General features: G+C 38.8%; 3 protein-coding genes across 6 annotated transcripts; all 3 read right to left on the reverse strand.

Moving 5' to 3' along the window:
• Window positions 1-2,166: 2,166 nt before the first annotated feature.
• Window positions 2,167-49,176, reverse strand: DIP-beta (Dpr-interacting protein beta). 4 transcript variants are annotated; one of them, XM_017076330.4, is made up of 10 exons: window positions 48,907-49,176; window positions 30,750-31,055; window positions 29,462-29,598; window positions 21,775-21,960; window positions 18,391-18,583; window positions 17,143-17,271; window positions 7,384-7,503; window positions 6,225-6,395; window positions 5,054-5,109; window positions 2,167-4,931 (listed from the first exon to the last, which is right to left on the reverse strand). In XM_017076330.4, exons 2-10 carry the CDS (start codon window positions 31,000-31,002, stop codon window positions 4,560-4,562), a joined length of 1,617 nt encoding a protein of 538 aa, XP_016931819.1. In that variant the 5' UTR covers window positions 31,003-31,055; window positions 48,907-49,176; the 3' UTR covers window positions 2,167-4,559. The 4 variants fall into 4 exon arrangements, with proteins under 4 accessions (XP_016931819.1, XP_016931817.1, XP_016931820.1 ...); XM_017076328.4 differs by having other exon boundaries at window positions 29,429-29,598; XM_017076331.4 differs by having other exon boundaries at window positions 2,168-4,931; window positions 29,462-29,568.
• On the reverse strand, window positions 10,088-10,835 carry LOC136117757 (uncharacterized). The gene has a single exon (XM_065868729.2). The coding sequence runs from the start codon at window positions 10,795-10,797 to the stop codon at window positions 10,156-10,158; it is 642 nt and encodes a 213-aa protein (XP_065724801.2). The 5' UTR covers window positions 10,798-10,835; the 3' UTR covers window positions 10,088-10,155.
• On the reverse strand, window positions 14,366-15,070 carry LOC139353371 (uncharacterized). Its single transcript, XM_070997408.1, has one exon. The coding sequence runs from the start codon at window positions 15,030-15,032 to the stop codon at window positions 14,436-14,438; it is 597 nt and encodes a 198-aa protein (XP_070853509.1). The 5' UTR covers window positions 15,033-15,070; the 3' UTR covers window positions 14,366-14,435.
• Window positions 49,177-72,089: the final 22,913 nt, after the last annotated feature.

The raw sequence follows: 72,089 nt of genomic DNA on the forward strand, positions 1-72,089 counted from the left end.
TGGTTGGTTTTCTCTAGCTTATCCTTACACTGCCCGAAAATACAGTCTGGATGTCAATGATGGTACAGACAGCCGAATGCATACCGACCCCAATAAACATACAAATACCAAAAACTATATTTTATTTAAAACCTGCTCATTTTGACTGCTCTTAAAATTAACTTTGGGGAGCATATAAGCATTATCCTAATTAAACAACGAGCTAAGGAGGTCGCAACGATCGCCCTTTCAACACAAAGTGGAAATAGGAATGTGTACAATGTATAATATATATTGTCCTAACGATCTCACATTAAAATTCCTGCAACGGGGGCGAAGAATAACATTTTAGAAATGTGTTAAATTGAATGTTCATATGTACAATGTATGTCCTAAAATGTTATCCTTCGCCCCCGTTGCAGGAACTTTAATGTGAGATCGTTAGGACTCTTCGCCTCGTGTTGTTTGGTATCAGTAAGATTTTCTAAAATATCGTGCGACTATATCTACTGAATAGCTCATACTCCAAGGGTTTATTTTCTTAATTTAGAAAATCGATAAATAGAGGTGGCTTAGCTTTCGGCGTTGTACGAGACGTTAGTGTTCTTACCAAAAACGAGCTGCTGTTTTTCTTCATCAATAACTTTTAAGGGCTATACGGTCACGTCCAAAAAAAGCTTTAGAAGTTATTTAGATAATAAGGCAAAGACGTATCTTAAAGGCCTTGAGGATAGGCAGCTTTTCCGTCATTAGTGTTTTATTGGTAATGGAAGTATCTAACTACCAAGTTTAGCATATTCTAGAGGTAAATGAATAAAAATGCCTGGGCAAGATAAAATCACTTAGTATCCCAACAATGTAGATATACCTGTATAACGTCAAATGAAAAGCACGACTGCTAAGGAGTAATTAAAAGCATAAAGAACATAGTTTGCAAATCGTAATTAACTGATTGTATTTAAAATAATTTGGTTTCACGACGTATGACTTACCTAACAGGCTAGAAAAATTCACATTTTCAGGGGCTTAAAAAGAACAAGCCAGGATAATAATTTCTGAGCCCAGACTCTTTTCCCCCAGTGCATTTCCGATCCCTCTCCCCCGTGAGATCCCATGACAATGCTCGACCTCATTCTGCTTCTGGTTCTGGTTGACATAACCCTCCACATTGTTATAAACGTAATCTTCGCTTCCTCCCTTGGCCTTTATTTGTGTCGTGTGAATATAAAAGATGCAAATGCAAAGATATTTTTTCCATTTTCCATTTTCGTTTTTAGGCTAGAAGGGGATGTGAGTCGGATTCTCTGTTGAGTTGCGGTGAGTGCAACGTTCTGGAGCAACATTGTCACACAATACAGTTTTATCCATTGTGTGCGAGCGAGTCTGTGCAATATAAATAACTCGGCCGGGGTTGTGTGCATATTTTGTAACTACAACTTAAAATAAATACAAAATGTTAGTTAGTTCCTCTGTTGTTGGCAACCATCATTTGACCAATGCAAAACATACATTGGCACACACATCGAAAATATTTGCACACTTCGTGCTTGTGTTTGTATTTGAATTTCGTATTTATTCTTTACGAAACAAATCGAGCTCAATGCTCATATTCTGAACCTCACTATTCCTCCCAGCTTTTATCACACTCTTGTAGTTTCATAATCAACATGGTATGTGTGGGGCAAAATTTGCATTGACACATTCAATCGGAAGTTGGAGTAATATTTTCTAAATATATTTAGCATTCAACAAAAGTTTAAGATGCCTAAACTTTGAATTTGAATTTGATTTTATATCGCAAATAATTGAATATCATTCACTTCAAAATTCAGTTATGTTCTTTGAACTGACTTAGTAAATATAAGTATAAATAATAATAATATGAAAGGTATGTCAAAGAAAATTGATTTATATCTAGGTTACCATAAAGAACGAAATTAACTTCAAGATGTTGCTAAAAAAATTAAGAAAAATAGCTTTAACTGCTTTTAAAGTTTACTTACGACCAGACGGAAAAATATTTACTTACACCAAATAATACATCGATTATTCAGCCGATTTTGAAGCTACATTTTTAGATCAAATAAATATACGTAGCTACGATTGGTGATTATTCTTTCCCCTTTTAAACTTACCACACATGTTTAAATTGATTGTACGCTTATAAATTTTCCATACGTATTCTTCTTTATTTATTTTTCTTTTTTTTTCTTTTTTCAGGGTGTTCTTTCCATTGCGCGTTTTGAAATATTCAGTTGCATAATCAGATTTTACAGTACAAACATTTGTTTTCGCTCATTTCTTATGTACATAAACACAAATCCAACTAAATGATATTATCTTCACTTTATTATGTTGTTCGAAAATCATGGAATTTCGCATTTTTACGCAGCAAACTTTCGATTTGGGTTTTACATTTTGAAATTGTTGGATATTCTCATTGCATATGTAGTTGTAAAATATTTGTATATTTTTTGTTTATGGTTTATCTTTTTATGGGTGTAGCGTAGACATTGAATGCTTTATGATTTGAATGGTTTTCTGTCTTAGTTCGTTAATTCTTAGGTTTTACTATAGTTTAGTTGCCTGTCTTACTCCGCCTGCAATTTCCACTAAATGTATTTTTTTCTTAACAATGCGATGGCCTGGGATTCCATTTGGATGAATAAATTATTTTCCATTTCCTTACACGTATAGATTAAACGTAACTTTGATTTGCTAGGCGATACGTTGCTTTCGTACCCGCAAAAAAAAATATTCCTATATTTAATTAGCTTTATTATCTTATATTTTCAATATATTTAAAATGTATTCCTCCTTCCCTATTTTTCGCTTTCCATACATTTGCTTTCTTGGTACGTATATGAGTCAGAGTACATCTGAGTAGTCAGCTTTCAAATAATTTTTACTAGCTGGATTTTGGGGAAGCAGAGTTGGATATGCGAATTATACATATGTCTGGGTATTACTGTATTTTTTATTTCGGATATGAACACACATAGTTTATTTTGGTATTTACCTCAGCTTACTTTCGTCTTCCACATTTCTTTACTGCGAGTTGCTTTTAATGCTTTTGGCACATTTATTTCTGCTTTTCTGATTTCCTTTGCATTGATTTACAATACATTATATTTAAACATGGAATTGAGCTGAACACGTACACACGAATATTATATAAACATTTACGTGGGAACTATGGGTGGTTTCGGTGCGTGTGTGAATTTGGCTATGGAAAACGAATACCTTAGAATCTTTCAATGACGCTTTTAAGTAAGCAAAATAATATCTATAAACTGAAAAGACTTGTATGGAGTATTTTAAGCAATCATCGGCATAAAATCAAATAGAAACAAGTAATTACAGCTGAATTGTTTAAGTGTCGCATTACTTTAAATTGAAAACCAAAATATTTACGAGAATAAGAGTGTATATCCGAAGAAGTTTTCGGTTTGCTGACTTCTAAACTACCACAGAATATAAGTTTCCCTAAAAGTATTAAATAGTCTTAATTTGATGTCGATAGTGTATAAATGGGTTTTTTTTCAATTTTGGGGTGGATTTGTCAATGACCGATGGAGCATATTTATAGCCAGTTTAGAACTCAGCACACCAAAATTTATTAGAAATTGGGTGCTTAAAGCATTTTCAATTTTGTAGTTCGGTCTTATTGATTGTTTAGTTTATTAGTGCTTGTGTCGATTAAGCTGATTAAGCTGAAAATCACACACGCACTTTTAGCGGATAAAGGTCATAAGGGACTATCAAACTGGCTTAAACTAAGGTCCGCAATAGTCTTTTGAGCCGTGGAAACGAAGATGTCAACAAAAGGTAGCAAAAAGGATTTACCAGTTTTTACCATGATAACAACACAACTATCTCGTGATCACTAAGGGCATAAATATTTACAGCTTACGGTTGCAAAGATCATCTAAACATTTTCTTTTTAGCCATAAATTTCCTTCTCTTTGAGCAGGCCCTAAATATATATACAGAACTCTTCATTAAACACTTAATACATACAGGTATATGTATATGTATAAATTTCTTCTAGAAAACCAATCGAATTCAGTTTGAACAAACAAAAAGAATACTTATCAATTAGACATCTAGAAATATCGTTATCAATGTCATTAACGTATTAAGGATTTATAGTACGCATATAACCTTCCGTAGTCGTACTTTTTCTTGAGAGTAGCTAAAGCCATTTAAAGAACCGAACACCATTTAATCTCAATATTGTTTATAGTTGACTTTCCTTGTGTGGGATTGGGGTTTTCATTCTTGTCATCATTTTCCACTAACGAGGTAACATTTAAACGCGTTTTCTTTTCCACTTAACTACGACACTTTAGTTTCTCCCTCTTCCTTTTGATTTAATATGCATTCAATTAGCCCCGCCCCTTCCTGCCACCCCACCTCTTTGCAATTAGCATGGGCGTAGATGATTAGCCCGTGGGGTGGCAGCCCCGACATCCCCATTGATTAATGCCCCCTTTGTCCTGGCCTACGGACGTGGGGCAGGAGCTCCTTGCATCATAATCTTGTTTGTATAATTACAATTGAATTAGGCTATAATAATCTTACTCCGCCAGCGCTGCCCATCTCCAACTCCGCGCTGATCTTTCCCAGAACTGGCTCCACTTCTCCGCCTGCCCATCATTGGCCTCCTTGCCCTTATCCTTCTGGCCATTCAAACTCATTTCCTTGGCATTCTTTTGTCTGCCGCCCTTTGTGTGGCAGAACAATGTGGTTGGCCGGGACTCCGCCATCGCCGTTAATAAAACCAATAAGGCTAATAGAAATGTACCGATTAGCCGCATTGTCCCTCGCCCGAGGACCGGGTCACTCCCGCTGGCCGGGTGCTGATCCGGAGTTCGGTCCTTGTAGAGCCTTCCGTTCAGGTTGCGTGAGCCGTCCTCGCTGCGCGTATCCTTTTGAACCACCTCGTTTTTCTGCGGGATAAAAGAAAGAACGTGCGTTTTGCTTGGACCTGTTTCGATTATTTTCAAAATGTTTGGGTCAACCCAAGGGTCAACTCAAGGGTGGTGGGCATTTTTGTGGGGCGTAAACTTACCGACACTTCGTTGAGATCGTCATCACGGAGTGTTTTTTTGCCGGGGCGCTCCATTTCTGAAAATAGAATTTGAATTTGAATTTGAATTTATATTCCTGTAGCGGTTTTTTAATAGCTGGTGTTAATCATAAAAGCCTTTGAAACTATATATTTGCATATAAACAGCAAAAAATAATACGCGACAATAAAAAAAAAGACTTAATTTATCCGTTTAAAAAAAACTAGAAGTATGATAAGTATCTTATTTTTGATAAACCTCAACAAATTAGACTTGCCAAATAGTTTCCAAACATATATAAATAATTAAAAATATGTTTTAAAAGTGTAGAGACATTTATTTGGGTCTTCAGTTTCAACAAAATGTCTTCCAATATACACATTTTCATAAATAATTAGTAGTTAGCCCAGTACAACAAAACAGAAAAGACAGGGAACGTGCTAACCGAACTGAAGTTACTTACTGTTTAAAGTTTAAAACAAGAAGGAAAGCTATAGGTGCCTCGACTATCATCAGAGATCATTCAAATGAATAAACACTTAGTCTATTGACCAATTTAAAAACAAAACTTCCGTTGCCACAGTATCTTACGGACGGCGTCTGGCGGATGCCGGAGGTACTACTGCCCGTACGAGGCCTTTGTAACATATTAACTTAGTTATTGATAACTTTTAAAATAATATTGCGACTAGACTGCTTATTGGCATGTACCAACAAAATCTATTTCAATTTGCACTGAAACAAATTCTTTTTAAATGTGGGCGCCAGACACACTTTAGCGTTGAGGGCTTTTGTGGCACCCCGTTGAGACATACTTGCGATGTTCAAGAACCCATAGTATCTGTATGCTTAGTCCCAACACTCTAGCTTCAATATTTTTTGGTTTCCGAGATTAAAACGTTCTGATCAAAAATAAGTATGCATTACACGGTTCAAAGCGCTTCCTTTTCCCTGTAACATACTTTTCGACCAATACAAAGTACCCTATACTGGTTTAGGTGTGCCCCAACCATCGATGTTTGCTTAATATTACAACATTCGATAGTATTGATAGTACTTTATATTTTTTACCACCCCTTTTTTGAATGTGGTTAGGTTTATCAGTAAAAAACCAATTTTTAAAAGTGGATTTATGTACAAAACAAGTAAATGTTTCCATGTTGTATATCTTACCATAAAGCCGGATGGTTCCCTCGGTATCGCCGATGCTATTCTTGGAGATGCACTTGTAGCCCCCGAAATCGCTCGATTGCAGTCGTTTGATGTGCAGAATCATCTCAATGGCGTACATATTATTCTCCTTTTCGGTGAGCGCGTAACGATCGCCGGCAATAATCATTTCACCTGTTCGGTGGCCAAAAAAGGTAGAACAAGCAGAAAATTCGAAATGAGCAACGATGAAAACGAGATGAGATGAGTTGAGGTGTGAATGAAGTCATGAATACGAAGCAGGGAATCGGGCCAAATGAGTTCGGGTTACGTGAGGAGAAAGGTGAAGAAAGGCGGAGGAGACCAGCCAGGGATGATGACATTTCTGGCATTGCCGTCGAGTGTTTCACGCTTACGTTGCGGCTCACGTCACGTTTGCAATATACGTCAAATGCACTTGACAAAAGATCCAGCCAGCCAGGTCTCCTCCTTTTTTTCCTTGACTTTTCTCTACCAGCTTTTCCACTTTTCTCCCTTTTCCTGGGGGACAACAAAATATTTGAGTTTCGAACACGAACCAAATAAAGACAAATTGCGGCAATGAAAGGTTTATAAAGCTTAAACCAGTCCGAGTTCCAACTCGGGCAGATGCTAAATGAAAAATTCAATTCGTGGCCACTCCGCCGCCCATCAGCCATGCAGACAAAAAATAAATGTGGCTAAAATGAGGCTAGCATTAAGTATTTGATTAGTAACTTAAATAAATTAATTAGCAAACGAGAAACACTACTTAAAACATTAAATCGTTTACTTCTATTATAAATAGTTTTTTTTTTCAAATTTAAGGTATTAATTACAATAAAATTACAGATTACGGATGAATTAATACTTCGATAAGCCGACGTCTATATACCCATGAAATACCTTGAAAAATTTCATGAAATGAAAAGCCGTATAAGCCCCATATGTATGCATAATTGAATTAAATTAAAACCTATATTTTAAAATCGTAAAAAATATAACATATTTCGTCATTCGATCGGTTCTAGTGCAGCTATAAGATGTAGTAGACTGTTTATATATTATTTAAATTTTAATTCATAAATTTGGATAAATTAAAATCAGCAGATGATGTGAAAATTGTTTTCTGTGGGTTGATATTATCGTACGTTTCTCGACTTACCATTCTCCCGCTGCCAATAATTGATGGCCTTCGGCGATGCCTCGACATTGCAAATTAATGTGACATCCGTGAGGACTGGGGCGCCAACCAATTGATTTGGTACTTGCACCAGCGGATGAACTGCGAAGAGAAATCGGATCAAAAGGAGTTAGGTCTGGGGGCTAAATCCACTCCCAGTGGCAGTGCCAATTGTTAAGCCATCAGTGGTTTTGACCTTGCCGCTCAACCCGTTTAACCCCTGCCCCCGCGGACTAGACCGGCAATTAAGCTGCCGACAAGGGACCCAAGTCAAACTTCAAACCCTTTTGTCTGACTCCGGATTCCAGCTGTGATTTTCCCGCCCTACGCTTTCATTTTTTTGTTGTCGGTTAATGGCAGCGCCAACAACAACTGATGCGATTTTAATTGAAAATGAATTATTTTGTTGTTAGAGTGAAAGCCAGCAATCCTGGCCAGCAATCAGGTCCACGCAGCAGCATCCATCTTTTTCGCCCAGTGGTCAGTCAGTGGCAAATAAAGCTAGCAAGCCATCTGCCCGACTTTTCCCATTTTCTACTTGCTATTAGGAATACACTCACTCATCTGGGCTGGGAATTGTTTTACCCAGCCGAAGCAATGACGACCCCAGAACATATTAATGATTCTCCCATTCATATCGATATTTGGCGTAGGAGTTATGGAGTCGTAAGGAGTTGTGGGACTTGCTTTAATAACTTATTTTTTTTGCCCCCAAAATCAATATTTAAACCTATAAAAATGGGGTTTGTTTTACTTACTTAAATTCTTAATAATATATAAAGTTTGTATGGCCCAAAATAATTATTTCGGGCGTTCATCAAAAGTCAATGATGGCCTGCGAGTTTACACAGCATTAAATGCAACATACGAATATCATTTCCTATTTCATAAAGCTCTGTAAAATATCTTTAAGAACTTTAGGGCTTAGCATTGCACTTAAAAAAGCTTTTATAGAGCAAATTTAAAAAGTATTTACTGGTATGGATGTAATGTATACAATTACCAAGTATTTAATTTTGGCTTTTATTCCGTTAGAGCATTTCAAGTTCGCCAGGGACACGCCATTAATTCATTGGGTTTGCCCTTTGGAGCTTTTCCATGTTGTTCGTGTCGTGTTAAGAATTTTTTTCGTTCACTTTCGTATTTTTTGCAAGTCGTTTTTTGTATGTTTTTTATTTTCTGACCCTTTCTCCCTAGTCTTTGACGTTGTCTTGAAGCCGCCCCAGGGAACGCAGCCGGAGAAGCGGAGGACCAAAGGACCGCAGGCCAGAGCCACTGACCATCATTGTTTTTTGGCTTTTCAACTTTGTCCTTTCAACCCACTGCACAGCCCCTCTTTCGCCTGGAGCTGCAATCGAGCGTTCATTATTGGTCAATTTATTGGATTTGTGCATGGCGCACTCTCGGCACGGCTCCATGTGGTGTCCGGATTTTCGGTCCGCACGGCCGTTCCCCGCCACGGTTCCTCTTCGGATCCGGAATAGTGCAGCGTATGTCATGTGTAGTTCGCAGAGGGACTCTCCTATAAGACCCCATTCCAGCTTCAGCCTACCACTCATTGAAAATTCAATTTGTCCTAATAGAGCTTTCTAGTAGGCAGCAGCTGCCAGGCGGCAAAGACATGAAAACTTAGTTTACTTATAACGGGGTTAAATCATCAAAAAAACTAACTACTCTTTTTATTTTGTAATAATATAAGTGAAAAAACCTTTTACTTTGGTGTCTGATTCAGATTCAAATGATTCTTGCAAGAAAAAATCATCAATACTTGAAAAAATAAATATTTTTGTCTAAATACTTTTTTTTGGAGCTGGCAGGGGTACAAATAGGCTCTCAGCTTAAACCGGCACTACGGTTCATATTAAATCTATACGTCATGGAGAAACATACAAAGCTTGATTCTAAAAATTTTTTTCTCTTGTAAGTTTTAAATGCACTTTTCGTCTCGAAGGTTTCTTTTTGAGGCGATGCCTACCGTTTAAAAAGAGAACAAGACTTAAGTACAGATAGAAATAAAAAAAAAATTTCCTATTGCCTTTTCTGGCAATCCAGTATATTTCTGTAAAAATATGTTGTATATGTTATGTATGTGAGAATCGTAATAATAAACTAGTCCTCAAAATTAGAAATGTTTTCAAAAAGAAGAAAGCAGAATCGGTAACTAATTATAATTATAACAATTATTACTGAACTGTTTTTTGAATGAAAAAATCAACAACTTGGTATCGACAAGATAGGTTTAAAAACACGAAAAAAACTATTCCATTTGATATGGAAAGATTGGTGTCCAAAGATTGCAATTAAATAAAATAAACGTTTCTTCTCAACAATTTACCATTTACAGCGGTAGTAAATTTATATCTATTTTTACCCCGATACTAGGGAAAGGATAGTTTAAAAAGCATTTTCACATTTCGCAGCATTTTCCGAAAGCTTTGTAATTGACTTCAAAATGGTGTGGGAAAAAGTTAAAGCCAAAAGAACAGGCTTTCCAATGATACTTCTTCATTTCATTTCCTTTTATTTCAATGTAATGACATCTTTATTTACAGCTGATGCGTTCAACCAAACTTTTCTTACTATCCTTACCCCACTCTTCCCTACAACGAAAAGACATAAAAGAGATTTAAATCGAACTATCCAAGAACAAGGTGTAAAATGTCTAAGTTTCTTAAATCAAAAACGGTTTTTTATGTGCAGAATGGATTTTATTTGTATACAGTTTGAATTCTTTTTCTTTGTAGATCTTTAAATCTAACCCGAAGTAGAGCTTACAGTGGAGCTCTGTTCAGTGGAGCTGCTATCAGTGGAGCTCTGTTCAGTGGAGCTGCTATCAGTGGAGCTCTGTTCAGTGGAGCTGCTATCAGTGGAGCTCTGTTCAGTGGAGCTGCTATCAGTGGAGCTCTGTTCAGTGGAGCTGCTATCAGTGGAGCTCTGTTCAGTGGAGCTGCTATCAGTGGAGCTCTGTTCAGTGGAGCTCTGTTCAGTGGAGCTCTGTTCGGTGGAGCTCTGTTCAGTAGAGCTCTGTTCAGTGGAGCTGCTTTCGGTGGAGCTGCTATCTGTCGAGCTATCAGTAGAGGAGCTGCTATCAGTGGAGCTGGAGGAGCTGTCCAAAGGACTCTCTGTAGTGGTAAAGCAAGGTCTTGGGCGACGACAGGGTGGAGCCCATCTCTTAGGAGGAAAGCAACCAGGACCTCCGAAAGCACCGCGACTGCCAAATCCTCTAGGACCTCTGAAGTCTTGGAAGCCACCGTTGAAGCCACGTCTGCGGAATGATCCCACGCTGCGACCAACATCGAATCCTCGGCTACCACGTCCTCCGCGTCTTCCACCGCCTCCTTGGGCCACCACCACAGCCACTAGGGCAAAAAGAATAATTGCAATGTAGGCACGCATTTCCAGACTTTTGCTTCGATCGCAACTTATTCAAACTGATAGTTTGAGGCCCCTTTTATACCCAAAACTCAGACAAAAGTCCACGCATCAGACGACCGAGAGTCCCCCATGACGTCAGCATCGCCTGTGTGCTTAGCTGGATTTTTTGAAGAATTGAGAATGAAGCGAAAAACGCGATGAGAGCGAGTAGAATCTAAGCCAAAATTCTTCTTTTTTAATTATTCGTGTACCTCTTGTTTTCTGCTTTGTTTGGCAACAGCTGGCTCATGTTTGAATTGAGTCCATTGTTTGAGTCTAAGACAGAGGGACTCTCCTATAAGACCCAATTCCAGCTTCAGCCTACCACTCATTGAAAATTAAATTTGTCCTAATAGAGCTTTCCAGTAGGAAGCAGCTGCTAGGCGGTAAAGAGATGAAGACTTATTTTACTTATATCGGGGTTAAATCATCAAAATAACTTACTCTTTTTATTATGTAATAATATTAGTGAAAAACAGTTTAACTTTGGTGTCTGATTTAGATTCAAATGATTCTTGCAAGGAAAAATCATCAATACTTGAAAAAATATTAATTTCTTAAAAAATAAATATTTTTGTCTAAAAACATTTTTTTTTGAGCTGGCAGGGGTAGAAATAGGCTCTCAGCTTAAACCGGCACTATGGTTCGTATTAAATCTATACGTCACGGAGAAACATACAAAGATTGATCCTAAAAATGTTTCCCTTGTAATTATACCCGTTACTCGTAGAGTAAAAGGGTATACTAGATTCGTCGGAAAGTATGTAACAGGCAGAAGGAAGCGTTTCCGACCCCATAAAGTGTATATATTCTTGATCAGAATCACTAGCCGAATCGATCTAGCCATGTCCGTCTATCCGCTGAGATCTCGGAAACTATACAAGCTACAAACCGGGATTAGGCATGCAGATTCCTGAGATTCCTGCGTAGCGCAAGTTTGTTTCAGCAGAGTGCCACGCCCACTCTAACGCCCACAAACCGCCCAAAACTGTGGCTCCTACAGTTTTGATGCTAGAATAAAAATTTTAAATGAAATGTATTGTTCTCATCAATACCTACGCCACGCCCACTCTAACGCCCACAAACCGCCCAAACCGGTGGCGCCCACAATTTTTATGCTAGATAAAAAATTTTAACTGAAATATATTGGTCTCGTCAAAACCTATCGATTGATCCAAAAAAAAGTTTGCCACGCCCACTCTAACGCCCATAACGCTTAAGTCTGTCTACCGCCGGTAGGTGGCGCATTTAAATCTCGCTTTACTGCTTGCATATTCTGATAGTCGAGGTACTCGACTATACCATACTCGACCATCTTGGAAACAGTCACTTTGCTGCTTGCATATCTCACTCTTCCTCGCACTTCCTTAAGATAATTAATGGGTATCTGAAAATTGAGACACTCCACTAAAGCCTTCTCTCTTATTCGATTTAAAAAGCGTATTTTTTCACCACATCCGTTTTTTTTCGCTCATAGTAGGGGAGAGTGGGGTAAGGATAGTTAAGGGGGAAGGATAGTTTGTGCCGATTTAGAGGGCGACATTAAAAATTTGAGCTACAAACGCCATCAACTGAAGAAGTTGTGATTTAATTTCTGTCAACGTCATAGTTGATAAAATATCTTCATTCTGTTCGACACTATTAATTGGACATTGGTCGTTCTCAAGATTTTTTAATTTAATTTTTTTCTGAAGCAATTTTTGTGTCAAACGCGTACCCGCTTTTAATTTTTTTGTGTTCTTCTTTCTTGGTGATATTTGGCAACAACTCAAACACTCCCTGTGGGGCACGGATAGGTGAAGTTATTATTTATCATGAAGATAGGTTTAAAAAAACGAAAAAAACTATTCCATTTGATGTGGAAAGATTGGTGTCCAAAGATTGCAATTAAATAAGAAAAACGTTTTTTCTTAACCATTTACCATTTACAGCGGTAGTAAATTTATATCTATTTTTACCCCAATACTAGGGAAAGGATAGTTTAAAAAGCATTTTCACATTTTGCAGCATTTCCCGAAAGCTTTGCAATTGACTTCAAAATGGTGTAGGAAAAAGTTAAAGCCAAAAGAACAGGCTTTCCAATGCTACCTCTTCATTCATTTCCTTTTATTTCAATGTGATGACATCTTTATTTACAGCTGATGTGTTCAACCAAAATTTTCTTACTATCCTTACCCCACTCTTCCCTACAACGAAAAGACATAAATGAGATTTAAATCGAACTATCCAAGAACAAGGTATAACATATGGGCTGAAAAGTCCCGGGCCTAACACATAGATGGCGCTAGTTTTGTTGCGGTCACCATTTTTACAATTAATACTAACCTTCAAAAGATAACTGTTAAAATTTCATGATATTCTATTCATTAGTTTGTGAGTTATTGTGCTAAGAGTGACGCTACTTTTGGTTTTTTCAAAACAATGTATCAAAAACAATTTCGTGTTTTAATTTTACACTGCTTCTTGATGGAAAAAAATACCGTTCAAGCGAAGGAATGGCTTGAAAAGTGTTATGGGGACTCCGCTCCATCAGAAACAACAATAAAACTTTGGTTTGCTGACTTCAAACGTGGTCGTAGAGACACCGATGATGCAGAACGCAGTGGACGTCCAAATGAGGCGGTAACACCAGAAAACATCAAGAAAATCCACAAAATCGTTTTGAATGATCGAAAAGTGAAGTTGCGTGAGTTAGCTGACATCGTAAAGATATCAAAAGAACTTGTTGGCTTTATATTGCATGAGCATTTGACTATGAGAAAGCTCTGTTCAAAATGGGTGCCGCGTTTGCTCACTGGTGACCAAAAACAAAAACGTGTTGATGATTCCGAGCAGTGTTTGGCCCTGTTTAAACGTAACAAATTGGAGTTTTTGCGTAGATATGTGACAATGGATGAAACATGGATCCACCACTTCACTCCGGAATCAAAACGATCGTCATCTGAGTGGACAGCAACTGGTGAACCTCGTTCAAAGCGCCCGAGAGCACAACAATCTGCTGGAAAGGTTATGGCCTCGTTATTTTGGGATGTGCGTGGTGTAATATTCATCGACTATCTTGAGAAAGGACATACCATCAACAGTGAATATTATATAGCGTTATTGGAGCGTTTGAAGGCCGAAATTGCAAAGAAACGACCGCATATGGCGAAAAAAAAAATTTTGTTTCATCAAGACAACGAACCGTGTCACAAGTCAATCAAAACATTGACAAAACTACATGAATTGAACTTCGAATTGCTCCCACATCCACCGTATTCGCCAGATTTGGCCCCAGCGACTACTGGCTGTTCGCAGACCTAAAAAAATGCTCACCGGTAAGAAATTTCCCACGAATGAAGAGGTTATCGCTGAAACTGAGGCCTATTTTGAGGCAAAAGATAAATCGTTCTACAAAAGTGGTATTGAAATGTTAGAGCGGCGCTGGAATGATTGCGTTGCTCTTGATGGAGATTACGTTGATGAATAAAGCTAATTTTGAACCAAAAAAAACGTGTTTTCTTTGTTAGGCCCGGGACTTTTCAGCCCATGTGTTAAAATGGCTAAACGGTTTTTTACAGTGCAAAATGGATTTTATTTGTATACAGTTTGAATTCTTTTTCTTTGGTAGATCTTTTAATCTAACCCGAAGTAGAGCTTACAGTGGAGCTCTGTTCAGTGGAGCTGCTATCAGTGGAGCTCTGTTCAGTGGAGCTGCTATCAGTGGAGCTCTGTTCAGTGGAGCTGCTATCAGTGGAGCTCTGTTCAGTGGAGCTGCTATCAGTGGAGCTCTGTTCAGTGGAGCTGCTATCAGTGGAGCTCTGTTCAGTGGAGCTCTGTTCGGTGGAGCTCTGTTCAGTAGAGCTCTGTTCAGTCGAGCTGCTTTCGGTGGAGCTGCTATCAGTCGAGCTATCAGTAGAGGAGCTGCTATCAGTGGAGCTGGAGGAGCTGTCCAAAGGACTCTCTGTAGTGGTAAAGCAAGGTCTTGGGCGACGACAAGGTGGAGCCCATCTCTTAGGAGGAAAGCAACCAGGACCTCCGAAAGCACCGCGACCGCCAAATCCTCTAGGACCTCTGAAGTCTTGGAAGCCACCGTTGAAGCCACGTCTGCGGAATGATCCCACGCTGCGACCAACATCGAATCCTCGGCTACCACGGCCTCCGCGTCTTCCACCGCCTCCTTGGGCCAACACCACTGCCACTAGGGCAAGAAGAATAATTGCAATGTAGGCACGCATTTCCAGACTTTTGCTTCGATCGCAACTTATTCAAACTGATAGTTTGAAGCCCCTTTTATACCCAAAAACTCGACAAAAATCCACGCATCAGACAACCGAGAGTCCCCCATGACGTCAGCATCGCCTGTGTGCTTAGCTGGATTTTTTGAAGAATTGAGAATGAAGCGAAAAACTCGATGAGAACGCCTAGAAGATCTAAGCCAGAATTCTTCTTTTCTAATTATTCGTGTATCTCTTGTTTTCTGCTTTGTTTGGCAACAGCTGGCTCATGTTTGAATTGAGTCCATTGTTTGAGTCTAAGACAATTGCGGTGCTAAAGTCATTTCCGCAAATAAAAAATATTTTACTCATAACATCTCAAAAAAAAAACAATGATAACGTTAAGAAAATAAACAAGAAAAATTAGACGCTAGAAAAACAAGAAAAGAAGCTAGTTTTGGCATTATCATTAAAAGCATTCGTATATTGGCGAACTGTATTTAAAAGTACATGCTGTTGCTTGTCCAAGTTTTTTAGAAGTTACAAATTTAGGTTATCCAACCCTGTATTTAACGACAGTCGATGATTGGGCCCATTCTTCTCCTTTTATAGTTATATAACTACTTGTGGTATATTTAGGGTTACTATTCCCTTACGATAATGTATTAGAAAAGAGTGACTTATAATACGTCAACATGCCAATTCGATGAGTTGGTATGGTGTTATTATCAAATATTTATCGGCAAAACGAATTGATTTGCATTTATTAAGCTTGAAAAACTTCGATTCGATATTTTAAAATATATGTAATTTTGAGTTAAGAAAATTAAGGATTAAGCGAAATAGCTGCCTTGACTTAAATAGGTTGGGGTCGCTTTAAGTTTACACATCCACTTAGCCTTAATACTCGGCGAAAAACCTCCGAGGAGCCTCTTAATTTTCTGATTAGAATCAATCAAGCCGGTGGGTGAAAATGCGCCAAGACCAGGACGCAAAAGAGGGACGGGTGGCGTTGAAGGAACGCAACTTTCCTCGCTTTTCGCACATATGGATTTTTAAATTGAAATTTCGACGACCAGACGGAGGAGGGCATCTTTAAGAGCCGTGGAAATGGAATTGAAATGACAAAGGCAAACGAAAATGTGGCATAGATAAAATAAAATACAAATGAAAATTAATTTTTGCGGCAAAGCGAGCTCCACCGGATGTGTGTTTGTGTGGCATACGAAACTGTTGCCACATTTTCACGACCGTGTCAATACAATTTTTAGGATACGATCTTCTTGGTTTTCTGACAAGCCAAAACTTTTAGGTATTCTTCGCTTCCCTTCCCCCATTTCCTCTTACGGTCCTACCTTTTTTCCTCTTTTTTCCGCGCTTTTCTGAATTTTTTCGTACCTTTTGCTATCCCGCTACCCTGCTTGCCAAATTGTCGTCATATAAACTTTTGCCCCTTCTGGAAATTTCATTAACATTGATGCGGGAAGGTAAAACAGTATGAAGTGGGCTGCAAGGGGGGTCACGGGGGGGCTTAAAGAGGACTTTCATGTGGGCAGACAGGGGGATAGTGTAGAACTGCCCTTAACAATTACCACTTCACATGATACACACGCCCGCCCCACACACGAGTTTAAAGTTTTACGGCAGAAACGTGACGTTGCGTTGCCCCAAGAAACACCCATTTGTCCCCCACCCATTTGTGCCATTCCCCGTTCTGGAAAAATGCCCTTTGACCCCACATCCTTCAGTTTGGCGCCTTAATGCATTTGGAAAGTTTGCCGGCCACGTGAAGGAAGCTGCCGGATATCGAAACGGAAACACTTGCAGTTGGCGCCGCTGCGTTATTGCTGCGGTTCTGTTCCTGTTCCTCTTCCTCTTCCGCTTTCCGTTTATAGTTCTGCCATTTAGTTTCGATACTGGCTCCACCACGTGGAAGCCCCCTTCTGGAACACGCACATCACATCCGAGCCGGGCTATACGTTACCATTATGATTATTATGCGGCATTAGCTGCCTTCGACTGCCATAAATCAGAGCATTTTCTTGGCCAACAGCAGCAGCAGGTGGCGCCACCCATTTATCATGTATCAAATACGGATAGATATATGTGTATATACTATAGGGGTACTCACAGTGCACCTGTAGCTTCATCCGCTTGCTCACCGTCGGCGGCACTCCGTTGGAGGCGATGCACATGTAGGCGCCCATTTCCGATCGCGTGATCTTCGACAGCGTCAGCATTTCGCCCTCCACCGATTGGGCTGCGGGTGGCAAGAATAATTGTGTGTGTAAGAATGTGTTCATATGCCTTATATATATACTAAAGACATGCGGTCGGTTAGTCGGTTCAAGGAGGCGACCCGTGCCACCCTAAGGTGCTTCAGTCATTGGGTAAACGTGGGGTTCCGCGTTCAGGAAGTTAGCTTTAAGGAATTGGTTTAAATGATTTAAGGCACTTCGGCAATATGAAAGAAAACTTAGCACGGCGTAACCCAAGAATTTAGAATATGTTTTCAGTGTTTGGTGCCTTAAAAATAAGTGGAATATTTTGGGTCTAGTTTTATTTATTCCTATTTCTTGTAATATTTATTAAATAGTATCTATCATTATACTCGTAAGTGGTTTAAGGTACTTCGGAAATATGAAAGAAAACTTTGCACGGCGTAACCCAAGAATTTAGAATATGTTTTCAGTGTTTGGTGCCTTAAACATAAGACGAGTATTTTAGTATAAGTTTTATTTATTCCTATTTCTTGTAATATTTATTAAATAGTGTCTATCATTACACTCGTAACACCCACAAATACTTGCAGGTGCTTCAATCAATCAAGTTAGCTTTAAGGAATTGATTTAAATGATTTAAGGCACTTCGGCAATATGAAAGAAAGAATTCGAAATATTTTTTCAATATTTGGTGCCTTGAAAATAAGACGAATATTTTAGGTTTAGTTTTATTTATTCCTATTTACCGTAATATTTATTGAATTGTGTCTATCATTATACTCGTAACACCCACAAATACTTGCAGGTGCTTCAATCTTTGGGTAAACGTGGGGTTCCGCGTTCAGGAAGTTAGCTTTAAGGAATTGATTTAAATGATTTAAGGTACTTCGGCAATATGAAAGAAAGAATTTGAAATATTTTTTCAGTATTTGGTGCCTTGAAAATAAGACGAATATTTTAGGTTAAGTATTATTTATTCCTATTTACTGTAATCTTTATTGAATAGTGTGTATCATTATACTCGTAACACATACAAATACTTCCAGCTCTAGCGTCATTGCTCGTGAACTGCCATAAAATTCTATTTTAACTACAGCGTTCCTTCTTGTTTTAAATACACTTGACAATATCCAATTTTTAAATGCATTCTTTCTTACCTTTGGTTTTCTGGTGCGAACCACTGCGGGCGATGATCTCCCTGCCGTCCTCGCGGCGCCACGTAATCTTGGGCTTCGGATGACCACGCGCTCGGCAAACGAGCTTGGCGGATCCGCCCTCTGGAACCATCATGTCTCCAGAGGTCTCCTCGTTGATGATGTCCGGCGGAATGACCACCTCTAAGGTGGCGGTCTGTAAGCGAAAACATTTAGGTGAGTAATTGATCTTTTAATTTACCGGAAATCACGTATACGATCCGTTGTTAACGTAACGTATACGCCTAGTAGCACCGCTTGAAGAAACTTGTTATAAATGTGTATTCAGCCACCTATCAAGCTTTGTATACTACAGCTTTCAAAAAATTAGATGTTCTACTTTCCGGAGACGAAAATATTCAATGGTTCCTCATCCGTTTTTTTTGGCTAACACATCCATGTTGACATGCTATCAGCTTAATTGCCAACTATATATAAAGCCGTTTGTACTCCCTTCCGATTTCGTATCGAGTAATTGATATCTTTAAAGCAGTTCTTTGAGTAAAATAAAATGTAAATAATTTCATTCGTTGTGCTTTTTACCAAAAAGCCATAAAAAATAGCACTAAAGTGCACCACTTTTAATGAGTATTGGTCAACAGTTTAAACGTACTCTGCGACAAATTGCCGTCTCATTATAAATCCCGGTATCCCGCACCTTTCCCCCTTTTATCCTTTTATCCTTTTTTAACATTTGTTTCATTTTGCGGTCGCTGGCTGCTAGCAACAATAACCGAATTGCTGCTATCATTGTCGTTGTCATTGTCATTGTTCTCGCTGCAGTTGACAGTTGTGTCATAAAATAAAGTTGACGTCACTGGGAAAAAAGAAGAGGCCGGCTGGCAGAAAGGAGGGGGCGAGAAAAAAAATGGAAAACCCCAAAACGAGTCAAGCGCGAAATTTATACGACAGTGGGTAAAAGAGGCTGAAAGCAGGACGCCAGGCGAGAAAGCTGGAGAAATGTCAAGCCTGTTTGCTTTTTATTTGTCTCATATTTGCTTTTCACTCAATTCGCTTTGTTAGGTTGATTTTATTACAAACCGGCGGATGGTTGGGCCGCCGCCCACCCGCATTTTCCTCATCATCCTTGCAGCATAAATGAAATGAAATTGAAAACGCAATCGTTTTCCACATGTCGTTTAATGGCGGGGTGGTGCTCCATAAAAAAACTCAATTCAACTCGACTCTCGACTCGACTCGAGTAACAGCAAACGTCACATGAGAACCATGCACACACAGAGGAAAATTCCCCCCGGAAAATTTCAGAGGAATACCCTATCCCTTACCCCTACACACACACACCCATATAAGCGCTCTTTGATGACGTCAACGTTGCAAGGGCACTGTGTTTGTTATTTATTTTTGTCATTAAAGCGCTTCATTGTTTATATATCGTGTTTAAATATCGCACACACACTAGTGCAAAAAAAGGAAGGAAAATCGGAGGCCAGGATATGCAGGATACATTTACAAACACCAACACATGCAGATCCCCGACATTCCCGGCATAATTTCATTATACCCCTACTTCGTCCGTAACGTTTTTTGCTGTCCTGGGGAAAATGCAACTGAAAGAAGATAGCTTTGATGCTTTGTTAGTTTCAAGAAATTAGGCTGCAGCAAAAAATTAAAGGCTTCTGGAAGATGCAAATACATCAAGGATCAGCTATAACAAAAACAAAAGGTACTGATGATATGTATACGTGTGTCGCCTTATATTGCTTTATGACAAAGATTTGCATAACGGAAGTAAAAAAGCAACATTATGTTACACTCAAAACAAACTTAACTCTAAAGTCAAGGATATCGCCCTATTTTTGCCTTCAAGACAAGTTTGGGGGTAATTTTTATACACCTGCAGAGGGTATAATGATTTCAGTCAGAAGTTTACAACGCAGTGAAGGAGTTGGTGTGTTTTCTGACATATGAACTTCTACCTTTTGGGAATATCATTATTTTAATATATCAGAATTTCGAATTAAATTTAAAACAAATCGGACGACTCTATCACATAGCTGTCATAGGAACGATCGGATAATTAATGTCAAAATAATGCATAGACCGTTATATTTCGTTTTCGGTAACCATACGCGGTAGAAAGTTGATATGGAACATTATCTAAAAATTTGGTAATTAGTTTTTAGTTTTCTAAAAATCGGAGAGCTGTGTACATACAATGCTCCCACGGGAACGACCAGCAAGGGTATAGAAACTTCGGCAGGCCGAAGCTAGCTTCCTTATTTACTAAATTTCAGGGAAAAACTTTTTAAAAAGTTTTTTTTTTAAAGTTGAAATTATCCAAAACAATTAAAACGAGAAGAACCGCCAAAGTCGAGGATCTACACAATCTGATACCCATTTTTCTATTAACCAAATCGATAGGTAGTTGACGGACTTAGTGACTTGTCGATGTGATGGCTACACTCATAAAAATTTTTTAGTCGCCTGTTAAATAAAAAACCGTTCTCAATAAAAAATTGCAAGAACAACTTTTCTTGAAAATAAAAAAATTAAAATCGTTCTTGTTTTTAGACCTTTTAAAGCCAAAACTTTTTAAATGTTTCTCGTTTGGATTATTGAATGAAAATGCGTATAAAACTATGAAGATAACCTTTGATTACAGTAGTTTACAAGATAATATTTTGAAAATACTCCAAGAAGAATGATGGTACTTCCTGGTAGAGTTGGACCCCTTGATCACAAAAATGAAGTAAAATTGTATTTAGGATACGATTTTTTCAAATATTTTGTAAAAAACTTTTTTGTTACCCCTTAGTTTTTAATTATTTCTGGAGTTGCGCTTTATGTTAAATCATGTTCTTATGTATATCGCTGAGATTCTAGCTGGCAGAGCTATGGAAATCGAATGGGCCGGAGTTAATATAAATTATTTGTATATGGTAAGGGTTCTGGGGATAAGAATTCTATAAAAATTAAAGAAAGTAATAATGAATATAATATTGTCCTCTTTTTTTCATTTTGAAAAACCTGCAAAAGCAGAACATGAATTTTATCTTAAGAACTTTTTTTTTGTTGTGAAGGCGTCTTACTAAAAAAAGGTTTAGTTTTAAAAAATTTCACTTCTTGAAAACCGATATACCTTTGAAACAGACACGCGTTTTCTTCATAAAAAGCAAAGTCGCCTTTGGCAAAAATAAAAAATGATTTTTCAAATGTTAGGGGGCTTAGTTCTTAGTTTAGGTCTTAGTTTTTGTACGAGTGTATGGCTCCTTTAGCTTTATAGCATAACCTGTAGCCCTGACTATTATTACAGAATCGCAAGAAAACAAATGGTTCGTTCTTCCGGGGAATGTCAATGCGTTCCCGCACTGAAATCGCAAGGCTCACCTGCATCTTCATGGGATCCGTGTTGACCTGACACATGTATTTGCCGGAATCCTCCATTTTGACGCTGCGAATGTTGAGCGTCCATGTGTTGTAGTCGTTGTGCTGCACCGATAATCGATCATTGTTGGTTATCACGTGCTCGTGAATGGCCAGAATTGCCTTGGCATCGGCCTTAATCCAGGCGACCTGATGGTGCCAGTTTGCCAAATGGGAACGGGGGTGGCCATCGGTGGAAAGGGAGGGAAATCGGGAAAATGGGAAATGGGAAATGGAAGTGGGGATAAAGGGATGACCATTGTTGTTGTTGAGTTGATGACAGCGTCGGTTTGAATGTGCATATGAGTGAGTGTGTGTTGATGAAGACAACGGTTGGCCGTTGTTGCATGTCAAAGTGTTGTTTGTGTGTGTGTTTGTGTTCCGGGATATACATATACGTGTGGGTGTGAGCGAACGCCAGATGTTCGGAAATTGCAGTTTGATATCCACCCACAGGCAAAGTTTCGGGGTCATTATATTTAGTTAATGCCATTATGGGAGCCATTCGCGCATTGTCACCAATTTCGGTGTTGTTTGTTGTTGAATTGTTGAGTTACCCAAAAATTCGTGTCAAATTCAGGTGTTAAAGGATTAACAAAATGATGTTCGTAAATGTTTGTATATTTGTGTTGTTGAATTAGCCAAGTTAAATTATGTTTAATATAAAAAAAAACAAAAAACCAACGATATTAATTATAAGTTTCATTGTAATTGTAAGTGTTGGTGTATTGGGGTAAAGGCGAGTGGGTGGCAGCATTTTGTTTTCAGGGATTTTCGAATATTTGTGTTGTTGAATTAGCCAAGTTAAATTATGTTTAATATAAAAAAAAACAAAAAACCAACGATATCAATTATAAGTTTCATTGTAATTGTAAGTGTTGGTGTATTGGGGTGAAGGCGAGTGGGTGGCAGCATTTTGTTTTCAGGGTTTTTCACAAGGATGGGTCAGTCGAAGGATTTATGTCAGTTTTGGTGCATTGCATTCAAAGCAGCCGGCGATAGTGTTGTTAGTCAGTCCGAGTTTGAGTTGTTGCAAATTGCGTTGGTGTAGTATTGTTATTGGTATTTTTGTTGTTGTCATTGTCAGATGTCAGCGCAATTTGACGCCATTTCCATTTTGCACAGGAGCAATGGCAAAGTTTTTGCAAGTTTTTGGTTCAAGGGTGGGTAGGACAGTTGGTTTTTTCCGGTGGTTTTGCCATCGAGTGCAGATTGTTAGAGTCATTGTTGGTGGTGTTGTTATGGTCGGTGGATATGAAAGGGGATATTTCAAGTGCAATTAGTGGAATTGGGTTTGCGGTTTTCGGTTTTCGGTTTTCGGGTTTCAGCGTCCATCGTTGGCCATTTGGCGAATGGATTTCAGTGTTTTTTGTGGATATGGGTTTTAGTTTGTGTTCGTGGAGAGAAGAAATATTCAACAATTAGTTAACATTTTCCGCTTATGCAATCTCCTCGTGTTTCTTATGCAGTTCTATACATTTTCTTTTCCTTTTTGTAACCAAAGAGCAAAGATAAAACAAACATACATACAACAGGAAGTAACGCTCACATGTGCAAAGCACACATACAGAGACAGTGGGGGAGAGATAGATAGAGAGAGAGAGAGAGACAGACAGAAACGAAGGGAAAGGAACACAAGAGTCATGAATTATGGGTGCAGTTGGCGGTGCGTTGTGAAGCGGCTAATCAGTTGGCATTAACATCGCATGCACAATTAGAAAAAAGAGTGGATTAATGTTAAACGGGGAAGGGGGAGGGGGATAACGACTAAAAGGATATATATGTATGGTGCAGGCAGGCAAATGTTGCAACACTCACAATCCTCCCATCCCACTAATCCTAGCCCCTGCGCCACCTCCCTGCTCCTCTGCTCCGCCTAGTTTTAATTAACATTATGATGTGCCGACTGAGCGCAGTCTACGGGTTTTAGCTAATAGGCTTAAGCGGCTTTGTACGGACGAAACGAAAACGGGTTTCGCAAATCCGGAAAGTGAAACGGGGAACGGGAACGGTGGAAAAGGAACTAACGATAAAGTCGGATCGGTACACTCAGGAGAAAACTTGACAGATAGGATTTGTACAAGTATTACGAAAAATCATCAAACCTGTACGAATTTTTTCCATTTCCGAATGGTGTCTTCGCGGCTTAGTATTCCCAAGTCATTATTCTGAGGAAGTAGCGTATATATATAGCTTTAAGAAGAAAGTTTTTAAATAACAATTTTATTATTCAGGCCCATTCATTTGGTAACTGATTTAAATTTTGACTATGTATTTTAGTGTTAAATGTTGATTGACAAATAAGGTCACCAAATAATTAGGGCTCTTTGTTTATAATTCTTAATATCTCATTTGTTTTTTGTTAATCAAATCACATTGATTGTTTTGGGTGGAAAGCCATTTTAAATGAGCTGGACTTGCCTCAAATGTGTATTATGTTTAAAAGCGTACTATAAATGCTTCAAACACATGTCCTTGTAATGGAAATATTTTTTCAATTCTAAAATTATATCAACCGGCTTCAGAACTCTCAAAAAATATTATATTTTAAAACCATAATTAGGAAAGTTATTCCTTATGCAAAACTTTTCGGTAAAACTAATCTTCTTGTAAAATGCATTTATGCGTTATTCCGTGCCTACAAATAAAACGAACTTTTGTTGGGTTGATAACAAGAAATAAATAAAATAAATACTTGAGAAAAAATGTTTAGTGCTTGTCCCCACAAAGGTTTTTTTTTGGAAAACCAACCAAGTCATGCGCAAGAGTCAAACCTAGCCGCATCTTTATTGCGTAACATTCTCATACTTATCAGTAAAAGTTATCCAAATGTATCGCAAAAAAATCTTTTCTATAAATATTTATAAATGGAGTTAGCCAAAGGAATATTGGCCGTGACGTGTGTTTGTAAAGAAAAACAAGAGAGAACGCTATAGTAAAATGAATAGAAAAACTTATAAAATGGTCTTGCTTAAACCAAATTGTTGGGATCAAAAAAAACTACAAAATTTTTTTTTTTAAAACATACGAAATGTCCCGAAAAATATTGTTTTTAATTTTTATTTATAAAAAGTAAATTTATTTATTGGTTCTTGCATTCTTAATATTTTATTTGTAATTTTGATAACATATTGAGGTACGACCCTACCAATTATAATCCAATAGATAGTCCCTTGCTGACCAATAACCTGATTACTCCAAAAAAGTGCTTGTACTGGGTTAACTCTTTATCTTTAGTCTAAGGATGGCTCAAAATTGGCACGAATATATACGACACAAAATGTATTAAACCAAAAAGTATATATGAGCATATGTGTTCTGCACTTCAGCCCAACTATTTCGGGTGGGACTGCCTCCCAAATAAATATAAAATCATTCATTTATTGGTGTCAGTCTGAGTCATGCCAAAAAATTCCAAGATTCTATTTTTGAACCTATACATAAAAAAGTTAAACCCATAACTCCATAAATCTGTAGCTCCAATCTGTTTTATGATAGTTGTCTGAATAATGTTACATTGACACCTTAAAAGGGGCATATTGATAACTTTTTGGGTGTAGACAATGAGCTGGCGTAAAACTAAGTAAATTAAAAAAAATCGTTGTGGGGCAAGCATAAAACATTTTTAGAAATGTGTTTGTTTTTATTTTTATGCAATTAACTAATTAAATACCCTATAAAATTTGCAACTAATTGCTTTCAAAAAAATATATGGAACACTCCAACCGGTGATTTTAAAAGACTTTCAAACAAAGGGTATTTTTAAAACTTTGAAGTTTTTGCAAATGCTTTAAGAAATTGAACTAAACTAAATGAATTAAAATAAAATATTTTAAGTGCTTTCCTGTTACCGAAAATAGAATTAAAACATCATATCAGTTAAACTTTACGGATTGCATATTAGATTTCTTCTAGAAAATAAAAACAGCAAATGGTTGAGTTTCTGGTGAAAATATCAACATGTATGATGAGAGTTTAATAAATTTGTGCCCTACATTTTTTGAAGAATCTGAATTGCTTAACAGCATATGAAAAATCGTTTTAACTTTTTGATTTGAACTTGTAAGGCTAAAAACTAGAATCCGCGGCTCTCTTTCAACGCTGCTGATTGATGTAACTTTTGACTAAAAAGTGATAAAATATTTTCCATTAGCCTTTTGTGAGCCGCCAACCCGGCAGCCGTTTTGCAGGTTTATATTGTAGCGGGTCCGACAATCCAATAAGCAGGAATGCCAATACAGCTGAGACTCAGACTTCGCATTTCTTTTTCCTTTTTATTCACCTTTTTTATTGGAGTGTGTCAATAGCGGGACTGGGCGAAAGGTGGGAGCTTGAAAATATGGATCGGGGTGATGGGTTATGACCCCTCTTGGAAAATAAATACCCATGGACATCAGCCAGGACGAACGTTTGATGTTGCAGCGCGACGGCGGCACTGACGCTTTATTTATTTACTCAATAAAGCAAATTTATTGAGTAATGCATGGATGGGATGGGGAAAACCGGGGGCTTTTTGGATGGTTGGGGATTTCAAACAAAGGCTCAAACGGATTGTGACGAAAATCAGGGAAACAAAGAGGGGCCGAAAAAAATCAGAGCGAGGGGGGGGGGGGGGGGGGGGAATGTAAAACGGATTGTAAAAAATTTCAAATGTAAATGCAAATAAAGCGAGCAAATGTCATAAAGTAAGTCTACTGTTACTACATGGACAACACGACTACATAAAGCACAACTCTCACGCACGACTCACACACTCGCACACACACTCGCTCACACACACACATACAGAGTATATATATATTTGTATATATATGCATACATAAATGGTGCAAAGTTTGTTTCGGTTTGAACTCGGTGCGCTTGAATTTATTTTTATTTTACTGTATTTTACTAACCAAAAATAAAAACAGTAAAAGATGCCCTGAAAAGTGGGCTAAAAAACGAACCGAAAAGCGAGAAAAAAAGTACAAATAGAGGTACAGAGATAGAGATGGCGGCAGAGAATGAGTGCGACGGAGAGAGCAGCACAAAAATGAAAACAATGCCACGAATTTCGCATTGTTCGCATTGTTGTTGGCATCCTTGTTTAACAAATGGATGAGCAGCAAGGGTCGCGTTTCGCAAATTCATCCAAAGTTTTCTGCAAAAGAGGTCTTTAATTATGCATGGTTGGCGAAGAGCTGAGTGGATTGCATTGAACTGCATTGAATTGGACCACGGTCACATTGTGCTTCTACTAAATCACTAAATACTAAGTCTGATCATGAGTGTGACCAAATTTTGTTTCCCCGTGTAGAAAAATTCATCAGATCAACCTACTGAACTCACTAATTAAAGTTACATTTCTTGATGCCTATCAACCTTATTTTTCCATCAAATAATTGTGAGGTATTTAAGTTTAGGGCATACGATATTCTTTAGGACTGGCTGTAATCCATAGTCTCGCAATTTGTTTTATTATGTCCAATGTAAATTATATGTGTGTACAATGAAGGTTATAGTTTAAACATTGTGACAGGGGGCACTACTATTCTCTTTCTTTCTCTGCCGTTTGCCCTGGTTGTTTTTGTTTGATTAAAACATCGAAGGATTTATATGAAATGGCATTTTTATTTATGATGCCATTTCGTTGATTAACACTCTTTGATGCGCGCCGCAAGCAAGCAGATATATAACGACATAGACAGAGGGATGCGAGGGAAAGAGAAGTAGCGAGGACTGCCGAATACCCCTTACTTATTTATAACTAAATGGGCAAAAGCGTAGTAACCAGCTAAAACGAATATAATATTCATCAATTTTTCTGACACTTTGCGGGATTAAAGATTTGTTTAAGACTGGACTAGAACTTAGCTTCAGAAACTCAAAAGACTTTCCCACAATTTTCGATACATAGGTATGCTACGATACTGTACACATTGCACACACAAAAACGCATTCAATAAAAGCACCGAAAAACTGAAAATAAAGCGTTGATTCGGACTGTGGGTCACTTTCAAAGGTGTCCTCCAATTTCACTTCAATGTCGGCAATTAAACAAAAAACGCTTTTATAGCAGGTGTTTTATCAGCTTTGTATGGATACTGAAAACAGAACGTTGGTCAGATACACTCATAAAAATTTGTACCTAAGATCCACCCCCCATATTTTGAAAAAGTCGACATTTAAAAGAAATTGTAATTGTGTGTTAATGGTAACTCGGCTGTTTTTAAAGGTAAGTTGCATTTACAGCATTAAAGCATTTACATCTTAATACTTTCGGGTAGAGGTTAAATTAGCTCTAACGGCAACAAAACTTGTATTTTGGTTGCTCTTCGCTTGGATACTCAAAACAAAAATGTTCCCACCGAGAGCTTGGGCCCAAACGCTTTTTCTATGGTGACCTGTTTTGATTTTATGGAACATTTATCGCAAAGACATACCATAATTCTCAGCTCAACTGAAAAAATAGGTCTATGGGTGTATTTTTAATACCAAATAAACATATTTTCCCGTTAAGAAGAAGTTTTAATGCTTAATATGGATGAACTCAATCTCATTCGGTATATTGTATCCTAATATAATTTTTCTCAAAGGTTTTCACGATAAACTCTCCGTGGATTTCTATAATCCCATAACAACCCATGTTGATCGCTTAGAATGAATGACTTTCGCGATGGAGGGATAACTAGACTTTAAAGAGATTAAATCATTGCTGATACAATGACTTAATTTGTTTACATTGTTTACGCGATTCGATGCGACCTTATACATGTGAAAACATATATGTGAAAACATACATCCCCGCTGGGAGGCGCTGAATAATAGCTATTTTACATTTATTGTTGTGTTTTTTTATTCCTTAACGGTTGACGATTGTTTATTGTTGTTAACAACAATCGCTTACAGTTGGTGGTTTTTTGTGCGCTGCTCTTTTATCGCTTAAACTCTTTGGCACAATGCCGGGGTCGGGACCCCAGATCACCATACCCCGTATTCCTCGCTTTGTGAGTGTTATAAATTAAATGTGAGTGCTAATAATAATATAATACGATGATAAAAACAATAAGCAATGCATTTTTCGGTCTCGCATCGCACAAATTGTGCCATGTTTATTTAAATTTATTTTGATGCCGCCGCTCGATGCGTCGATGCGATTCGATTCGATTCGATTCAATGCGATTGTTGTTATTTTCGCTACAGTTATTGTACGGTCCTTTTGTCTCAATTGTTGCTTTTGCTGTTGCTGTTGCAGTGCATCGTGGCGTTTAATATGCGGAGTGCTCTATATACATACATCTCTTTGTAGGTACTATATAAATCGTAAATATTGAATGGTGTTATGGCTGTTATACTGGTAGTTAACTATGGATATGCGTATATAGGAATAGGTGCGCTTAACGGTTACATAATTGCGATAATTGTGGTGCAGTTGGGAACTCGTTATTGTTATTGGTGCCTTTTAGATTGGAAAATCGTTAAAACTGTATTAAGTTATTTGAATATTGTGCACTTGAAATGGCAAATGAAACGGAACGGAAGAGCCACGAACGGAAAAGGAAATGAAACGAAATGGAACAGAAGTCGAAAGCAAAACGGAAGTTGAAAATTCAACGCTGCGCTTGAAACCGATACATACCTTGGCTGGTGCTGACGAACCGTCACCACTCACCCGATGACCCCCAAGGTTGTTCACCACGCACGTGAAGGTCGCGTCCCGACCTTGGGCGATGGTCACGTTCTCCAGCGGAATCACAAAGTCCGGCTCGAAGGCGCCCACTGAGGAGATTTTGTTCGAAATGGTAAGATCTTCATTTCAATTGACATTTCCATGAAGAGAAGACATTGATTGAACAATTAACACAATTTCGAACAAATTTACATATGCTATGTGCTTAGTGTGCGTGTAAGTGGATGGCAGTGTGTTTGTGTGTGCGAATGCACTGAGAAAAGTTAATATCCAATCGGCAGCAATCATCAACAAAATAGTTTGATTACTTACTTTACAGTTAATCTTGTTACGTAAATAATTTAAGTATATACTGATATCATATATTAAAAATGCCCCCACTTATAAAATTGTTAGCACTACCCCCTGTATAAAGCGCTTTCGTTTGTGGTACCCACATCTTTAAAGATTAAAATTTAAAAAAAATTGCATTTCAGGCAAATTGCCTTGTTCCTTAATCAATCCTTAACACTGTTATATTTGACACACAAGTCCAACATTTTTGTTAAGTTTATAATTTCGATTTGATTAGCTTCCATTTCTTCTTTTAAATTAATCTTACTTAAATAAAAAGGATACAAAAATAAAACATTCTGCATTTCGTTGGTCTATGAAGAACCAAAAAATAAACCAAAAGTCTTAAACCTAACTACACAGAGAAAAATGATGATTATTTTGATGAAAAATTGGTTCGGCTTGGATTTAATACTTTTTTATCCTCAAATTAGTATAGCAAGAAAAAATTTGTGTTTAAGACAGTTTTTTTTAATATTGGTATTTTATTTATTGAGTTTAAAGTTTTTGTGTAATATGGGTATTGTAAGGATAAGATTATATATTATTATATTATGAAATCATGCCACAAATCATATACATTTTTGTTGTAATGACATCAGGAATATTTCTCTTTGTGTAGGATATTGTGTAAAGGTGGGTAAGTGTGCATACCGAGCGGCCTGTCAACGATAGGCAAATCAATAAGGTTAAGCTGGGGGAGCCAGTTAGATCGATACGACTTATCGATATAACTGGGAAAATCAAGCAAGCAAAACGTAGATAAAGCTGGAATGTGGGTATATCGATTGCAACAAAGTGGTCAATCACCGACATTCTAACCTTTTGATAGTGCAGGATTATCATAATAAATGAAGCAAAGCAAAAACATTTATTGGCATTTGCCCAACGCACCAGCGCCAGAGCTCGTCAACTTAAGGAACCATCATCCACTTACCAATGCAATTGCAGAGCAGGAGGAGTATAAGCAACTGCCACCGAAAAGCTGGTCCACATCCACTTCCACTTCCGGTTCCGGTTCCAGATCCTCCCAGACCCGATCCCGATGCAGATGCAATCTCGAGCTGCGCCAGCTTGCGATGATTGGTTGTTTGGGATAAATTTGGATGGGACTTGGTACTTTGGTCTTGGCTATAGCTGATGTCGGCGATCCGCTCGCCGCTTTCCTTAACCACCAGCAAGTTCATCATAAGACTGTCCTAGCTTCCATTGGTATGCCTTTAGTTGTGTTAACCTTGAGATGCTGAAAATGAAATACAAGTGAGGGATCAGATGCGGTATGCAACAAGATAGACATATGTATGATAATAAGCTATATAAGCTTGTTGGACTTCCAGAAGATTATTTCTTACTTTTGTTCCCACACGCTATTAAATGTGGAGTGCCTTTAAGCCCATCACAAAGATACCACCGATTAGCTTAAATTAGCCAAACAAAAGTCTGGCACTTTCAGCTCTCTTTTCTGTGCCTTACTTATTTTTGCCTGTCTGTTATTCCCTTCTCGTTTTGGCTGCACTGTCAATTTGTCAAAATAAATATTCTAAATAAACGTACGTACATATTGCAGTGTTCGCCCTCGTATCTGGTAGCTTGTATCTTGTGACTGCATTATCAATTGACAGAACGTTGCATGCCCACTAGGCGACAGAGGACCCGGGAAACTTGGCTCGAAGGATACCAGACGGCAAGCTGCCTCGCCTTTGTTTGGCGACGACAACATTTTTATCGCCTCCAAGGAGGATTCAACGGAGGATCGGCACTTGCATTTTATCGAATGGAAATAAAGGGCGGGCATTATTTGTCTACAGATAGAAAAAACATCACACAGTTGAGAAATAGCTTGACTACGTTGGGTCAATCCATTTGAGAAAACGATATTAATTCAATTTCTGCATCATTTGGGGAAATTTTTTGGTAAAGGTTTTAACCAAAATATGCGGTTGACGAAATTTAACGTTAAGATATTTGTTAGCATGACCAGTCGGGCTGTTTTTCCCACAGCCATACATACATATACATACTGTATATACACTGTGTTGGTTAATTACCAAATATGTAACTGGTATCAGTTGGAGTTATCGTTTAAGTTACCTTTAAGGAATTTCACATGGCCTGTCCGAGCAATGTTACCTGGCTGTGGGAAAAACAGCCCGACTGGTCATGCTAACAAATATCTTAACGTTAAATTTCGTCAACCGCATATTTTGGTTAAAACCTTTACCAAAAAATTTCCCCAAATGATGCAGAAATTGAATTAATATCGTTTTCTCAAATGGATTGACCCAACGTAGTCAAGCTATTTCTCAACTGTGTGATGTTTTTTCTATATATATATAAATCGGAACGAGCCAGATCGAACCACTATATCCAATAGCTCCCACAGGAATGATAGAAAAAATTATTTAAAAAAATAACAATTTCGATTCGTATACAATTATACTAGAGCTGTGATCATAGAACATGTGGGCACGACAGTAAAAAATTAAGAAATTCGTACCATATAAAATCAAAAACAAGAAAATCATGCGAACTTTGTGTAGCAGGCACAATTTTAAAAACATTTAAATGCAATTATTTTGCGGGTATAGGAGAAACAACTCGAAGTTCGGAGCACTTTGTGGTAAAATGTGCTTAAATTAAGAACTATGGCCTTTTTTAAAAAAAATCACTTTTCAGGCCTATTCGCAGCGTTACAAAATTCTGACTGAAATTATGATGATTTCGCCTTGAGTTTTGAGAAAATATTTTTCAGTAAAAATTGTTCTTGGCACAGGACTAGTACCTTGCACAATCCAAGGGACAGCGAAGTGCAGGATGCGAGGCCCGCACGTGCCGCCATTTACATTTGCACGTAATAAATTCACAGAACGATGGACGAGGACTAGGAGTCGCAACAGGAAATGTCCCGGAAGTGCATATGCCGGCTGTCGTTTACCCTCGGCCGCCTTCTTCGGCCTCCAAAGGACGCGGACACGGACCAACGTGTTGCATTCGGAAGCACTCTTCCTTGCAGCGGCATACATATTTACATTGACGAAATTTAATGAGCTCACAAAAGCCGGGCCCAAATATTTGAGCTGCGATGGCTGGATCGAAGCCAGCGCATTAGTGTGGGTACGTGTGCGAGGCGTTTTATTAGATACGTGTCCTATCTGTCGCCCATGTCCAACTCCTGGGTCCTCGGTACTTAGTCCTCCAGCCCGTAGTGCTTGGTTCATAGTCCCTGCCACCCCTTAATAATCATCTGATGTCGCCGATGCGGGCGTCTTTTGTACACTTGGCACTCAAACACTTTTCACACGTTCGCCAGGTTCTGTTCCAGTTTCGTGGCTTAGATATGGTATGTGAGATCTCCAGATAAATTTACCCGTAACACCCAGAAAATCTCTCTTCTTTGTCGGTTCCACAAATAAATAATTGTTTAACCCCCTCATAAATGACACAGTTTCCTCAACTGGACTCTCGGATATTTACCAATTAATCAATATTGTGTCAGGCTTGATAATTATGTATTTGTTTTTCATCGGCAAATATACAACAAATTACACATTTTATAAACTTAAAGCTTAACAATTCTTTAAACAGCAGTCTGCACAGAAAATAAATGCATTTCGTCTCAGGTAAATTTTTTAATTTAAGGTGCAGAAATCTTGACCTGAACCTTATTTGTTTTAGCACTTGTTGAAAAAACCGACAGTTTGTCATGAAAACTTGACCCATACGCATAATAACACAACCAAGTGCAACAATTCGCTTATGTAGATATTTTAAAATGCTAATAACTTGTTCTTCCCCTTATAGAATTCCTTAACATGTGGAAAACTTATAGCTCATATATACAGACATTTTTAAAAATTAAATTTTTGGTCTCCCAAAAATAAATAAATGCAGTTTATTTATTTATTTGAAATAAACAAAGAATGCACTGCCATATTTAAATTTTGTTTAGCATTTGAAACAGATTTTGAGCTTTAGATTCTAAAAATCCATGGCTAATTGGAAATATAAAAAATCTATTGGCCATCACAACCATGCACATTTCCCATCCAATGTGCATCGTTGAGAGTGCATTTATTCTTCGTTGCACTCTTGACAGGACAAATTGAATTACCGATGATAATATCATATTGATTTTGGGCCACACACAGGGAGAGTAAACAATATGGTTAAAAATTACTTTGTAACCCAGCAAATTGACGGTTCAGTTCAGTTCAGGCAGGTTCAATTTTGTTAGGGTCAGGTGGATGGGGAGGCTACGGTGTCCTCCATTCGGCCAATCTGACATTCCAGCCCTTTGCCCAGCTCAACGAACGTTTTCAGGCTTTTAATTGAAACAAAGTGCCATGGCTGAAACTCAATATTAGAGTAAATATTGCCGGTGCCTTGAAATAATTTCGCTGCGACAGGGATCCGAGATCTCTGGCTCAGGTGGCTTAATATAATTTCTGATTGTGCAGAAGGCGAACGGAAATTGCTGGCTATTAATTGTTTTGCTAGTTGCCTAAGTGGCATTCTCCTTTCAATTCCCACTGCTTTTTCCAGCAGCCAAATGTTTTCCTCTCGGCTTTGATTTGGTTTTTGTTATCTTTTGCCGAAACTTTAAGTAAATCAGTATGTGTTTTGGACGAAAATGCCTCTGTGCTTTTCTTGCTGACATTTAAAATTACACACTTGGGAATGCCAAGTTTTGCTTCAAAGTAAACAGAATTAAGCCCACAGTTTCGGGGGGTAGTCGGTAGATAGGGTCGAAAGACAACTGGCCATCGACTAGCCATGGAACGTGCTCATTTTCCCACCCACTTTCCCCCATGTGGTCGTTGTCATGGTCAGCAAAACTTACTTCTCGCGGCGCCTGGGAAAATGGGGCAGGAGATTTCCGGGGGCTAAAATGGGTTCCGACACCACTGTACAACTAGTATAAATGTATTTGCTTAACATCTTACAAACACACGCCGAAAAACCCACACACTGAACTCACACGAAGCACAAACATCTAGCGATCTGGTTAATAGCCCAACTAGTTGGTACCTCTTATGCAAATCTCCTTCTTTTGTTCTTAGCTAGAGTTAAAATTCGCTCTTGCTATGGATTATTTTTAAATTTTAGATGGTGGTAATTGAATTTGTTTCCTTAAGAAATGTATTTGTATTCATTGAGTCATTCTCCTGCCGGATTCCTTTCCTTTCTTTAAATAATTGGTAGCTATGCTGGTGCTAGGCTGGTTATTAACAAGTTATATGCAAATTTATATCTGTAGTCTTCCATTTAAGTTTATAAAAATAAATCAATTTCCTTATTAGGATAATAACTAAGTAACAGTCTCCTAAGAATATGGTGTTCAGGGTTTTAATTAATGCAAACCCAAAAACAGAGACCCACCTGCTTATTAGCTGTACTCCCAGCACGAGCTAGCCAGATACCTCGCACTATAATGCAGCAAACCGTTTGACTTGGCCCACCCATTGTTCTGCCCCAAGCCCCCTGGCACCCCGCCCCTGGAATGCCACACATACACCTCGTGTTAGTCTGGGACTTTAGTGCTGATGCGACAGATTTCCGAGACACTGGGACATGTGGCAAAGTGTAAATGAGCAGTCCAGGCCAGAGCTTCTCGCCTCGTGTGGCCAGCGGCGCAATTGTCGCACCAGTAGGAATGGGGGCCCTCTAACCTGCGCCGCCCCTGCCCCTGCCCCTGCCCCTGCCCATGTCCCTGTCACAATCCTGCAACGCCCTTGTCCTACCCCCTCGGCTTAAGCCAGAAAATGGCTGAATATGCGTGAGTGTCAACTGGTCCACATGCACGGGAAAAATGCCAGCTCGTGTCATATTTTTATTTGCTGGCGAAACTCCCAGTCGTCCACCTACTTTTCCACCTCTTTGGTTGCGTCCTTTGTTACTTGGGCCACGCCAAGCGATCGCCGCCCACAGTCCACCACGCCTCTAATTGAGCGCTTCGACTTTGGCTCTACTTTCAGCTCCACCGACCTGACCTGGCGGCCATTGAGCCGGGCTAAGGGCGTGGAAAGGTTGGCAGGAGGGGAGTTGATAGCCACGACCATGGCCGGACAATTGCCGTATTTGCCTGATCCTTAGTTATCCTTGGTTATGCTGTGTGTGCCTGCGCTCAAGTGGAAAAGTCCCTCGCTATGATGCGAATGGAAAAGGAATTCAAAAAAGCCGGATCCCCGGATTGGTTTTCTTGTTTTGCGGCCAGTTTTAAGCCTCAAATCTCTTCGACTTAGTCGCTGGGGTTGTATGTTCTGTTTAGACTGAACACAAGTCCCGATATCCTAATCTACAACAGCCTTCTATTTTTGGATATCATTTCGAAAATAACGAAAAAACATTAGGCCTTGAAGAACTTATATTCAAGTTGTAACAGGCGCAGACCCTATTAAGATATTGTCTGTTAAAACAGCTTTTGGTAGTTACGGTGTGTCAAATAACTCTTAAATTTAAAGAGAAATTGAAAGAGAATGCCTCAATATCCTTGAGTTGTCAATCTAGTACCCATCTACTTGTGCAAAAGATTTAATAAACTGGGAAATGTTCCCTATTGAAACCGATTGCTTCCATGACAGTTATAATGTCATATGAAATACGGATCTTTAGAATCTGAATTCACATATTTGACGATTGGGGAGGTTTCAAATCGATATCTTTCAAATTGAGCTTGCAAAAGGTATTGACGCAGAACGACTTTACCGACTCTTCTAGAGATGCTGATCAAGAATGAACATACTTTCAACTTTCGGATACCTACCAATAATAAACAGAAACCTGAAAGCAGATTTGAATGTTTTGGAGTGGGAGTCTTCCGATATTCATGAGATTTCCATTGAAAATCTAAGCCAGAACGTCTTTCTAGACAACGGCAATAAATCGAAAATCACGAGTCACTGGGCACCCTGGCCCATCGCCCATCCGCCCATTGGTCCGTTGCCCCAGACGCTGGTCTCCAATCCGCAATCCCCAATCCGTAATCCGTAATAAGCTCTATCAATAGCCGGCCAAGTCAATAAGCGACCAAGGAGCAACGGCTTAGCCCGGGATTCCGTTCGGTTGAGTGGAGTGGAGGCAATTGCCGTCAAGTGCCAAATAAAGGCATAACTCGGCAGGCAGGACACAGGACACAGGACACGACAAAAGGATATGGCCACGAAGATGAGAGGCAGCAGGACAGGCCGAAACTTGAGGCATAAAGATGGGAACTTGTAAATGGGCAAATAAAATGGAAATGAATATAATAAAGTCTCTGACGCGGAGCCTTCCGCTTTTCTTTCGCTAAGTGAAAAGCTGACAAGCAGCTTACGTAAATAATGTCAACGCAACAATAAAAATAATAAACGAATTAGCTGCTTATTCAAGGGCCATGACCCGAGGGTTCCTGCTGGGAAAGCGGGGGCTAAGGTCGCACAAAAAGGCAAATCCCCCGGACAAACATTCAAATTGACTTTGCGACTCCGAGAGCGCTTGTTGGGTTTACAATTTCAAAGAGCAACCCCAGGACGCCCGGCTCCTGCGACATTTGTAACTCTAGTCTATTTGTCTGCGCTGGATGGAAATGGTGAACGGTGAACGGTGAATGGTAAATGGTAAATGGAAAGCGGAAAAGCGGCGACGGGGACAAGGACGTTAAGATGTTTATGGCTTGTCAAGGATTATTGTTATCACCAGCTAGCCAGGTATGCAAACAAACGACTGTAGACCCCGTCCCGCTGTCGCTCCAAAAGGCGGAGAAGCTGCTTTTCCCAGCTTTCCACGCTCTGTGTCATGTAATTGCCGTGTAACAGAGATGGTAAGACCGAGACCCACAGACCCTGGACGGACCACCATCAGACAGGCTGGATGAGGGATGAGGGATGGGGATGGGGGCACCCTGTCTGGCCAGAGCCACAGCTTCAGTTTTAATCTTTGCCCAAGTCAAGCCAGCAAAAACGAAAACCGAAAAAAACCCAAAAACAGAAAAGAAAAACTATGGAAAATGTAAAATGTTATTAGAGCTGCGAAAATGAGAGTGGGTACGCACCCAGTGAAGGGTAGCTTAGGGTAGCTTTGTTTTGATTTGAGTTCCTGCAAAGGTGTAGAATAAATAAGGAAAAGGTCTGTTTTCAAGTAAAACTCAATTAAGAAAGGGTTGTTGAGGGCTGCAGGAGTGGTTCAATTTGTTTAAATATATTATATATTATATTAAGCTGGTGTTACCTGTTTACCAATATTCCTTAAAATAAAATGAAAGTTCTTATATTTCCGTTCCTAACATCTGAATTTAGACTCTTTTGGGCGTATTTTCTCCCTTTTATTCCTTAGTTATTTAAGGATCCGTATGGGAACAGTATGTGGAAGGTCCAATCGTTGTGGGCCAGAGAGGGAATTTATGAGCAGAGCACTTCGCTTGGCTTTGGCGCATTTTCGGCTTCTGTCAGAGTGGCCGGTGCGAGTGGAGCGGGAGCAGATGGGGCAGATGGAGCCGGCCAAGTCCGAGTTCCAAGTGGAGCCGGGGCATCGGAAAGCTGCCAAGTCATGAACTGTGACAAAAGGATTACAAGGGAGATGCTGGCTGAGCTGCTTTCGTGGCCCCGGCCAGTGCAGTTTATAGGCTAAATGAGATTAATTCCAAGATTAGGCAAGACCACAACAATGGCTGCCGCCGGGACCTGGATGTCCTTTCCCAGGACAAGTGTGCGTGTGGGTGTGGGTGTGGGTGTGGGTGTGGGTGCACCTATGTATATCCCATCCCAACGCCCCCTCACATGCATCCTATCTGCTGCCTTTCAATTCATTCGCCCGCCTGTCGATTTAGTCAACGTGCAAATTTATTAGATTAACAGCAAATATCAAATAGGAAATTAACTGTCGTCTGGACACCGAATAGGGTGTGCTAGTGGTGGTTTGGGTGGTGTGGGTCATTGACTGGTTGTCCACCTGTCTCGCACACCACCACTCACACTCAAACGTCTGTCACTCTGCGGTTGGCGTTTGTCTGTCTGTGTTTCTTTCTCCCCGTTGACATGCAGAAATCTGTGTTATGGGGCGAATGAAATTCGTTATTTCTGCACTTTGTTTACTTTGGCCTGGTTTGCCAGCGAAGTATTGCCTACTTTTGAGGGCAAGTAGCGGGCGAACCGAGAATGTGCTGCCTACTTCTGAGGGCGCATTATTGGGACACAGCGTATTGCCTACTTTTTAGGGAATGATTTAATGCAAAACAATATGATCTGCGATTATATTTATATGTAGGTGCATTAGGGAGGCCTTTTTAAATGAGCTCAGCATTTCAAGTGACACATTTCGGTGTCAAATAAATTTATGCAAAATGCCCTTAAAATGTATAATTTAGCACGTAAAAATATTTCTCCCTTTTCTTGGACTGTCAACTCTTTGGTTCCGCTCGAATAAGAGAGTCAAAGTAGTTAATTTCATGACTTTGGCCATCTCGAAGTAGTCTGGTTCGACTCTGTCTGCGATCTTAAAGGACACGTTGAGTAAAAGTGTATATTTTGTATTTGTTGAATTCTTAACGATACTATTGAAGTACTTTTATACCCTTGCAGGGGGTATCATGATTTCAGTTTGAAGTTTGCAACGCATTGAAGACCCCTTTAAGTATATATAAGTTCAAGTCCTTCTGTCCCTCTGCCCATTTCTACTCAATGAAAGTCTTATTTCTATTGCAGGTAGTATATAAGTCGGAACGAGCCGGAGTGGATAACCATATCCTATAGCTCCCATAGGAATCGGATAACTATATAATTAGGGTATTCAATTGCGTTGCAATCGTTTGAAAAGTGTAAAAGTGTAAGCAGTTCCAACAACAATTTCCATACAAAATAGTTTTCAAGGCCTACAACACCCCAGCCTATGTATACAAATCTGTTGTACTTGTGTAGAAATAGGGGGTTAATAATGGGTAGGAATTTTATCTAAAATACTTAAAATATACTGAAAAGTTGGGTTTTAATGACAGAAAATATCATAGCCTTCTTTTCACAAAAATTTAAAAGTTGGCGTTATTTTGTACGTCAATTTCCTGCAACGATATTTTAAAATAGAGGGCGTTCACAATTCTCGTCTGGCAAACTTACAAAGTTTACACTTTTGCAACGCAATTGAATACCCTAAATATTTTTAATATTTCAAAACTTCGAATAAAGATTAAAAAAAAATCGGACGACTTTATCATATAGCTGCCATTGGAACGATCGAGTAATTAATGTCAAAATAATACAAAGACCGTTATATTTCGTTTATTTACCGTAGAAAATTTAAATGGAAGATTCTCTTAATATTTATGCAATTAGTTTTTAGTTTTCCTAAAATCGAAAAGCTCTGTACATACAATGCCTCACGGAAACCATCTGCTAGGGTATAGAAACTTCGGCTTCCTGAAGCTAAGGGAGCTAGCTTGCTTTAAATTTTTGTACTTCTTAACGTTTTATATTGATATAGACAATGAAAATAATTCACCTATGCTACATAAACAAGTTTAAAAGCCATACATTTTAAAAAAGTGTACTTACCTCTTAAAAAATGTAATATACATACATAACAAGGGGCTGCACTTCAAAAACATAGCCCAAGAACCCATGCAGACGAGAAAGCTAACTGTTCTTCGATTGTTTCTCACGTTCCAGGAAAATAAGGAAAACTGAGAAGGGGCTCTATTTATTTTCATCGTTTTGTGGTAATATATCATTATGAAATAAGCATCCAATTTTTATTGCCAAAACTTTTCTCCAAACATGAAATAACAGAATTTCAATAAAAATCGATGTTGATTTTTCCCAAGCATATTTTTCGGACTTATTTCGTTTTCTTTTTGGGACTTCTTGCCCTAGGGACTTATTTCACAGGGCCATCAAATTGAGTCTCAGAAATATTAAACATAACTAATGTGCCCCAAATTCATCTTTATACAGATGGGATCCGCGATATCACTATTAGAATAGATTCCGCTCCTGCATACTTAACCACCTAATTTGCGTTTTTTGACATCATTTTATCGTAAGACTGCATCTTTGCATTTGGTTAGTTTATTGGTTTGTTTGTAATTCTATTCTGATAATATCTAAAGAACCGTCATACCGTCATGCGTGTCCATCTGTTCGTGCGTTCTCCATCTAGAGAACAATAAGCTGGGATTTGTTGTATTTGACATGGAGGCATTTTTTGGTAGAACTTTAGAGGATTTAGAGAACCACATCCGAGTTTGTTAGTCCGTAGAAAATGACATTAGCCGAAGTGGGGATGTATTTTCGTGGTGACAGGCTGTGAGTCCCAACAATTCGATACCATTTTGTGTGCCGACTTCAAGTCCATCAACCAGGAGATGCCAGCAGCAGAGGGCGAGGGAGGACCACACACCATTCCCCAAATATACACTAGTATGAGCAATGGTGCGACCAAGTGACAAGTGCCAGGACCAGAAAAGGGTGCATGGGGTCAGGGGTCAGGGGGCGCAGGCTAGGAATGGGGTTCAACTGGGGTAACCACTTGGGGCGTGCGGATGTGTATTAAATGCTACAAATAGCTGAGTCCCATTCAATAGAGAGGAAAGGGCTGAGGTCAACTCCACAAATGGCAAGCAAAACATGACTCGCTGACTTGTTGCTGTGTGGGTGTAGCCACGGGTGTGTTCGTGTGCGAGTGGCTGGCTGTGTGGGTGTGTGAGTCTGGAATGCAATGAGTCAACGTCGCAAAGACACATCCTTTTTCATGTTGGAGAAAGCGAACCACTATTGGCAAGGGATACCTGGAGGGGAGGGCGAGAGGGTGGAAAACCCCGAGCGAAAGCAAAGCTGACTTTATGCATATGTGTGCGCTTGCACTGAGAAAAAACGGAGGAATAGTTCGACACTATTATAAAGATTTTCCATATGTCATACATTACAATATTACAATGGATAAGGCATGCCTTCAAGGTGGGATTTTTAAATTTTGGCATTGTGTTGATACTAAAACTGCCTGAATTGAAGGCACTTTTAGGAACTTGCCTCTTCCAAAAAGCTACTTTTCAGTGTGCGCCTGGAGGGGGTTGGGCGTGTCCCTGCATGTCCCGATTTTGTCAGTTGAAAAGGGTTCAGACAAATTTTTAAATTAATGACAAAACGAGCACCGCGAGACAAAAATGGTTCGGGATGTGTGGAAGAATTTCGCTTTTGCACCACACCGCAGTTTGTTTGCCGATGGAAAATCGTTTTAATTAAATTTCGTGGCCAGTTGGCAATGCCAGTCGGCAACAACAACGGGAACAACAAAGCAATGAACTTGCAATTGCCTGTAGAATTTACTCCATATTATTTATAAACACCGCTGTGGAATTGTTGGGCCCCTTTTGTTGTTTGCCAAAGGCAAATGAAAACGGCCAATTGCCAATTGATTTGAGACCTCATTTCGCAATAAATACCCTCGACTGTGCGAATCAATCAAAGCAAAATTCCTTTCATGGCCGTTCAGTTAATCAACATTATAGTTTTCCTTTGTCTTTTTAAAGAGTCCGTAAGTTCCAATATTAAACTCGATATAATCGGCTTTAAGTCTGACCGAGCCCATTAGCAGTGCCATGATGTGTGCAAATATTTACCAGAAAGTGTGAAATATCTTAGGAAAGCCATAATAGCCGACGGGCTTATACCATTAACTGAGAAGCCACAATCCAAAGTCGGCTTAAAGTCGGTAGTCAAAGACGGTACTTCAATCAAGGCCGAAAACTCCTGGGAAATGCGTGCATGTAAGGAGCTTCACACACGTTTGTATTTAACACACTTAATATGCGACTGCTGTCACACATTAAGTTGTTCGCCGTCTTGTTTCGGCTTTTATTGTTGATATTGAAATGAGTATTAGCGTTGACATTTTTGCTAGCGAGTCTAATCCAAGCTCAAGTGGCCTCCCTCCCAGAGTCCCACCTGAGCACTTCAGGCTTTATTTGCATTTGGCTCGATGGAAATGTTGTGTAAATGATCTGCTTGACTCGCTTATTGCAGCTACACATGCGAAAGGGGGAAAGTGGCGTGCAAGGCCATCGGAAAACTGCTAAAAGTGGGTGGGAAAACCGTGGTACGCAGGAAAACTCAAGTACCACTGAAAAAAATTTGATTTGTTGTTGTCTTTACCTATTGGTTTGGTTCTTCTTAAAGGTTCTTTGCATTAATTTCCCCCAGTTTTTGGGTATGTTTTCATAAATGATCTAGGAAATATCTGTTAATTCTGATATTTTACAAATTATTTTTTTTTTTGCTTTGATCCTTTGGACGTAATCCAAAAATTTCAGTTCTTTATTAATAGATAATATTTGTCTGAATATTTTGGTTATAGATAATAGGCACATGTTTGTCAAAATGCACTCTAGCAAACCTTTGGCTATTACGAACGTTCTCTAAACTGAATTGTAGATTGTTTACTAACGATAAGCTTCTGGTGCAAAGAATTCTTCTTCCTTTAATGGCCAATTATTGTTATTTTGAATAATATTTCCGTTTTCCGCTGTTTTTCACTATCTTCTCTTCTTTTGTACGTGTGCAGTTGATCCCTCCAATTACTCTGCTGTAGATACAATTTTCTTTCATATCCTGCAAGTTTTTGCCAACTTCTTGGTTTTCCTCACTGCCACACTGCCTCCCTTCGCCAATTACCTGTTGTCTTGCTGGCTAATTTCTGTTGTCAAATTGCCCGTGCTTCTCTATGCATTCCATAGTCGCCCCTCAACAACATTACGCATACGCAGCGTGGTCCGCTGGGAAAAAGCTTTCGCCATTTGCCGGCATTGTAGCAGTGGCATTATTTTTTCACTTAAAGCAACTGCAAATATTGCGCTCTGGCATTTCCTCTCAATTGTTTGTGCAATTTTCTTTTTATGTATGAAAAATATTTCTTTTATTGTGTTGCTGCTGCTGTTGCCGCTGTTGTTTGCCTTTTGTTAATGTGCAAGTGCTGGTTGTTTGTGGTTTGCTTTGTTGGCCATCAGTGCCCCGACCCCTGACCCTCGACCCCCAACCCCCGACCCCCAACCCCGCCTTAACCCTTTGCTGCCCGTGCCCGGCCCACACATGTGTAACCATTTCGCCACTGATGCGTTTTTAATTGTGTTTATTTCCGCTTCGCTGTGACACGTCATTTATTAGTCCACAAAAAACGCGAGCAGCCAGCTGCTTTAAGAACCGTCTCGTTCGTTTTACCATAAATCTTGACTGGGTCTCGATCAATCTTAGGGTTAAAAATTGCAGCCTGATTTATTCGCTGACATTTTGCATTACCAGAGCCATTCTCCGCTGCTTCCTTCCGAAACAAAAAACAAGACAACCAAATGAGTTTACTTACAACATGATTCCAGGGAAGTTGGGCTGCGGAACTGGATCGGGACCGGAAAATACTGCGCGCAAAAATTTCGTTTAATTTTTGCTGGGCGGCAACCGTTGTTGTCTTTTGTTTGGCAGTGTCTTTTGTTGCTGTTTTTCCCTCATAATTACTGTCCGAAAATTCCCTTTGTTTCGCTGGGGTTTGTTGGGGAAAATCAAAAGGAAGGTCCTCCGAAAACAAAATCTTTGTAAATCCGATTGCCGACTATAATGTTGTTTTGTTTTTATTGCCTGCGAGGGATGCATTTCATCGTTTTTGCCAATTATGAATCTAGCTAATTGCAGGTAATATGAACAGCCACTTTTCCAGAAATGATTTTCAACTCCGCTGCACTTCGATGCCCACATCATCAGTCATCACTTGGATCGCCCGGCCATATCCTATTTCCAAATAATTAGCGCCGATTGAATGCCCCAGGTAGGCCGTCAATTTGTTCCACTGCAAAGGGAGTCCGATGCTTTTGGAATTTCGGAATATCTCCTCGGGGTCCTTCAGTTCGACAGGAAAATTCGAGCCTAACAATTCCTGCCACAGTCAGTCAGGAATTAATGCACCTAAGAATGCAACGGGTTTTTAATAATTAATATTGACCAACAAATTGGACTTGTATTTCAATTTACAATTTTTTTGTGTCAAATATCTGTTGCTGGAAATTACAAATGGCCTGCAATAACGAGTAGACTCCAACGCTTAGGAAATGTTGGCGTAGATTACCTCTAGTAGAAGGCTTTTGTATTACGAATATTTGAATTACAAATGAATATTTGTACCCATTAATACAACTAGTTTTCGCACAAGAATGTACGCAGCAGTTATCTAAGAGCATTAATTAACTATTCGAGCTAACGAGGCCAGTAAAAATAATTCGCAGATTTATCAAATACAGTGCGTTCAAATGGGATTAAGTTGCAATAAATGCCTTCTAATGTAAACAGAGGCAACGCGCAGACAATGCATTTAATATGAAGCTCAGAGCGAAATTCGAGCAATATTTCAATTTTCCCAGATGCCGGAAGAAAATCAAAGGCTCACCACCCTAAGCAGCCTGCCAATGGATCCCCTGCCTTCCGGGTATTATGGAGCGTTAGTTAATTAACCAGTGGAAGAAGGACGTTGGAGTCAAACAGGGAGTTGTCAAGGAGCCAAGAGCTACTTACCATGACCCCGGTTAACCAAATCGAAACGAACAAGTTGGAGTCAAATTCCAAATTAATTCTAATTGAAGTGCATGACTTTTGTTTTGACCCGAATGCCCAAAACAGTCAACGGTTTGGGGCAATTTAAAAGGAATTTTACACAGAATAAACTGAGAATCATCAATTCGAAAATCATTCCAATGTGGCTTACATCCTTAAGCTGCTTAAGAAGGAATAAGAAATTTGTGTAGTAAGAACCGTAATACTTTGTGTGACCTATTGCATATTAATAAAATTGGATTACGAGAAACCAGCATTAGGTACTTAAATAAGAACATCTAAATATATTTTGCTCAACCTAATGGTGTTCCAGGTAGAGCGTTTACAAACTGCGTTTACATTTCTTTCTGTGCACTTTCTTTCTGTGCACTGCCAAGAGTGAGGTTCTCTACCAAAAGTGGCCATATTTTCGTTTGCCGCAGAAGCTCCTTCATTTGCCTCTGAGCTCTTTTTGTGTGACACTGCATACATTGTACACACTTCATTATTTAATATAAAATGCATCCTCATACGCACACCCGCGTACAAAGGAAGACAATTGCTGAGCGAGGCGAGGCGGATGAGTAAAAACGTTATTTAATTAATTAATTTTCATTAAAAACACGACAAAATGCGACGGCAAATGGGAATGGGAATGGGATGGGCTGGGGCAGGGACACTACAGTTCGGTACATTAAAGGACGAGCAGATGCTCCTCCCTTGTCCTGTCAGTCTGGCTGTCATTTACAATTTTAATCTCGCTGTGCAGCAGTTTAGCTTAAGTTCGGGACGGCGGGATAATGAGCGGCCGGGTCCGCGCTTAAGGATAATGGAGCCTGCAGCGGAAGAGGACACCGTCCACAGCCCACCTGTAATTAAACAATCGCGTATGCAGCCAGCGCTTCACCTGGCCGAATAAGGACGACCGGCCAAGTTGGGCTTACAAATTTCATGGCTAATAAATCACTTTTAATATTAATAAAACATAAATCACGGCCAACTAAAAACTTGGGCTGCTGGCTGGATGCTGGATGCTGCAGTCTCATTTTGGCGCCTTTTGTTCAATGGCAAAAAGTTTCGAAGAAGCCCCCGAAAAGGTGCCCCAAGAATGTGCCAAAGTGGTGGTGGTTTGCGAAGAATAAGTATGGGTACGGATGAGTTTAAAGTTCAGGTGGGTTAAATTTGTTCCAGCAAATCAAAAGCAGAGACGGGAATAAATAAAACATCTGCATACCCGATTTCAAGCCAGGCAAATTTTTGATGGCCAAGCTGACTGTAAAAAAAATAAAAAGTTTCCAATTATCTTATTAAAAATTCTCTAAATATGTTCCTAACGCTTTGAAATGTTTCAGAAATTATATAATAATTATAATGTATCTATTCAAGTTCCTCAAATAAAATAAACTAGCTATAAGTTATTTTATAATTAAAGAAAAGCATAAAAAAATATATTCGCAATTTCAAAATTATTTATAATGTCCATAAGTGCAAAAGCCTAATCAGTTAGGTTTAACCCATTTGTAAGGTATATTTATATGAGGTATACCTATATATATATATCTGTTATTATTTGTTTTACTTAAAGATATTAATAACACCTTTCAGTAGTGTTATATCAAAAAAATGCTCTTTAAATCAAATTCTCTCTGTATCATATATTATTTTGAATTCAATAAAATGTTTAAGGTTTTAAATTTTACTAAAGCTATACTTATATTCAATTTGATAAATTGAGCTGCACATTATACAGTAAACATTTTTGGAGGCATAATTCGGGTGAATTTATTTTGGTGTACGTAAAAATTCCGCCCGAAGAGATTTCTGTGCCATTCCGTAGATGACACAATTTTTATTAAACTTCAAAAACATAACAAATTGACTTAATAAATGTTTAACTCATTCATATTTAAAAAAACATCTAACAATAAATAAAACTATTAATTTATAAAATTACACTTGCAAGACCCGTAAACGCACAATTGTACATATGAAAAAAAAGATAGGCGAAAAATGTTAAAACTTTTTTATAATAGTGTATATTTAATTTTTGAATAAAGTAATAACTTATAATAAATACAAATTAAGTATAGTTGATTTTTTCTTAAAATCTTTTCATCGCTATATTATCCATACGCGAGCTAAATCAGAGCAATCCAAATGGTTTTTCAAGAATGTAATGTCTAAAAGTTCTTCGAAGTCACAACAAGAGAAAACGCTATAGTCGAATTCCTAACCAAGTTAAAAGTAAACATACCTTTGATTAGAGGCAAATAAACATTGATGTTAAAGTGTTTATTAACTTTACACTTTTACATTTTACAAATTTTATCTACTGCCCGTGACGTCACTGACCATGTTTTTCCTAGACAGGTCATAACTTATTAACTAATGGTCCGATTTGAACAAATAATGCCTTGGTGGTAGGTATTAAAGAGCGAAGCAAACTAAAATTAATTTCGAATTTTAAGTGTGGACGGACATGGATAGTTCGACTCGGCTAGTGATCATGATCAAGAACAACGCCTCCATCTACCTCTTTCTACCTGCATTCCATTTGTATACTTTCACTTTAAAACCGAGGAGGATCAGCCCATGTTAACAGTTTTCAGGGTCGGTGAAGCATATATATTCTTAATCACCCAAGATATGGGCCTGGATTAAAAAATCATGTAGCTGAAAGGTTGAATACACTTTGTTAGGTTTCTTCTTGTTTCTTGTTTAACACACCAAATAGGACTAACAAAACACCGATAACTTATATGTTGAAATACTGAAAACGATATTTATAGAATGACATATAATCATCTATTGCTATGCTTATGAAAAAATGGACTACTGACTCTCGAAGATATCTTAATTCAAAATGTAAGTTGTGGTTCCAGTTTTTGCAAGCCGTGACTATAAATACTACTACAATTAGACTATATTGACATTACTTAGCACAGATAAGCACGTGTTATAAAGTTTCATTTTGTTTTTCGGTTTGATATAGGACTAGACTTTGATATTTCTCACGGATGTTATGGATCCAAACTTTTACTATCTCAAACTATTTTATCTCTCGATGATTTTGGTTTCAACTGAGTCGTCTTAATGCATTGTCGTATATTTTGTAAACTTAAAAATAAACTGTTATTTTTTTTTAGAATTATCGAATATCAAACTGAAAAGCATACATTTTTGTATTTACTAAACAAGAAATAGGAGTACGGGCGAGTCGATACGATCAAAGGATCAAAATCGTAATAAAGAGGTAAGTGTAACAGAAAAATTATCTGAATAGGCATTGAACAACCAAGGAATCTCACAAAGAAACAACCCGATTGGTATAAAACTTGGTTCAATGACTGTGCAAAGAATGAGAATGTTAACATACCGATAATGCAATTGACAACTGAGTGAACAAGCATACGTGTAACTATTGAATGCGGCGATCAACGGGAAATGGTATAAAGGATTGACAAAAGGATTGACTTCACTTTACGAGTATTTAAAAGGCACAGCCACAACTCACGTTGAATTTCCCGCGAAATATGATCGAATTTAAGTTTTTAGAATTACCTTTTTCAAAAAAGAAGTGATGACGCGAAACGGGTCCAAAGCACTGGCTAACACTTGAAAAAACTTGGAAAATAAACAAACAACACTTGTCAAAAAAAACTCTTTCTTAGACCGTCAGCTAGAGTAATTATCACTTGTTGTTGTTCCGCGCAGCTTGAAAAGCCTTTTCGAAATTCTAGAATATCAAACTCGGCACTAGGTCTTTTTTGTATTTCGAATCCGCTGGACTGAACTGAACCGACGCGCTAGGAAGTTGCCCGAGCACTGAGCCTGTCGCGCCAAGCGCGTTTCGCATTGGGCCGACCTAACGCAACGTGCTCGTCCTTCGGCAGCACTGGCGTCCCGATTTCCCGATTTGCCAACTTCCCGATGTCATGGCATTTCGGGGTTCCGTGTCCCGTTAGCCGAAGTCTTCCGAAGCTGGCCGTCGCGTCCTAGGAACAACTCGGGTGGCAGACGAAAGTGTCTGCATGTGTCCTTTAGCAACATGTTGCCAGAAATGTTTCTGGCAAGCTGATAAATTCCCCTTACTTAAAATGCATGGATGTGGAAAAATGATTCTTGGCCTTGCTATTGATAAGCTAAAAATGGCTTACATATTCGGTTACTTAATATTTAATTTGTATAAAATGTATACCTGTTGTATCTCTGCCCAGTTTCCCATTGCCATGTTACCCCTTTGACCCTTTGCCTTGATTCCCCTGGATTCATATTCCCCGGCTGTTTTTAATGTAGGGCTAAATAATCTTTAAAAGTACAGACCTCACTTTAAAACAATATATTTTTTCGGGTAGTATTTTTAATGATGTTCAAATGGACTCGCGCGTCATATTCAACAAATTGTGCAACGTCTATATATAATTACTTTCTTAATTTGAGTTTCAAGACCATTTATTTTTTATTAATTATTTAAAAAAAGATGTAAAAAATGGTAAAAAGTAATTACGATGATATCGCATTCGTTGAAAAGTAAGTGACCTACCCACTGCCCATGTACGTCTGTCCGTTTGTGTATGGAGATTTCAGAACATACAGTCGAACGCCCATTAATCACAAAGATTGCATATATTTCGTTAGTACATACTAGTAAATTGAAATTATTTCAAGTCAGAAAATTATTTGTTAAGGTGTCGCTTTTGGCATACAGGTACAACCAAGTTTTACCGTAGATAAAAATCTCGGTCTTGCAGAAACCGTTTGAAAATCATGTTGACGATTTAAAATCAAGCAAAATACAATGTTTCTAAATCAGAGCAAATAACCGACCGATTTTTTGGTAAGATCTTAAACCATCAGCACCTAAAACCGTAGGAGAATTTTCTAACACTCCATATATATTTCAAAATGTAATACGGCTTCCATCAGAAAGGTATATTTTTACGTATTTGTGGGTGTTACAAAAAGCTCCTCCAACCAACCACGGTTAAAATTTGTATTGCTGGACATAAGCACTTCAACCTAATTTGAATAGATCACTTTTCTGCGATTGATATATGATTTCAGTTAGGTGTTTTAAGTTTGGTCCATCTAGGAAAATATATATTTATGTATAGGTAACCTTCTTTATTTTTAATGTTTAAAGAAAAAACAAAAGAGAAGTCTAAAGTCCATGGCCTCCACTATCAGATACATGTTAATTAGCTAAATTAAGTTCGAGGAAGATGGGATATGCAAGCATTAAAGCACACCATGCAATATAGAGTCGATTGCTTTATTTTAAATAATTTAAATTTCAATTTAAGCAAAATTATTAAGCAAAAATCGAAGTCATCTACATTAAGAGTAACTTTTTCATGGATCAAATTCGATGGGTTGTCCCCATTTAACTATTCCACGTAGTGACGAAGGGCATTAGGAGAGAGTGCGAAGACGACTACCATATAAAGCAGCAGAATTGAAAAAAATGTAGTGATGGTCCGATCATAACTAGTGATGCAAAAACTAAAAGGGATGTATACCAAAACTTTAAGAATTTCAATTGGTTTGGGAGAAAGAGCGGTGAAAGTGGAACAGTAAAAATAAAGGAAATTTGATTTTGAAAAAAAGTTAATATATGCGTCTAATGACACCTAATTTGTAAAAATCCGATGCTCCTTTCAAACGTTTTTCCAAAAACAAGAATTTGGGTGACTTTCCAAAATGAAAATGTTTATCCCTTTGTTTGTGGGTTTGTATGAATATCTTTTGGGTTTTAGGGTCTTGGAGACTTTATTGGTTGCATTAAGAAAATTTAGATTCTAGTTTCTAAATCTAATCACGCTGCTTTAGCTTTAATTGTATAATTACAATAATCATTTTTTTCCTATATTCTCGAAATTGGTTCGACCGATTTATGCCGAAAAATGATTGTACACTGTTCTTATTCGGCACTCTGTAATATAATATGCCTTTGCATGCTAGAAGCTTAAATATTTTGCTGAAGCGGGCAGAATGAAAACATTTAGTCGAATGTGCAAGCATTTTTTGTCACAAATTTTGATATCAGAACTTTTATATGTTGGAGGTGCAATCGTCACGACCTCTTACCTCGTTTTTTGTTTGATTTACATATAGGCCGTGACTTGTTTTATTATACCCGTTACTCGTAGAGTAAAGGGGTAACCAGCCGATAGGAATGAAGGATAGGTGGCACTTTTTTGTTAGCTGAGTAACGGGTATCTGATAGTCGAGGCCGTCGACTGTAGCGTTTGCTCTTGCTTTTTAAAATCTTTTGTCACCTTGACGAACTATCTTAGCTATCCAAACAAAAATATTTTGTAGTTTTCGTCCATTTTTTTATTCATATTGACCGATATCAGATAATTGTCAAAGTTTGTGACACGAAGAACATGTCGTATTCGTAATTTTAATGACGTTTCGGAAGGTCTTAGCTTAAAAAAACGTTGTTTGTGAATACATTTTTATTTACACACACACACAAAATGTTATATGTAATATTTACCAATACGGATAGTTATGTAACTGTAAAAAAAGGTTGAACACTATTAAAAATAGTGACGTGAATTTTATTGTGCTTTGGTTACTATTTAATAGTAAAAATACCTTAAAATGGTAAGTAGTGTGTATTTTGTTATTAAAATATATAGTTGGTCAAATTGACAATTCGATGGCTTGGAACCATTTAACTTTTATTTGGGTTAATTCAAGCTTACAATTTTTTGTATGTAAGAATTCCACCAGTGCGATTTCTGTGGTCCCAAATAAATGTTAAAAAAGTTAAATGTACAACGGAAACAATCAAAGCTCCTCAAAAAAGTAATCGAAGGTGTTTAATTAATACGGATAATTATGTGGACCACTTGAAACTATTTTTCTTTTTTTTTGATCAGGTTAGATGTCGTTCATGTCCTAAATTTATTCTGCTTGAAATATAATTAAGATTGCAGGCGGCAAAGGAGCGTTAAATAACTTAAATAACTGCGGCTTTTGCAATCAAAGTCGCTTTGTCGGCGCTCTTCTTCCCTCTGGAAAATTCACTTACCAGGTGCTTAAAGAGGGAGTTCTTCCCTAGCCTTTCCCTTTTCCACTTTCCTCCGGTTTCCCCGCCCACACATCACTTAGGCAAATCAAGGAGACCAATAAAGGCAAAAAGGCGGCAACACTTAGTCAGCCAGCTCGCGATGAGAGCGAGAGTCCTTGCAGGATCTTTTGCCTATCATAAGTCGTCTTCACATGTGTGGGCTAGTGGGTGGGCAAAGGTGAACTGGGTAAAAGCACTTTTGCGCTTGTTTTAATGAAATTCAATGCGTCGGCGGCGGCGGCGGCGGCGACGTCGACAAACCTTTTCACCAAATGAACACGAAAATGTTCATCAATGTCTGGGGCAAAGCGGATGGAATGGGCATGGGGAGCACGTATATATACACCCGAAAGTAACCAAAGAAACCCACTTTCATGCTTCATAAGTAAATTCATTTGGCACACCCGCCAGTTCGTCCCGCGGCCCGCATCTTGAGCTTAATGAAATGTCATCAACTTTGAGGTGTTTATTGCGCTGACAACCCAGCGGTGGGTGCGTGACCCATTTGAGTTCTCATTAAGCTGGCTCGCTCACGATTCAGCACGATTCAAGCCAGATTTTCATAGGAGGATGTCACGCACTCATCTCCAATGCACGTTAATATAGCACAGGACCAGAAAGGGCTGGGAAAACCCTTTGAGCAGGACGAGAACAGAGCCCAAAAATAATCTTTGAGTCTTACTGTCAACCTCCGATGGGTGCAAAAGGTGTGTGTGCTAAGCAGGAAAAACATTTTCATGTATCATAAATTGTCTAACACTTAAAAAGTGATTACGTCTGCGTGTTCCACCCCGTTTTCCTTTCCGGAGAGCCGGTAGAACCTTCTTTGCCAGAGCAATCCAATCGAGGACATCAATTTATAGAGTTGCCAACGGAGGAGCTTAGCACTTTAGATAAACAATTTTGTGCAAGTTGTTAACTTTTACGATGACTCATTAATTTTGTAGATTTTCACTCGTAGTTTGAATGGATAGATGGCTGGGCGGATGGAGCGTAGTTTCTGCTGAATTGTTGTTTGACGAAAGTTGTTTGTCGATTTTAATGATGTGACACTAAATACTCGGCGAAGGACCGTGCTCCAAAGGCCCCGAAAACCCCCCGACGAATTCTGATTGTGATTACGCCGGAACTTTTGCATAACAAAGCCTTGGGTTCCTGTTTCCACAAATCCGCAATGCATCCTGCCAAAAACAATAAACATCTCGCATTCGAAACAGATGACAGCACATCACATAATTAGTGAACTTCGGACTCCGGATTCCCGAGACCTTTGGTCCGGTTCAAAAGGTAGGTAGCAAAAACTATATCATTCCGGAGATGGGCTGTCGTTTGATACCATTGAGGCCATGGAGCGTGTAACTAATCGGAAAAGTTTACTAGTTTGCGGTTGACAGAGAGATCACTATGCAGGGGTTTGCTTATTATAATTTTAATTATAATTCAGGGAAAAGAATGAAACTGAAATTCAGAGAAAAGAATGAAACTGGCAGGCATATCAGTTTTCCGATTTCATGCAAATTAGGGAATTATTTCAAATTGTTTTTTTTGTTATACAGTACATTTGGTTTTTTGATATGTCTGATTATATAATTTTTGCTGTTAAATGTCGAAAATCCCTGTATCATGGCGTATAAGGTATGTTGGAGGACAAACCATACATATATGAAGTTGCTAACCACTCTGCCTGATTTTCTTAGTCGTGGTGGCATTTTATACGCAGAAGTGCATTGTGCTTAAGTGGTTTTAGATACTAGGGTAAATGTGTAAGCAGTGACAAGGTGAAGTCAGATAAATACATTTAAATACGTACTATTTAGGTCCTGAACCTCCCTTTTTTCTAAACTCGTTGTTGTCGAGATAACCAAATTTTCCTAGGAGGGACCGAAAAATGTTTGCCGGTACTCGAGAAATCGGCCCTAAGTCTTTTCAAATGTCAATTGGTAATATTATAGACAACTTGAGCTGGGGAAACCGGTGGATCAGAATGCATCGAACTTGCCAGAAAAGATTCGAAGATCTTACAAATCCACTACTGCCTTTATAAGCTATCCAATTTATAAGTTCAGCCAATTTTTAAATTTAGCCCTAATCAATGCACCAGTGTTAACGTTGCGATTCAATGACTTTTTATGCAGAGAAATATATAACAAATCCCAATTTAATTAATTAAACAATTAAAAAAAATATTCTTTATCCCTGTTTACTTTGATATCACACAGTTTTATATCTAAAGCTTTGTATGCTGAAAGTGGTCACAACTTTTTTAGCTAAATAACAGGACGTTGGTTTAAAAAGTTAGCAAGTTATTTGTGTGCACTTTTTCACACTCTTAAATTATTTTATAATTTCTCCCCTGCACATGTATGTTTTGGTTAAGCTCACTGACCAACAATAAAACACTTAATGGTTCTGAAAAGTTTACTACTACCTTGATGTAAAGTTAAATGACAAGGAAAACCATCGATTTGAACGAGCTACTTATTTTATTTAAATAAATATTTAATTTGTGTTTGCCTTAAAGAGGAGAGGATCATACAGTTCCGACACTTGTTTGGAATTCATTTGGGATTGAATACTACTCCTCAAGGTTTCACTTTTCCGCGGCATCGGCAATCACACACCCCTCAAAGAGACAGTGTGACTGATAGAGCCCGACTTTGCCCGGCTATAATTTGATGTTCGGGAATCAAACAAACTTGGTCCTTCTTCCCCACCCAACTGTCTATTTTTTCGGTATCTTCCTTTGTGCTGGGTGTTTGATGCTTTATTGGTGTTGTCAAGTAAATCGCTACAAAATGTAACTACTTAACAGCGACAACATTGCCAAAGGGCGACTCGGTGGTCAGGGGTCAGGGCACGACCGTCGGAGCCTTATGGCCTGGCAAATTAAGGAATTTTCATTGAAAAAAACCTTGCCAGTCACGCAACAATCATTTGGCCTGGGCCAACGTCAACATATACCAGGGACTACACGGAAAAAACTCGTTTTTTTGGAGACGGTAAAATATTTCAATTTACGTTTAGAATTTCCTTTTTCACTTCTGGAGTTGGGTTTCTCGAGTTCCATCTAACAATTCTCGGACAGATAAAGTTCCTGCTAAGGAAATTTTGTTTTCTCCAGCGTCAAGGGACCTAAAACTAGCAAGAGCTGTAAAGTAGTAATATAATAATATATTGTTGATGCTTAGTTGACCTTCAACTTTTGTGAACTATATATTAGTAATTTGGAATATATCTACAGCAAGAAAGGAAGCTAATTTCAGCATCCCGAAGTTTCTAAACACTTGCAGGTCGTTCCCGTGGTAGTATTGTATGTACAGTGCTTTCCGATTTTTCAGATTTTTTCCGATCGTCAGATTTTTTACAAATTGCATTCAAAATTCTAAAATATTAAAAGAATGTTATTCCCAAGAGTAGAAGTTAATAAGTCAGAAAAATTAAACGTTAATAGGTACAAATTTAATGTCTGTGAGTTTTGCAAATTCACTGTTATTTTTTTCGGTGTACCCTCTGAAGCCCACACTCCCCTCACCCTCTCGTTTCCTTTGAGCCATGGCCTGTCCATCAATGGAAATATGTGCCCCCCACTACGACTACCTCTACCCCACACTTTATTATTTCTTATTGAATAATTATGGGTCATTTGGTTGCGGCGACGTGGTGGGCGTGGCAGTGGGCGGTGGGCGGTGGGTAGTGGACGTGGATCGAGGGGTCGCGGGGTCGCTTGTCGCTTCACGTGCTTATCTTGTTTCCGTTGCTTCATTTAAAAGTTAATGACTGCTTTTAATGCCCGGGAATCGGACTTGGACTCCGAAGCGGGTGAACTTCAGCTTCCGGTCGGTGGCCATGTCACCAGACAGGCAAATTGATTAGGTTTAAAGGCAAAAATCATGGCATACATTAGGGACATCCACCTACCCACCCGTCGACCGCCTGTTACCATTAGGGGCGAAAATGTTTTACAAATTGAAAGTCACGCAACAATTGACCAGCCCCAACCCCTCTGCCCATGCGACTCGTGCCCCACCGAAGAAACCGAAAAAAGAGAAAGTAACCACATTAATGTCGGTGGTTGTCTCGCAAACGCCAGCAGCTATCAAAGGCAAATGTTATTGAATCATTAACACCTGGGCTCTCGCCTGGCTGCTGAAAAAATGATGCCATAAAGTTGATTAGAAGTCACTTAATGGCAGCGGATGTGCAGGTTTATTACAATTTGTAACGAGAGCCCCGAAAGCTCCGGGGTTCCAGGGGGTTCCTGGGTGTTCCCACCGCGTCCGACATTAGCACTTATAAAATATGCAGCGGTCGCGTGTCTGTTTCTAATAAATACGGAGCACCCGGCGGGAATCGGAATCGGGAATCCTTCGACCACGACCCCTCGCGCTGAACAGAGCCAAACTGAACTAAACTAAAAGTACCGGGCATTCTATTCCGGCAATCCTGCCGGGGCCACGGCACTTAAATAGCCGTAAAGACAGCGTCGAATTCTGTTCGAAACTCGAATGTCGGGTGTAAAGCGATTTGGGCAAGAGTTGTGGAGTGTTGGCTCAGCGGTCTATTGCACAGAGAAAAAAAGAAGCAGTATCCGTCAATTTGAGCACATCACTTTTTTCATACCAGATAATTTAATTCATATGAACAGGTTACAAAATCATATCAATTTCAAATGTTGATAAGAATTCTTTGCACATTTATATAAGTACTTCACAAATTGGTGCGATTTTAATATTAAATGTGAATTCAAAAAGTATTCCCAAGAATAGATCGCTCTTAACCGTCAATTTGTGAGTATTTGTTGTATTTCTTATGGTATTAAATTTATCCCTTATCGGACTTATCTGACGTTTCATAAAAAATGCAATTATTATACAAATTGATACAGTTTGGGTTGCTTAAATTTAATTTTCTTCAATTGCGAATTTATTTATTTTGATTATGGAAATATTCATTAATGAAGGTAGCAGGTCGTTCCTCTGCAAGTAGGATATATACAGAGCTTTCCGAGTTTTAGAAAATTAAAAGCAAGATAAAACGCTATGGTCCATGGTCACGACTATCCGATACCCGTTATTTAGCTAACAAAAAAGCACCATCTATCGTCGAGTCGATCTAGCCATGTTCGTCTGTCCGGAAATGTGTTGGATTAATTAATACCTATAGATTGTCCAAATAAATTTGCCATGTTTACTCCAACGCCCACAAACAGCCAAGGAGCTGAGAAAAGCAGTGACGTTAGAGCCAGACAATGACATACATATGTATATGTGTATGCCTGCGTAAATAGTTGAAAACTACGCGGCGAATAAACTCTAAACAAAGCTATTCGGCCTATGCAAACATTCAGATTCAAGTATACATAACACGCCTTAAGGTTGTTTAGTTTTAGCAAAGTTACATTGATAGTAATGCTTTTAATCTATTTTATGTGTTGCTCTCTTTTTCTGGGCGCTGGCTGAAACAAGAGCGGATCCAGAAAAAAAAGTGTGAAAAGCGCTGCCAACGCTAAGAAAGAACAGTGTGCTGCGAAGTTATTCTAAAGTATGAGAGCGAAAAACGCTGCGACGCTAGGAGAGAAAGAGTGACCAGAGTGCGCGGCTAACTTATTCTTTTTATATCCGATACTCGTAGAAAAAAAGGGTATACTAGATTCGTCGGAGAGTATGTAACAGTCAGAAGGAAGCGTTTCCGGCCCCATAAAGTCTATATATTCTTGATCAGGATCACTAGTCGAGTCGATCTAGCCATGTCCGTCTGTCCGTATGAACGCTGAGATCTCGGGAAATATACAAGCTACAATACTGGGATAAGGCATGCAGATTCCTGAGATTCTTGCGCAGCGCAAGTTTGTTTCAGCAGAGTCCCACGCCCACTCTAACGCCCACAAACCGCCAAAGGCTGTGGCTCCTACAGTTTTAATGCTAGAATACAAATTTTAACCGAAATGTATTACTCTCATCAATACGTATCGATTGACCCAAAAAAATTTTGCCACGCCCACTCTAACGCCCATAACACTTAAATCTGCCTACCGCCCACATAACCACATATAGAGATCGCGGATAGGTGGCGCATTTCAATCTCGCTTTGCTGCTTGTATATCTTCATTTCCCTTTGGTCCCATTTGCTGAGTAACGGGTATCTGATAGTCGAGGTACTCGTCTATAGCGTTCTTTCTTGTTATACCCGTTACTCGTAGAGTAAAAGGGTATACTAGATTCGTCGGAAAGTATGTAACAGGCAGAAGGAAGCGTTTCCGACCCCATAAAGTATATATATTCTTGATCAGGATCACTAGCCGAGTCGATCTAGCCATGTCCGTCTGTCCGTCTGTCCGTCTGTCCGTCTGACCGTCTGTCCGTCTGTCCGTCTGTCCGTCTGTCCGTCTGTCTGTCCGGATGAACGCTGAGATCTCGGAAACTATGAGAGCTAGGCTATTGAGATTTGGCGTACAGATTCCTGAGCTTCATACGCAGCGCAAGTTTGTTTCAGTAGACTGCCACGCCCACTCTAACGCCCACAAACCGCCCAAAACTGTAACTCCTACAGTTTTGATGCTAGATAGAAAATTTTAACTGGAATGTATTGTTCTCATCAATACCTATCGATTGACCTAAAAAAAGTTTGCCACGCCCACTTAAACGCCCACAAACCGCGAAAACCTGTGACGCCCACAATTTGCATGCTAGATAAAAAATTTTAACTGAAATGTATTGGTGTCGTCAATACCTATCGATTGATCCAAAAATAATTTTGCCACGCCCACTCTAACGCCCATAACGCTTAAATCTGTCTACCGCCGGTAGGTGGCGCATTTTAATTTCGCTTTGCTGCTTGCATATCTCCATTTCCCTTTGAGTAACGGGTATCTGATAGTCGAGGTACTCGACTATAGCGTTCTTCCTTGTTTTTAAATAATGTGGTTTGAATATGTTCACACCAAAAGGGGGTTTAGTTTTTGGAGGCAGTGTCGAGCGGCAGTTTCCTCCAGTTGTATACATCTAAAAAATGCAGATTTTTACTGTATTTCCAGCTTCGTCTATACATTTACATAAATATTCTAATACAGTACACTCTAACTACTCTTTCTAATATAGTCCACTCCAACTACATTTCTCGACCTAAAATTTTTGCTAAATTATTTCTAAAATTAAAAACAAAGTTACAATATTCACAAATGTACTTCAGCGAAACGTCTGCAATTAAATTGAGCAGGTGACACGCAATCGCACCGACTAACAAGCATAAGCGAAGTCTTCACAATTCCCGCAACGTTATTCCGCAATTCGCACCCCACATATGTACACTATTCATGTAAGATATTAATCGATATAGTTAATTATTATTAATTCGCGGTGAAAAGGTAATGGCAAGAACAATTGACTTTTATTAAACTGCTGAATATCTGCTGATGCTTTTTGCTGATGTTTCACGTCGTCCGGCTGCCTCGATTATCTTCGTCATACTCCTACTTTGCTATTTTCCTTATCTGGTGCTACTGCTGTTCTGATGTTACCCAATGCTCCTTAGGAGGAACTAGTCGCCTACACCTGTTCCATACATACCTACGTACATCGACATTTTCTCCAGCGCACAGTGGGTTAAGGGCTCACAATAAATGTTCCTTCCAAAGAAACAAAATGATAGTCCGTAGTTCTTTTCAAAAATTCGAACATCCGATATCATACATATTTATTAAATTTGCCTATCCGACAGTGTGACCGTATATTTTTACGGACTTCGGTTGGTTTCTAAATTCCAATTAGTTTCTAGCCCGATTTCGTTTCCTTACTTCCGAATTAAAACTTTAAATTATTTTCCGTAATGGTATCATCAGCAACAAATCCAACAGGGCTCCTCCAAAATACCTCAAGCTCCAGTAACTCCGTCCCAAAATTCCTCGTCTTATGGCTGTCGGCTCCCCCTATCGACACAGAGGTTTTCTCTGGCGATTATCTTCGCTGGCCGCCTTTCCGGGACCTGTTCACGACGAAAAATTGTCCCACTTAAATTCAAAACCTTGTCTCCTCACCAATGAAGGCTTTCGCTCAGCCTGGAAAAACCTAGCTTAGCGTTTCGAAAATAAGCGATTGCAAGTGTACAGTCACCTAGGAACTCTCTGCAATGTGCAATCCATAGAACACGAGTCTGAAGCAGCCTTTAAGGAACTTCAACGCACTATTCAAGGTTGCTTAAATTCCTTAAAATTTTCCGGCATACATTTTAAGAAATTGGGACCTTATCCTGGTTTATATGTGCTCGACAAAACTACCAAAGCTCAAAGCTCATCCAAAATAAAGCCGAAATTCCTACGTGGCTCGAGCTTGATTCCTTTTTGACAGAGCGCCATCGAACTTTTGCGGTCGTCGATAGATTCCGATCTGCCAAATTTCTCCACGTCCAGTCCAAAGACACTAATCGAATGGCAGAATTTCCAAAAATTAATTCCTTCAACACAAGGGCACACAGAGAAAATTCTGACGTTCTCATCTGAGTTAAAAAACTCTTAAAAATAGAACGACATTTTTAAGTTGAAAATGTTTTTATTTTGCTCGAATCAAGTTGAATTGGCGGTATTTATGTACATTGTATATCTCAACAAATAAACTATTAGATTAGTAGTGTATACCTAAAAGTTGTTAAATAAACTCAATTTAACTTTTCTCTTCTCAGCATTTCGTTCTAGTATTGAGAACATTGATACCAAAATGTACTTACACGGTTTTTAAGAACGAATGTTCTCAATTCAAGAACAATGTTCTCGGTGTAGTTCCGATACCCAAAGTCTGCGATCTGTGTTCAAAGAAGAACTACCCCGTGCGTATATGTCCACGCTTCAAAAAAAAAAAAAAAAAAATTACGGTAGACGTTTGCTAGATTATATCGAAAGGAAGCAGTTGTGCTCCAATTGCATTGCAAGCAGCCATCAATTCCGGGATTGCACAAGCGCTCACAGTTGTTGTACTTGCCAAGATCGGGTACTCGAGGTACTAAGTCCTATCAATGCCGAGTCTGCCAAAAGTTCCATCCTCGACGGAATCGCCACCATTTTCTGCGGCTTAGTGCCAGAAACGGCTCCAGGAAGTACATATCCACAAGTACTGCTCCAATTGCTTGGCTCACAATCATTTCAAAGACTCCTGCCGCAGTGCTCATCAGTGCCACAAGTGTGGAAAGGGCCACTTCACTCTCCTACATACGGACGACCGATCATCCCTTCCATCATGCTCGTGAGCCTACTATCCTGAGGTTCTTGCCACGAGTGTCCTCGCAAAGGGGGTAGAAGGTTCACGCCAAAAGGAGGTTTAATTATTGGAGGCAATGTCGAACAGCAGCTTTCTCTACATCACTGCCCTCCTGTTTTCCAAGTGTCACAATAAACACCCACGCACGTCGCGCAACTCCCGAGTTTTTGCTTACCATTTTTCTTGGGATTTTATTTAATTTCAGCGATCGAGCGACCCCGCCCCAACAGAATAGTTTTAAATACAATCTAAATTTATTATCATTTTTATACCCGTTACTCGTAGAGTGAAAGGGTACACTAGATTTGTCGGAAAGTATGTAACAGGCAAATGGATGCGTTTCCGAGTATATACTTTATGGGGTCGGAAACGTCTCCTTCACTGCGTTGCAAACTTCTGACTGAAATCATAATACCCTCTGCAAGGGTATAAAAACATAGCAAGATACGTACATGTTTAATTCCATTTATTATCGAAAAAATACACGTCGCTCAGTAAAAAACACATATTTTAACAAAATGACAGTGAAAAAGTTAGTAAAAGTATTAAAATTTTGAAAATAACGAAACAAAGGAAGGTAGATTCGCCAAGCCAAAGAAGAAAAAAATAAAATATAGCAATCGTTTCTTATTCACTCTGTAAATATCTAACATGTTTAATACCAGTCACAACTTAGCATCGTACTCGCATACACTTTTAAGAAAAAACATGGGAACTAATTATAGTTTTCTTAAAAAGTAAGTAAAAGTAAACATGGGATCTAAATTAAAATATTTAAATGTGATCACGAACAATACCATTAAAGGTACGATATATCTAAATTTAAAATAAAACCCAAACAGAAAGGAATGTTACTTCGGCAAGCCGAAGTTCATACATCCGTGCGGTGTTAGCGTTCTTGATACTCTCGCGAAGTTGGTAAAAATTCTAAGTCTAGTTTCTAAAATTGAAATTCGAGTCTAAGAATAAAAATAAAAACAGAGCAAGCGTTTTCTATTCTCTCCAAATAGGTTACATGCTTAATGCCAGTTACAACTAAACATCGTACACGCACACACCTTTAAGAAAAAACATGGGATCTAATTATAGTTTGCTTAAAAAGTAAGTTCAAATATTTAAATGTGATCACGAACAATACCATTAAAGGTACGATATATCAATATTAAAAAAAAACCCAAGCAGAAAGGAATGTTACCTTGGCAAGCCGAAGATTATACATCCTTGCGGTGTTAGGTTTATTGATACTCGCGAAGTCGGTAAAAATTCTAAAATTGGAACACGAATCCCAGACCAAAAGCAAAAACATAGCAAGCGCTTTCTAATCACTCTACAAATAGGTTACAAAGTTTAATGCCAGTCACAGCTTAGCATCGTACACACGCACGCACATACACGACACGTCCAAGCCCAATAAAAAATAAATCTATTTTATATAAAACAATAAAGTTTTGAAAAAACGGATAGCAAGCCGTACAACAGTAATCGGTTCTAGATCATTTACAAACATCCTTCGGTACAACTACTTAAAAATAGTGCACTTATTTTCTGTTTTTAAGAGAAGGTAAATCGGATTAATTAAACGCGAATTCAAGATTGAATATTAGAAATTCCTTTTAGCGATATATTTTTTAAAGAATGTAGTATGCAATTTATTGAACAATTTTCATTTAACCGAGGCATGGGTAAACCTTTGATCGTTGCATTACTCGTCTGTAGATAGTTATACCCGTTACTCGTAGAGTAAAAGGGTATACTATATTCGTCTGAAAGTATGTAACAGGCAGAAGGAAGCGTTTCCGACCCCATAAAGTATATATATTCTTGATCAGGATCACTAGCCGAGTCGATCTAGCCATGTCCGTCTGTCCGTCTGTCTGTCCGGATGAACGCTGAGATCTCGGAAACTATGAGAGCTAGGCTATTGAGATTTGGCGTACAGATTCCTGATCTTCTTACGCAGCGCAAGTTTGTTTCAGTAGACTGCCACGCCCACTCTAACGCCCACAAACCGCCCAAAACTGTAACTCCTACAGTTTTGATGCTAGATAGAAAATTTTAACTGAAATGTATTGTTCTCATCAATACCTATCGATTGACCTAAAAAAAAGTTTGCCACGCACACTTAAACGCCCACAAACCGCGAAAACCTGTGACGCCCACAATTTGCATGCTAGATAAAAAATTTTAACTGAAATGTATTGGTGTCGTCCATACCTATCGATTGATCCAAAAATAAATTTACCACGCCCACTCTAACGCCCATAACGCTTAAATCTGTCTACCGCCGGTAGGTGGCGCATTTTAATCTCGCTTTGCTGCTTGCATATCTCCATTTCCCTTTGAGTAACGGGTATCTGATAGTCGAGGTACTCGACTATAGCGTTCTTCCTTGTTTTAATATCCATTCGTTTAATGGAGGGCAATCATGTCTTCAACTAATTTACTTCAACTAATTTAAATTGTATACACCTTATTAATGTTACAGGGAGGAATGGGTGAAAAATGATGAGCCGGTAGTCGCTACCGTACCAAAGCCATAGCCAACATATCTCAGCGAAAGGGACTTTTATCCATTCCTCTAGTGCATGAGTGTAGCGAGGAAAACTCGGTGGTCCGAGTGGTCATGCCAAGAAATGTAAAAAAGAGGCGGGCTTTGGTGAATATTACAGCTGAAGAACCGGCCAGAAAGACTAGAAGGAAGGCCGGAACCGTTTCCCCATCAAATCCCACGGAAGAGGTCTCCACACCTTTGCAGGAGTGTATCGAAGTGGTCACGCCGAGAAAAGGCAAAAAGAGGGCTTTGGTTAAGAATTCAGATGAAGAACCGGCCAGAAAAGCCAGAAAGAAGGCTAGAACCGTTTCCCCATCAATTCCCACGGAAGAGGACTCTACACCTTTGCAGGAGGAGTGTAACGATTTGGTCTCGCCGAGAAAACCAAGAAGGAAGGCCGCCCCGAAATCTTCTCATACAAGGGATGCTCAATTCCGGCAATGGTTTAACAGAGATTATGGCCAGGTCCAAAAGCTACTATCTAGGGTCGGACTAAAGGTGGGACCAAAGGCCAGAGCTAAGCCACGACCCAAATCTGGAGGCAAACCTGTACCCAAGGCGATACCCAGAGCCAGAGCCAATGGAGCGTCAAAGGGATCAGCCAGAGGAGCTGCGAAGGCAGGAGCGAATGAAGAACCGAAGGTCAAGACAGGAACCCGTGCAACGATCAGGAAAAGAAAGTACAAGTGAAGATCAAACCTATCGGCAGACATTCATCAACCCCCTCGAAAATTATCAGTATTAATTATAGTATGTATGGTATTTGATCAGATTTACGGAACGCTTCTAGTTTGGCTGGAATTTATGATTATAATTCGTCACGAAATTCTTGACATTCCAAGAAGCAGTCGTCCAACGGAAGCATCCCTAAAACCCCAAAATTCTTATCGTCCAGTGACACAATCATTTTTATTATGTGCTCGATGTTCATTAACACTAATTGGAATTCAAAACACCAGCTACCTGACCGGAATCGGAACAACGTACGACCTGGACAAGTGTAAAACGTGATCGACTGGATCGGCGGTGGGCTACTACTGCCGATATCGTAAGCGTGAAATCTGTCAGATCCGAGAGCCGCAGAGATCCACATCTATTGTCATAACATTAATTTGACTTCTTATGGGTGTTCCTTGTTATTTGTTTCTCGTTTTTGGCCATGTCGCCTGGATCGAAAATTGGCCAAAATTTCTGGAATGAAAGCGAAGTGAAACCGCTGACGATGCAGTTAAATTTAAAGTTGAATCCGTAAGATGCGTTTTGCCGTTCGCACGATCACGCCTAATAACGGTAATTTACACACACGCTACTTCCGATAATTCCGAAGCCAAATGTGATGACAGGCACACAGCATACGACTTCCCGATCCTCCGATCCGCTTCCCCCAAAGGCCAAAAGCCGAGGAACCACAACCAAAGCCAAGCCGAGTCCATAGTCAAAGTCGAACCGCGCATCCCGATGAACTGAGTAAGATAACAGCCAAGCTAAATCTGCAGAAAAGCGGCAAAAGCTTCGGTTATTGAACATGGCAGTCGGAAACGGACCTTCCCAGATCAAGAAGAAGTTCACTGGAAGGAAACTAGTGCTACAACCTCGAACCTACAAAAACAAGATTACAACCTTGTACATCAATGTTGGCAAGGCAATCGCTACAAATAAAATTCAAAATTCTAAGTGTATTCTTAAGTGGAATTTTTATTTCAATAGATATCAATAGAGCCTAAAAGAGACGCGAATTCTTGAGCATCCCAAAATTCAATAGTAGTGATGATCCATTAGGATTATTGGAATCCTATTTCCTAAATTTTTTTTGGTGCATTTCGATATTGTGGCGGTGGAATATGAAGCGTCATTCTTGCTTGCACTGCACTGTAAGAGCTAGGCTATTGGGATTTGGCAGGCAGATTCTTGGGCTTCCTGCGGAGCGCAAGTTTGTTTCATCTGGGTGCCACGCCCACTCTAACGCCCACAGACGACATTAACTGTAGAAACCTTCTAGAGCCTACATTATTTAATACTTAAAAAAAATAAAATGAGATTGTTTTTTTATGATCAATACCAACCTACATGCCAAAAATGATTAAAGTCGGAAGGTTCATTTAAAAGTTAGAACCAAATAAGCATATTTTCATCCGTCTTGCACTCCTTTTAGCTGAGTAATGGGCATTTAATAGTCGATGCCATCGACTATAGCGTTTTCTCTTGTTTGTAATAAACTTAGCACAAAAAGCCAGAAAACTAAAATAATTTTGTTGGTTGAGTTTCCGATGTCAAACTACACATACTTTACTTAAATTCTTAAAAAAACTGTTTCTATACTTATGTACGGAGTACAGTAACCAAGTGGACTTAGCCTTGTCAACGGGAATTTATATGATTTTAATGATATTACAACAGCTCATATGAGTATTACAGCAAAAGTGAAAAGAGCTCCCATTTCACAATTTATGTTTAATAGCAAAACTTTTGATATCAATAAAAGCAACCGCTGAAAGAGGTATGGGGCAGTGACGATCGCACCTTCAACTTACAAAAATTCTAATATAAAACTTTGTGACGAAAAATGCTTGTAAATTTAACTAAATAAATACACTTTCTAAAACGTTCTCATTCGGCACGCTGCAATAGAATATGCCTTAAGCGAGAAGCTTAAATATGTTGCTGAGGCGGACACAATGAAAACATTTTAGGAAGTGTATTAATTTAGTCGAATGTACAGGCATTTTTCGTCACAAAATAAAGAAATATTAAAATATCTTTTGGCTTATTAATTTATTATTTATTAAATGAAAAAAAATGTATCTGTTTATTTATATTTGGAATATGTTAAAAAATTTCAGACCCGTTTGGTAGTTTTGGTAGTATGTTCAACGACTTCAGAATTTGCATTCGTGCAAAAATTAATTTAAAGTTGATCGTTCAGGTGCCCAACACAAACAAAAGTTATAAGATCCAATCACTGAATTGGCCCTAAACCTTCTCGGGTTTGGTGGCTTTAACCCGCTTCTTGCGCCAGGAAATATCAGCACTTCAGCACACTTCCTTTGTCGACACAATGTATACGCCACAAGAAGCATCATATTGACCAGGCCCTCATCCAAATTGTGGGAGTAGAGGACCAAGAAGGAATGGAAACGTGGAGGCGGACGACGAGGACAGCTGGTGGCGTTTTTAATGTTGCCAACAATTTTTAAGTAGCACAAAAATGACGCAAGACAACCGACGAGACGATGGTGGGGATGTGGCAATGTGAGTTGCGAGCAGTTCGCGGTGGCAAGGTGGACGGAATTTTAGCACGGGGGGCAGGAGGAATGAAGGACTAAAGGACCGAAGGACTGAAGGACAAGAGCTGGCGACGACGTTGTCGCTGGTCGACGCACGCTTAAGCATAAGTACTTCCGACTTTAAAAGGATGTCACATCCGGTTTCGCTTCTGGAGCGTGAAGCGCAGACTGGCGACGCGATAAGAGCCGGGCGCAGAGACCTAGGACTCTGGGTCTGTGCGACCCAAGAACCAAGTACCAACCACCGAGAGCCGGGAATGAGGGCCACAATTTAAGGTGCAACAGTTTGACAGGCTTAAGCCGGTCCTCCTGTTCCTCCCGCTGTGCTGCACATTTGGACATCACCCAGAGCGGTGATCCCCCGGTGAAGACTTTCGGGTAAGGGGAGAAACAGTCGCTAAAGGGGAAATGTGAGCAAAGCTGCTTAGAAGGCACACTTTATGCCAGTGTGACTGTGCTCTCACAATAAGCAGACTATTCTACATCGGTTTGCATATTCACCCCTCATTCTTTCAGAAATAAAAAATTACACACAACAATTTGTGAGATTGAACCCCCGAAATGGGATTACGTAAAAGTGAACTAAGAACTTGGACCCTCCTAACCACAAAACAAGAAGGAACGAAAACGTCTCCTTTACTGCGTTACAAGTCTTCTTGCCAGAAATACATTCTGCAAGGGCATAAGAAGCATTGTAATTTTTCAAATTGCCAATCCTAAGAAATGTTTTCTGAAAATGTGTATGTAAAATTTGACACAAGCCCACATTTTTGAAGATCTTTTCTCAGTGTAGACTTCTGTAATTTGATTTGCTAATATATATAAGCGTTCCCCATTCTTGACGGTTACCGTAAGTTAAAAAGTAAAATTGGTTAGCGTTATTTTTTATTTTAATAATAATTGTCACTATTACTGTCACTCTCTACACTTTGTCGAAGACACACCATTTTCTCATTTGCTAAGTTCTTAGTTTAGTTGAAAATTAAAAAAAAACAACAAAAAAGATAGCTATAGTCGATGGCATCGGATATCCAATACCCGTTACTCAGGGGCGTACGAGAGAGATGGAGATAAGGAAGCGACAAAGCTACACCCAAAAAAAAAATCGCCCTTAAATCAAGAAATTCGCATTTAAATCAAGAAAATCGCCTATGATTTTCATCCAACGGCGACTCACCTTTATTTTAAATAAATAATTTTCTTGAATTTATGGTTTGCCATTTCTGGAAATAATGACAAATTTTTCTTAAATGTATGGTAAAAAACCTTAAAATTAAGGAAAAATTTATTAAAATAAGAAAAAAAATATTTATGATGTAAGATTACATCATTTTACATTTTACACCTTACATTTGAGGAATTTGGTTGGTTTTGTATACCAATGTTGAATTTTAAATGGATAAAACCGTTTCTAATTTTAATGGCAATTATTACTACAGTCTGAAAATGTTTATATTTACCTGAATTTATTAAAGATTTATTTTATATAAATACTTTTTATAAACATATAAATAAATATAACAAATGGAAAAATCCTTACCTCAGACATCCCCGGCGTGAACTCGAACCCGCAACTGCTCACACCATAGCCAGACGTCTTAACCATTCGGCCACGCGTGCTTCTTGTCATACAATGACTAAAGAGGGCTAAGGTGCTTTTGGTCCAGCTTTACGCATACAAATAACGTTTATTCTAATCTAAACCTTTTTAACAACCGTTTAAACAATTTGGTAAATAGAAAAGTGAAACTAATAAGAATAAAAATTACATAAATTAAAAAAAAAAAGAAAAATAAATAAACAAAGGGTACACTTGCCGTGGCGTGGGCTCGAACCAGGTACTTTTGTTCGATTGTTTATTGACCGGACGTCTTTACCAGCTAGACCACCATCAAAATGTATAAAAAAAGTCACTTTCTCTTAAAATATGGGTATTTCTTTCCTAAATTTAAGTAAGAATTTACCATTATTTCAAGAAAAAAAATCAAGAAAAATTCGCCATTAATTGAAGAAAAAGTGGGATTTTTCCTCTTCTTCATTACAAAAAAAAAAAAAAAATTATGGCGAATTCCTTAAATTGTAGGCATTTTTTCTATAATCAAGAAAATATTTCTTAATTCAATGGCGTTTTGAAATCACGGGCGATTTTCTAATATTTATGGTGATTTTTTTTTTGAGTGTACTGAAACCAAGGTTGCACACTCTATTTGCTTATAACTTTTTAATGAATGGTCCGGCTAGAACAATTCTTGGCATATAGATGGATATCACTGTGGACGGCAGTACACGTAGTGGCGAAGCGCGCAAGAGAGCGTGCGAAGACAACTACTATATGTAGCCGCAGAATTGAAAATCTGCCATTTTGGTCCGATCATAACGAGTGATCATAAAGGTATCGCAAAAACTAAAAAGATTGCATACCAAGACTTTCAAAATATAGATTTGTTTGGGAGAAGAAGCGGTGAAAGTGTAAAAGTAAAAATTTAGAAAATTGGAGCTGCTGGATACGGTGGGGATATAAGCCGCCGGCTGTTTAGCTAGTTTTATTCTTACTGAGAATACGCGTCGAATGACACCTCATTTGTTGAAATTAGATATCCCGTTCAAAAGTAAAACCCGCTAGTTTACAGGAAAACCCAAAAAAAAGCCCGATTTAAAATGCTTATAGTATCTAAACAACTATTGCTACATAAACGTGCTATATATCTCTGAAAAGATAATTTAATTTGCTAAATACCCTTCATATAGTAAAGTAGTCTCAATATAATAGATTTCGAGCTATGAAAAAACAGGTTTTTTTTTAAACCACTTTTTGACTATTTTCTCAAAACTGAGTCAAACGATTTCCTTTTAAATTTTAAAACATATAGCCCTTGAGATTCCTCAACTTTTGATTTATAACACTTTTTGCCCTAAAAATTACCGTTCGGAAGATATTAGGCGATAAAAAGTGCAACTCGTTTACGAAATACTCAGTATACGAAATATTTCATACTTATTGGAATAAACAAGAAAAAAACCAATTTGATGATAAATATTCTTATTAGATTTTTTCAAACGGAAAATCTGTTATGGTTTTACGGTCCTTTACTTGCATGAAGCTAATCGAAATAGGAAACTTGATCTATTTATTCTACCACTTTGGAAAAACCCGCTATACAGCCCTTGAGATTCCAAACTTGTGCTATTAAAATAGGTAATTGAAGCGATAAAACTTGTTATTAAAAAGTTTAATATTCATGGGGACGACTCCTTGTGCAAAAAAAACTTCTGATATCAAACAAAACAAGGAAGAACGCTATAGTCGAGTACCTCGACTATCAGATACCCGTTACTCAGCTAAATAGAGATATGCAAGCAGCAAAGCGAGATTAAAATGCGCCACCTACCGGCGGCAAACAGATTTAAGCGTTATGGGCGTTAGAGTGGGCGTGGCAAATTTTTTTTTGGATCAATCGATAGGTATTGACGAGACCAATACATTTCCGTTAAAATTTTTCATCTAGCATGAAAATTGTGGGCGTCACAGGTTTTCGCGGTTTGTGGGCGTTAAAGTGGGCGTGGCAAACTTTTTTTGTGTCAATCGATAGGTATTGATGAGAACATTACTTTTCAGTTAAAATTTTTATTCTAGCATCAAAACTGTAGGAGCCACAGTTTTGGGCGGTTTGTGGGCGTTAGAGTGGGCGTGGCACTCTACTGAAACAAACTTGCGCTGCGCAGGAATCTCAGGAATCTGCGTGCCTAATCCCAGTATTGTAACTCTCATAGTTTCCGAGATCTCAGCGTTCATACGGACAGACGGACAGACGGACAGACGGACAGACGGACAGACGGACATGGCTAGATCGACTCGGCTAGTGATCCTGATCAAGAATATATATACTTTATGGGGTCGGAAACGCTTCCTTCTGCCTGTTACATACTTTCCGACGAATCTAGTATACCCTTTTACTCTACGAGTAACGGGTATAAACACCTCTTAACGAGGTAAAAAGTAGTGGCGAACGCGCCCTTAACAAAAATTTCTGATATCAACAATTGTGACGAAAAATGATATTACATTCGATAAAATATATAAACTATATTAAATTTATGTATTCCGCACGCTACAACAGAAAATTTACGTGTAGGTAAATATATATTTTGTGTTGCGGGCCGAAATCATAAATTAAATATAGTTTATTTATTTTATCGAATGTAATATCATTTTCGTCACAATTGTTGATATCAGAAATTTTTGTTAAGGGCGCGTTCGCCACTACTTTCTACCTCGTTAAGAGGTGTTTTCGTTTGATTAATAATCAAAACAAAATCGATATCGGAGTTTTTGTCAAAATGACACTGTTTAGGGTCAGTGGAGGAGACGTTTTCGACTCCATAAAGTATATATGTTCTTGATCAGCGTCACTAGACGAGTCGATCTAGCCATGTCCGTCTTTCCGTCCGTTTCTACGCAAACTAGTCTCTCAGTTTTAAAGCTATCGGGCTGAAACTTTTCCAAAAGTCTTCTTTTGCAGGTAGTATATAAGTCGGAACCAGCCGGATCTGACAACTATATCTTACAGCTCCCGTAGGAATAA

The sequence above is a fragment of the Drosophila suzukii genome, chromosome X (genome assembly GCF_043229965.1).
Source record: "Drosophila suzukii chromosome X, CBGP_Dsuzu_IsoJpt1.0, whole genome shotgun sequence".
Taxonomy (NCBI): domain Eukaryota; kingdom Metazoa; phylum Arthropoda; class Insecta; order Diptera; family Drosophilidae; genus Drosophila; species Drosophila suzukii.

Bases quoted from the DNA above. Each gene is read 5' to 3' on its own strand.
- LOC139353371 (XM_070997408.1), bottom strand. From the start codon at position 15,032: ATGCGTGCCTACATTGCAATTATTCTTCTTGCCCTAGTGGCAGTGGTG.
- LOC136117757 (XM_065868729.2), bottom strand. From the start codon at position 10,797: ATGCGTGCCTACATTGCAATTATTCTTTTTGCCCTAGTGGCTGTGGTG.
- DIP-beta (XM_017076328.4), bottom strand. From the start codon at position 31,002: ATGATGAACTTGCTGGTGGTTAAGGAAAGCGGCGAGCGGATCGCCGAC. The intron at 18,584-21,774 runs GTGAGCCTTGCG...TTTCGCTTACAG, and splicing joins CGGATCCCATGAAGATGCAG to ACCGCCACCTTAGAGGTGGT. The intron at 5,110-6,224 runs GTAAGATATACA...TTCTATTTTCAG, and splicing joins GGGAACCATCCGGCTTTATG to AAATGGAGCGCCCCGGCAAA.